We start from the raw sequence: 72,089 nt of genomic DNA, 5'->3' as shown, positions 1-72,089 counted from the left end.
AGAATTAAGAGTTTTCTCTTGATGCTCTGTGCAGCTCTTCAGCTAATTTAAAAAATTACATGGAGTCCTGTGGACTATTTCAGGAGAGCACGGTGCTAAATATTCTCCATGCCATTTCAGAGTGCATCCTCAAGCAAAAATCAAATCTTTAAGTTTATCGTTTAGACATTGAGGGAAATATGAGAGAGTTCTTATCCATACCTGAGGCATAACTAACTGGGTATACTGCCGATAGTCCCACCAAAAGAACAAAGAAATACTAACTACCTTTACCTACTGGGATTGAAAGAAGATGGCAAATGAATCTGCCATTGTGAAGTTTTTGTTTAGCAGATAGAAACTCCCTGGAATCTAGGGAGCAGGGGGTCTACTGATTGCCCTCAGGGCTTGTAGAGATAAGTAGCCTTTTCCATTAAGCTCCTTAACTGGCCATGTGGGAGTATTGCAGGGACTGGTACCTGGCACAGTGTGTCCCCACTCTAGTGGAGATTCAAAGGTATTCCTCCTGAGCTTGCTTTATGTGCCAGGGAACACTGCAGTATAATTCAGGCAGAGGTTTATATAGAATAATTTGAATTTTTATAAAGTCAACTCCATATATTCTGCTCAGGTTAATTGAATCTTTGGCACAAAGAGTAGAGTGTAACTCATCTACTATTTGGTTTGCAGAGGCTAGTAGGTGCACAAAGTTGCACACCTCCATTTTTTGTATCACACATGGAGAACTAACTGATCACTTACATGTTCTACATAAATAAATAATGATTTCTGAAAAGTGGATCTCTAGCATGTTCAAGTTAGGTCAAGGGGAGAATTGTGGATTGGTGCTATTGCCATCTTTTTGGATCCACTGTATGCAGTTGTAAGATGACTAGGTAGAATTTAAGTAAGCTCTATGCAAATTAAGTTACTGCAGAAGTCATTCTAGTTGTCATATATTTGCATATTGTGGGGTCAGCAAATTATAGCCCTTGAGCTAATCCAGCCTGCTACCTGTTTTCATACAGCCTACAGGCCAAGAATGATTTTTGTATTTTTAAATGGTTGGAAAAAATCAAAAGGAGAATAATATTTTATGACATGAAAATTCTATGACATTCAAATTTCAGTGTCCATAAAGTTTTACTGAAATACAGCTATGCTAATTTGTTTACATATTATCTATGGCTGCTTTCACACTATGACCACAGAGTTGAATAGTTGTAATAGAGATTATATGCACCATAAAGCCTGAAATATTTACTCTCTGGCTCTTTAGAGAAAAGTTTGCTAAACCCTGTATTAAAGTGACCCAGGATGCTAATTTTTATATGTGATACTTTTTTCTTAGTTTGACATAACTGATATTTGGGATATAATCTGTATATTAGACAAAGAATAATATGTATATTGCAATAGAAATGGAGACTCCAAGGTGTAGATTTTCCAGCAATTAGACGCATTGAATACGGCATGTTATTTGGGATCAGGTTAGTGTCTGCCACCATCCAACTGTGTCTCTGTGCAAATACATTAATGATTTTACACTGCAGCAATTAATAAGTAAATGTTGGCTTGAACCTAATGAGCAGTTCTTAAAGAATTATATTCAGCCAAATTAGGAAAAAAGTATAGATTATTATTTTAAAATACATTTTTGTTTGATTTGGCATAACCTTCCTTTTTTATCTGAGAATCTGTTATTCCTAACTGTGGAAATGAATATACTTTTTCTTTTTACAAAGATACCATAGTCGTAGGAGGTTTTTTTTTTTTTAATTTTTAATTTTCCAAAAGGCAAATTAAAACCACGGCAACCCAATTACATACGTATACACACACATACACAGAAGTATATGCATATGTAAATAAATATACATACAATACATGTATATATACATTTGTATTTAGGTGTCAAATGTTTTTATATTTATTTATCTATTTTTAAATGTTTAGGTGTCAAATAATTTTAAATTCTCTAAACCATTTGGCTCGATGAGTTTACTGCCACCTCCGTTCTGAAATACTTCTATACTTTATACATATGAGTCTTTAAGTAAGGATTATAGTATATATAATTTTTGAGAAAATATTCTAATCCTGATAGAATATTAAGTAACATTTAAGTGACTTGTGCCATACTGGCTATTTATTGCTATGATGATTACTTAAATGGCATGTCTTTTAAGATACTGAGTTATGTCCTATGAGTAGAATCATTTCTCCTATTTTTTTCCTAAGAAAAAAATTCTACCAAGATTTTAGAATTCATTGTGATTCATAGTTTCTGTGTCTATGGAAATATTTTGAGCACGCTCTCTTCTCTAACACAAACACCTCATGAATTGATCTGCCATATTATGTGTCAGAGCAAATGGCCCGCTGCTCTCAGAAAACAGGGCAATTCCCATTACAGCCTCTACTCTAAACTTTTTTGTCTTCATGGGCAATTTAAAGAATGTGACTTAGGAATTACATCTATTCTTTTCTGACAGTATAAACCCAATTACTTAAATATCTAACTTGTATCTATTGATCTCTATTGAAATCCCTTTGTCCTCAAAAACCTTTGAGGAATTCTCTAAAACTGTACAGGTGTTTGTTCTGAAAGTAAAAAAATGGAAACCCTGGGGAGCTCCTGTGTACAAGTGTAGTTCTGACACAGTCCATCCATTTGCACCTATAAAATCCCATAAATTGGTTTATTTCATGTTCACGATTTTATGTCTTTTACAAGCCTTTTAGTGAAGTTGTTTTTATTTCTGGTGTTGACTGATATATAAAATGATGTATAAAATGAATTATGGACATCACAAAGAAAATTCATATCAGAATCAAGATTTATATATACTTATGGTATTGATATATATAGTGGAACTGCCTGAGATGATATTGATAGAGACAGTTGCCAAATATTTTTATCAAAGCACAATTAAGGATCTTCAAAGAATAATGAATAACGGGCAAAGTACTAAGACAATGAAGAGAAGGAAATGCTTCTTATTTTTTAAAATATATGAGTAAATGAAATTTTATAAACCTCTAGACTTCGTAGCTTCAAATTGATGTAAGACAAATCTTAAATTATTGAAAGACAGTTTATTAAATTACTTAGGAAAAGAAGAGCTGATTTCCAAGTAGTAACATTATTTCAGTAGTTTAAGTTCCTATGAGACAATATTTTTTCTCTCTTTTGATGAGGTCACTGGCTTAGTAAAGCATGGCTGGAGGAAACTTGATTACAGGTGATTCACATGGAGCAGACTTCAAATTGTGGGTTAATCAGTATGATTCACTGGTGTGATATGGCTGTCAACAAAAATTTAATGTTATTGTAAGTTCATTACGAGAAATAAACTGTCTGGAACAAGTGCAATAATACTCTGCTCTATTCAGAACTGGCAAAGTCACAAGGGGTGTTGTATTCTCTTCTGACTTCCATGTGTTGCAAGTAAAATTAAGGGAACAGATGTGTTATTAGCTGAGTGACCAAAGGGGTGAGAGGAATTGAAATTATATCAAACAAAGGGGACAAGGGGTTTTGTAGCTTTCAAGAATGCCCAATATATCTGTTTGGATCAGGGATGATTGCACTTGGGATTTAGTTTTCACTACACAGAATTAAGTTTATTTTTGCTATCTGCTTAATTTTTTGGATTTTTTTTTTTTCTGTAGACATAGGAGTTTCCCTACAGTTGTTTGAATGCCTGATCTTTCCCTGTGTATTTTAAATGCATTTTAGATTTTAAATTTCTGTATGTGGAGACACTTCCAACTAGATCATAGCCTATTTCATTCAGTTATTTGTCCACTTCTAAAACATTTTACTAAACTATTTTATTTAATGTGGCCTGATAGTATTTATTGATCTGAAAGGTTGTGCTCATCCTCAGTAATCTTGTTTAAAAAACAATTTTGACTATTAACATCGGTCACCATCATCAATTTCCTACACTTCCCCAGAAATTAAAGAAGTAGACAGTTCTGGTATAAAGTGTGGTTAATTGAAGCACAGGCTTGATGGCATTTAATTCTGTTAATTTTACTTTGTGATCTTTGGCTATTCCCTAACCTACCTGAAACTTTTAAAAATGTGAAGAATCATAATAATACCTATTCCATACAGTTACCTGGAGAATTTTAGGATATGCTATATGTAAGGCAGTTTGTGTAGTGCATTACACCAGGAATATACTAAACAGATTATTACTATATTATTTTTCCTGATAAATATTAGAAATAAGCCTTAGAATTTTGGAGTTTTGAAAGTAGTCGTATTAGTTTTCTAGGCTTGCCATAACAAAAGACCATAGACTGGGTGGCTTAACTGACAGAAATTTATTTTCTCACAGTCCTGGAAGCCGGAGGTCCAAGATAAACAGTGTCGTCAGGGTTGGTTTCTTCTGAGGCCTTTTTACTTGGCTTACAGATGGCCACATTCTCCCTGTGTCTTCATATGGTCTTCTCGCTCTATGTGTCTGTGTCCTCATTTCCTCAGGAAACCGGTCATATTGGATTAGAGCCAGCCCCTATGACCTCATGTTACCTTAATTACCTCTTTAAGGACCGTACCTCCAAGTGAAGTCACATTCTGAGGTATGGTCAGGGGGAGGTTAGAACGTCACCATAAATTTTGGAGGGAAACAGTTGAGCTGCTAAGAGTAATTGTGTCAAATTCACTTTAGAAAACTCTGCAGTAGTGAATTTTCCCATCAGGAAATATGTACTATCATGTTGATTGCCACAGCATCCTACACATGGAAGGGACCTAAATATCCATGAGTGCTCAGGTGGACAAAGAAAATCTGGTATATGCTTACAATGGAAAAGCTTAAGCTAAGATTTCAAGAAATGAATAAAACCCTGTCACAGGAAGTGGCTGCTATAAGACTTCAGGTCAAAACAGAAACAGATGGTTTTGAGACTCCATGAAGGTCTAGTAAGTCCTTGACTGGTCCTTCAAAGACAGCTTAAACTTAGAGCTGTGAAGGCAGAGAGTGGTGGCCTGGGGAATGACATCACCTATTTTCTTGCTTAACTGAAATGGGAGAGTGACAGATTTATAATTCCCACAAGAAGGAAGTCAGAAGCAATGGTCTAAAGACTTGACTGGGAAGACACTTTTGACAACAGAGATCAGTGTCCTTAAATTTTTAATGAAGTAAATATTTTTCTACTTTTTACCCTCAGGAGGTTTTGAAAACTCTTTTATAGATAATCTTCCCAAGATTATTTAAGTGTCGATACATCATAAATGATACAGAAGTGCTTTCAATTCTGGAGTCAGGGAATCATGTATAGTTTATTTTGTTTTGTTTTTGGAGCTGTAATCCTTTTTATTTTCTTATTTTATTTCCTATTTATTTTATTTTATTGATGTTATTTTAAAATCAAGCATAAAACAAACATCAGTTGTTAAACACTAACATGTTCAAAGTACATCATTTGTGCAAGAGAAGGACTAAAAACAAAAATGTGTTTCCAGAGATCCGAACAAAGTGTCAGGGCCTCGCCTCGCACAGCCTTCCGATGGTGCCACTTCATAATTGCTGGCTCTAAACAAGGTTGCAGAATTCTTTGCCAGGTATTTTAGGAAATCATGAAGATAATTCAGTAATAACACGAGGTTCTTCTCACCCAGAGCTGTGTAGGCCAATATCGCTCTAGTTCGTAAAAATAATCTCAGTAGATGTGGTGCCCAATACACCTGGTCATGGGTGCATCCAGATGGTTTGCGAGAGTCTCCGTGTCCCGGGGTCTCTCAAATTTGTAGAGTAGCTGAGTGCCCAAAAGTACTTTGAAGTATTCCTTTATCCCTGCCACAGCCTCATTAACTGCATACTCCTTATTATCTGTGTTTTCCTGAGATTTCTTGTATTGTACGTAGAATGGAGTCCACGTTTTTCTTGGCAGGAAGATAAAAGACCTGTTGCTGCCTGGTATTTAAGTCCTAATCTTCAACAAACCACGGTTTTAGTTCTTTAAGAATCTTTACTTTAATTCTGTTCATGAATAACTTCCTCAGTGTCAACAGTAGGATCCACTGGGGCCCTTTACTTGTGAGGAGGCGGAGCTGTCTCCCTGGTCTGCCACCATCTGCATTTCCAGGTATTTTCTGTTTGTTCTTTTTGGCTTTCAGTTCAACATTTTTCTATTGGCAGAACAGACATCATCTTTTCTGGGGCAGCCCCCCTCATCTTCCTCTCTGCATATTGCTCCTGACTGGCTATCTGAAGTTCACACTGTTTCTGCAGATTGGTATCCACATATTTGAGTATTCTGCTTTCTAGAACCCGTTCAATCCCAATTTTTATTCCAACCACTGTAATGTAAAAAGTATTTCACTTGTTTGTCCTTTATGGCAACCTTTACATAAATGTTGTATAGTTTATTTTGTAAACTGTTTTGCTTGTAACTCTATCATCTGTATTCTTTGTCAGCCACAGTTCTTACTACATTTCCCTTATACCATATGCGTCAGTCTTACAGAAATGCACTAAAAGTCTGAATGGACTCTGCTTTCTCCCAGTTATTTCCATATGCATGTGCTCTTCACTGTAGGAATGCCCTTTACCCATGCACTGGCTGGCTAATTTCTCATCCTGCAAGATTTGGTTCAGTCACAGCATTCACAAGGGTGCTTCCCCTGATCGTGCACTAACCAGAGTTTGGTTCTTTCCCTATGCAACCATTTCCCATGTTTCCTGCTTTCATAGTGCTTATCCATAATGCTTACCCAATGCTCTAAAATTCTGGTTTATTTGTCTATTATTATAATAGACTATGAACTGTTTCAGAATAAGAACCATGGTTTCTAAATGTTTCCATCTTTTGCAATAATGTAACACCTGGAAGATTATAGCTAATTAATGAAAGCTTGTTAAAAGAATAAAAGAATGAGTAAACATAACATGAACATAACATACACTAATACCCAACTACATACATCAAGAGGAAACTGTCCAAAGCCAAGTTCAGAGGGGTATGATCCTAAAACTGCATCGCCTTACTACCCTTCCTTTACTGTCAATGTCATTGGAAATAAATCTGATTCTCAGTGTTGAGTATGAAATGATAAATGATAAAGCAAATCTCTGAGCTCTTGCAGTCAGAGGAGATGCTCAATGATACCGTACATGAAGGAAAAACCATTTCTATTTCGCCATAGCAAAGGAAACCATTTTCAGCTCAAACATCATCAACAAGAAAGTTAGTTTCATCCAAAGGAACAAATTATAGTAACACTTTCACAACAAAAGCAGATGGCCGACTGCAAAACACAGAGGCTGACCACAGAAGTGGGAGTCAGAGAACAAAGAGTACTTCAATTGGAAAGAAACAAGACAGAAAGCTACAGGGCACCCTAGAGGCCAAACACGTGACACTTATTAACACATGAACTAATGGGTGGCCTTTAAAAAAAAAAAACACATTTAAAGGACGAAGGCCGATTACTTCAAGTGAACTTGAAAAGTATAATAAAAATTTCAGAATTATCTTCATTGAAATTGAGCCAGCGATGGAAATTATTAGGCATACCCAAAAGAGAAAGAGATATGGCCAGCAATTCAGTCACTATAAACCAATGTCCCAGCAGGTGGGGCTGTTTTGTGGAGTAGTGAAAAGAATTCTAAAATTCATCTTCAAGGGAAAGTATGAGAATAATCAGAGAATTTTTGCAAAAAAAAAATAAGATAAACTGCAAAAGTGAAACAATGCATCGTATATTTTAAAATGATAATATTGGGGTGCCTGGGTGGCTCAGTTGGTTAAGCGACTGCCTTCGGCTCAGGTCATGATCCTAGAGTCCCGGGATCAAGTCCCACATCAGGCTCCCTGCTCAGCGGGGAGTCTGCTTCTCCCTCTGACCCTCCCCCCTCTCGTGCTCTCTCTCTCTCTCTCTCTCATTGTCTCTCTCAAATAAATAAAATCTTTAAAAAAAAATAAAAAAAATAAAATGATAATACTGATACACAAAGATTGATGGGAATAGAATAAGATCAATATTTATATGTTAATATATTAAAGGAGTGGAATCTTAAGTCAGTAATTACTAATCAAGTGATGGCAGAGTAAAGGCATTCAATTCTGTTCTATTCCCTGAAACTCACTGAAATCAGGGCAACAATAACACCAACAAAAAAAGAGCATTTCAAATTCAGTAAGAATTTTAGCTATGAAGTAATTGCAACCTCAGATCACTAGTTAAGGCTTCTCAAAGTATTATTATTTTACTAAAATTCTTATCTCATCTTCTTTTTACTTTGGTTTGTGGCATAATAGTTAATACAGTTGATGCTCCAGAGTATCTGTGCTTTCAGCGTCTTTCCCTTGATTTGTCATATCTCTCTGTCTCTCGTTCACTGTCTCTTTCTTTCTTTATCTCTGTCTTTTACACCCACACACACCCACACCACACATACCCATACTTCCACCCCCCCACGCACATTCCCCACCCCCACCCACGTACCCACAGCCACAGAGCCATCCCTTCATTCAGCTAATACTCACTAAGTCATTTACAGGGCAGCACTCCTCTTTAGGAACCATCATGTCTCTTTACAACATCATCTCGGTTCTAAGTATACATTTATACCAGACAGTTGTGTTGTTGTCATTATTGTTCGAGTTGTTGTACGGTTATTCTTTGTTTCATGATCTTGCCTGCTCTCCTGTTTTCTTCAAGTTAAGTTCAGGGAGTCAATTTTTGTTGGGTCCTTTCTGCCTTTAAGATGCTGATTTACCCTTTTGATATTTTCTAGATGAGTAGAAAATAGGCTTATAAGCTGAACTTCTCTGGATTCTTAGTTTTTCAAGGTAATGTGACTAGGAGGAGGGTCTTCTCTACTAGTTATATTAGAGGTAGCATTTGAGCTTTCAGGGTGGTCCCTCTGTTGGCATGGAGGGAGGGGGAGGCGGAGAGGGAGAGGCAGGGGAGGTGGAGTGGGAGAGGCCAGGGAATAAGGGAGCGAGAGATTTATTTTAAGGAATTGGTTTATATGATTTTGGGGAAGTGATAAATCCAGAATTTACAGGTCAAACAGGCTAGAAACTCAGGAAGAGTCGATGCCACTGCTGGAATTTGGAAGCACGGTGGAGACAGAACCCTCTCTTCCTTGGGGTCCTTCAGTCTTTTTCTCTATGGCCTTCAAATGGTTAGATGAGGCCCATGTACATATGGAGGATAATCAGACTACGTGTTAATCTCATGTAAAAAATATCTTCACAGCAGCATCTAGACTGGTATTTGACCAAATGTGTGGGTACCATGGACTAGGACTAGCCAAGTTGACACATAAAATTTACCATCACAGTGATTCATCAGTCCCCATTTCTCTGTCCCTTTTCTTTCCCCAAACAACGAGCAAATAGTGGCGTACAGAAGCACACCCACCCCCAGCCATTATTTATTTGAAAGAATTTGAAATCTTCCTTGTTCAAATTTGTATGCCTTTGCTTTATTTCTAAGAACCTATTAAAATATCTGAAATTCTATTTTTATCATACAATTATTTAATGATTTTGAGGCTTATTCTTTTATTAACTTTTTTAAAATGTATTTGTTTGAGAGAGAGAGAGTGCGAGCATGCCCGCGTGAGCTAGGGGGAGGGGCAGAGAGAGAGGGAAAAGCAGACTTCCCACGGAGCGTGGAGTCCTGTGTAGGGCTCATCTCAGGAGTCTGAGATCATGACCTGAGGGGAAATCAAGAGTTGGACTCGACTGAGCCACCCAGGCACCCCTTGTATTAACTTTTGTATCTACTAATGATAATATTACTTTGTGTGTTTTCTATTTTAATGTGAAATGTGCATTTTTGTGGATATTTATATATGGAAATTACTTGAATTATTTGACCTCTGATGACAATTCCTCCTGAAAAAAATTTCTCTTTGCTTCTACAGGTTTCCACAATCACTATAGATCCATGAGTTAGAATTTTCAAATAAATTAGCATCTTGCAGCTCTTTGGGTTACCGAAGTAATTTCTGTTGGGTGATAAACCTACCTTAGGGCTGGGGCGTGGTTGCAAAAATCTCAGAAAAAAATCAATATTTGTTTTTCCTCTCTGCTCGGAGCCTAAGTATCCGAAAGGATTTCTCACATCAAGGCAATGATACAGTTATTGCTAATTTTCTCTCCAGGGTAATTGCTTCTTTCCCTACTATGTCATGCATGGATGAAAGAAATGTGCTTATTTGTTGATTTTATTTTTTGGTTATTATCAGGGAAGGTGTCAGTGTAGTCAACTGGGTAAATTAAGTATATAAGTTATTTAAGTATGATTTTCAGTTTATCACATTTTTCCTTATTTTTTAAAAATCACTACTCTATTGGAAATGTCTTGTTTCTATTGAAGTATTGTTAAGTTATGAATTCTCGTGTTTTGAATTCATACTGTCAGGGGATTTTTCTATTTGATTAAGTATTTCAAAAAACACATCTTTTGGGTATTTTGAGTACAGTTGACCTTCAAACAATGCAGGGTTTAGGGTTAACCCTAACCCTGCAGAGTTGAAAGTCCACACATAATTTTTGATTTCCCCAAAACTTAACCACTAATAGCATATTGTTGAAGGGAAGCCTTACCAAGAATTTGAAATGAGCTCTTCATAAATAAGCATTGAATGCAATTAAATTAATTTGGGATTGGCACTAAAAAATATTAAAATACATATGTGCCTATTTTATTCTGAGAACTTGATATCTCCTATCAAGTGATTCCAGTATCATGACTCCTTATTGGGATTTCTGGCTCCATGAAGTTGCAGTTTAGGGAATTGTTTGGAAACATAGAAAATTATAGCCTCTAGGCTTGACCCTATTCATAAACCCTCTCCTCTTGGAATCTAGGACACAGAGTTCAAAAGTTGGAAGTCACTTGAAAACAAATCTGTAGTTTTGGGTGGAGCTCACGAATGCACAGATTTCGGATTAATAAATATCTTGACAAGGAAAATTTGAAGTTTTCCTTGATAACATGGATTCCTATTGGGCAGCACAAGTTGCTTCTCAAGGCTTAACCTGAATCCTTCTTGCTAAAATGCTAGCTCACTTCCTCAGTTAACAGAAAAGGCCACTGCTCATTGTTCCACAGGCCATATTTCCTCTCCTTAAAGATTAGGTGTCCATTCAACCTTCTTTCTTTCGAGCTATAATGAACCTCGTTTTTCTCTCTTTCTCTCCTGGAGACAGTTCCCTGACTTTTCATCACTCGGTTTGTTCCTCTGTGGCCTCTTGCTCAGACCCCTGTATTCCTCTGCTTGTCAGGGTGTCTGAGTATCCGGAAGCTACCCACGGTTGCCCTATCCTTTTTATCCTGACGTGGCACCCATAGCGATCAACTCTGCAAGAATCTGTATTCTCCTGCAGGTTTCTACAAGGAAGCAAAAGGCCTTTTTCCTCTGACAAGTGAACACTATAGATTTTATACATTTTATCAAATTCACAACATGTCTGCAGAAGGTCCCTTGATAAACAGTGTGTCACCTCAGCTGGGAACCTCACGCTAGGGGAAACACAGTGGCCTCCAGTGACAGTTCTTTTCTGCTTCCTAAAACTGTCGACCTTCTCTAAATATTTCATTTCTTTTTAGGAAAAATGCAGGGATGTTGTTAAACGTAACTCACTTCTTTTAAAAGTTTAGACTCTCTGGCTTGTCAGCAGAACACAGCTCCAGTGGGCCCTGCATACGAAATCACTAGCAGGATAATCCTACAGGATGACGACTTCTATGGGTCAATGACAAAGCACTGCAATAATAGTTTGCTACAGAGGTATATTTTACCATCCAATGACCTAACAAATTCTAACCCACCAAGCTTAAAACAAGATGAAATAAAACATAAAATGTTCTTGTTCTGCAGAACTGGGCATGTCAATTTCTTGTGGCTTTTTTGGAAAAGTACTACATTTCAGATGGCTCTTCTCAGGGAGTTAGGTAAAGATAATTCATAAGAAAATATTCATTAATAGCTGTGTGTTATTAAAAAGCTGTCCAAGTTCTTTTTTTCCCGTCATGGTCTGAGAAGATTTTATTTAAAGCCTTAAGCACGATAAATTAATGTTCTGTTCATCCCTTCTGCTGTCTTCACTTGTTTATTAATTAGCATAATCTTCTAACATTTAGCAAGATAAAGCCTGCTGAACACTGGGGAGATACACTTAGAAAAGAAATACAAAAGCTGGTGAGAATCCTACCTCATAGCCAGGCTCCTCTCTTTATTAATTTTAATCAAAGGAGGTTTGACCGTAAACACATCATCACTTTATATTTGCATGTAATGCTTCCTCATTAGCAACAAGAGAGAGACTGAGGATATGGGTGATAAATATGCATGGCCTAAATTTATTGTGGTATCTTCCAGTAAAAGAGAAAGTGGGAACTTTGAAGATGTTTCAGGACAAAATGTAATTCGTGGGTCACCATGGCCAGGGGATAGCAGACACAGCACAGGCTCTCCATCTTCTCAGAGTTCCTGCTAAACCTGCCTATTCTGTTCACAAACATGTCAGCCATCATGATACGTCAGTCACTAGACGTAAAAGTGACACACTCTGCCATCTGGAAGCATTGTGTGGTAAGGGCATACAGACATTAGTTAAATAAACATGCAAAAATATTTAACTAAACCTATGAGAATTATTTAAAATGATAAAAGCAAGAGCAATACCAAATTTAATCTGGGAAGGTTTTCCTGAGATAACGCTTACTTTGAAAGTCTAACAAGGTGAAAACTAGAGAGAATATTTTTGGTTTTGTTTGTTAGTTTGTCTTTTGGTTGAATATTTGATGATTATATGAAAAACAGTTATTTTCAAATAGTGTTCTGTATTAAAAAAGAAACTGAGTTTTTAAATCTTCTTCCATAGAAAACACTTACTATGGAAGATAACTTTTAAGGGCAATCATTTCTACAAATTGCATCGAGTTTATTAGTAACTTCAAAGTAATGTTTCAATGATACGGGTTTATAGATTTCAAAACTCTTCCCTTGACAATATAAAGATTTCCAATAAGAATGTACGTACAGGGGCTCCCTGGTGGCTCAGTCGGTTGAACGTCTGACTCTTGATTTCGGCTCAGCTCATGATCTCAGGGTCCTGGGATTGAGCGCTCAGTGGGGAGTCTGCTTGAGATTCTCTCTCTCTCTTTCCCTCTGCCCCTCCCCCCCACTCACACACTCTCTCTCTAAAATAAATAAATAAATAAATCTTTAAAAAAGAAGCGTGTAAGTACAGACACGCAAAAACATACAACACTCCCTTGTCAATGGGAAAATTTCTCTTTAAATGTACATATTGAGCAAAAACACAGAATGATCAAAACCTCAATGAGATACCACCTCACACCAGTCAGAATGGCTAAAATTAACAAGTCAGGAAATGACAGATGTTGGCGGGGATGCGGAGAAAGGGGAACCCTCCTACACTGTTGGTGGGAATGCAAGCTGGTGCAGCTACTCTGGAAAACAGTATGGAGGTTCCTCAAAAAGTTGAAAATAGAGCTACCATATGATCCAGCAATTGCACTCCTGGGTATTTACCCCAAAGATACAAAAGTAGGGACCCGAAAGGGTACGTGCACCCCGATGTTTATAGCAGCAATGTCCACAATAGCCAAACTGTGGAAAGAGCCAAGATGTCCATCAACAGATGAATGGATAAAGAAGATGTGGTATATATATACAATGGAATATTATGCAGCCATCAAAAGGAATGAGATCTTGCCATTTGCAACGACGTGGATGGAACTGGAGGGTATTATGCTGAGCGAAATAAGTCAAACAGAGAAAGACATGTATCATATGACCTCACTGATATGAGGAATTCTTAATCTCAGGAAACAAACTGAGGGTTGCTGGAGTGGGGGGTGGGGTGGGAGGGATGGGGTGACTGGGTGATGGACACTGGGGAGGGTATGTGTTCTGGTAAGCGCTGTGAATTGTGCAAGACTGTTGAATCTCAGATCTGTACCTCTGAAACAAATAATGCAATATATGTTAAGAAAGAAAAAAAAAAGAAGAAGAAGAATGTAGCAGGAGGGGAAGAATGAAGGGGGGGAAATCGGAGGGGGAGAAGAACCATGAGAGACGATGGACTCTGAAAAACAAACTGAGGGTTCTAGAGGGGAGGGGGGTGGGAGGATGGGTTAGCCTGGTGATGGGTATTGAGGAGGGCACGTTCTGCATGGAGCACTGGGTGTTATGCACAAACAATGAATCATGGAACACTATATCTAAAACTAATGATGTAATGTATGGGGATTAACATAACAATAAAAAAAAATTAAAAAATAAAAAACACAGAATGAGGCCCAAATGATAATATAGAGTCATGGGTACTTAATCTGAAATAGATTTAGATGCAAAAACATAACTGTTATTCCAATCTGTACTCAAATGACCCAATGCTGTTTTCTTAATGAGAGATATTAAGTATAATGCTCCTAGACAACAAAATATGTAACATTAATTCTTAATCTGTATTATATTATAGGTTCAAATGCCTTTTCAATTCTTTAGGAAAAGACAAAACTTATTCTCAACAGATTTAATAAATCTCAGATAGTACGCTAAGCCTACTTTTGTTACTTTTGAAAATAGCAGGCCAGTTGGGTTTCCGGGGGTCCCTCTGCTGCGCCCGCACCTCCCTCACCTTCTCAACCCTCTTAATTTGTTCCATTTCTCATTTTCATCACTACTTATTTTCCCTTCTTCCTTCTTTTTCAATTTTGTTCATATTATATGTCTTTCTCCTTATTAGAAGTGATGTGATTTATCTCCTAAAGATAAATTTCTGAAGGAATTGAAACTAACAAACACAATAATTCCTTAGTGCTAAAGAAATCTATTTCTATTGTTTTATGTTTTCAAATGCATTTTTGATATGTTATAGAATTTCCATTCATTTTTCTTTCCTACTTTATTTTGGCCATCAAATGTATTACTATATTTCAGAATTCTAAAGCCCATTTTTTTTCCTATTAAAGCACTAGTTCCAGACATATATTTAATGAAATACAGAGTTATAAATCCTTGTAAAATCTTGGATTATAGGCCTGCTCAATTCTTTAAAAATTCAAACGCCTAATAAATTTTGAAAGTGAACATAGATATAAAAAGAAAGGTTTGCTAATACATCTCAAGGAGTAGTAATTATTCAACAACAGATAACTTTCAACTGCTTTGGAGGTTCAAATGTTGGTTGATACTTTGGCATTAACCCAAAGTAAAAGAGGAATTTCTGGTTCAACAAAATAATATATTCATTGAAATGGATTATTAAATTGAATAAATATGTAAGAGTGACTAATGTTTCAAATGGGAGTTAGGAGAACTTATCTAGAAATCAATCACCTTCTCTAAAATAATTACCTTTTCTAAAACAATGTAAATTTTTGGAATATACTTTATTGGGTTTGGAGCATCAGAGTCAGTATACGGAATGAAGGAAGGGTATAGAGTAGTGGAGTTGAATGGAGGATCAAGTCAGCAGGGACAGGTGAGATCAGAGAGATCGATTTAAATAAAGATAAGTTGGGTAGAAAATACATTTAGAGTCACATTCTTCCGGGGTGGGGTAGGACAGCTGCATCCAGGAGCTTGATGCTCCTTGTTCGGCTGGGTCCTCTCCATTGACGGTTGTTAACTTACCCTACCTTCCTCTCCTTCTCTGAGGAGCTGAGCAGAATTTGTTCACATTCTTATTATCAGGATCAAAGATCGATTCTGGGTGATGAGGATATGCTGACAGCCTGCTGACAGCCCACCCACGGTTCCTGTACCAGAGCACTACTGATGCTGAGAACCCAATAATTCTTTGTTGCAGGAGGCTGTCCTTTGTACTGTGGAATGTACGGCAGATCCCTGGCCTGTACCTCCAGATGCCAATTCCATCCACTGCCCCCAGTCACTGTATTAAAAACTGTCTCCAGACTGCTTAGTTGTGAACCACCCAATCAGCGTGTGATCACTGGGCTAGAGCAGCCCCAAAGATGTCAGTGAGTGGATCGTGCAGTGCTTTATCCCATGTTCCTGGAGGAGAATATGCTGAACTTTAGAAGTGGCACTTTCAAATGAGAGACCCTCAAATTTAACCTTCAAGGCAAATCTGCTTTTCAATCCATACCTCCTATCTGTCTCTAATACGATATGTTTAATAATTTGAGCACTCTATTTTACTTATTTGGTTCTATATTCATGGGCTGACCATCAGCATTCTGAATTTAAGGAATACCCCTTTGCGCTTCTCTGTTTTTCCATCACCTCCCAAATTCCTGGCCAGTAGAAGGCCCTTCATTACCATTTGCTGAAATGTTTTTCAGACTGAAGTACTAAATCACAAAACAACTCCACTCATTTATGAAATCGATTAGCAATGGCATAGGTGTTCTCCTAGAAAGGATAGGCTATTCCATCAATTCTATCGTAGGTGAAAGTCTGTCCCTCAAAGAATACTGTAAGAGAATGTTCCCCAGACAAACTCATCATGTGTAAATGTACTGTTTCTCTGCCTTTTCCTGTACTTATAGTCAGTGACATACAACTTAGAGCAAATTTTATCTTGTCCTCTTACCTCACAGATTCCCAGTAGTAGAGTTTATTTCTTTTTTTTTTTTTTAAGATTTTTTATTTATTTATTTGAGAGAGAGAGAATGAGAGAGAGCAAGCACATGAGAGGGGGGAGGGTCAGAGGGAGAAGCAGACTCCCTGCCGAGCAGGGAGCCCGATGCGGGACTCGATCCAGGGACTCCAGGATCATGACCTGAGCCGAAGGCAGTCGCTTAACCAACTGAGCCACCCAGGCGCCCGAGTAGTAGAGTTTATTTCTATAACTTAGTGATTGGACCACAATGGAGTCATCACCGAATGTTTCCCTCTGTGCCTGGTGCAATGTTAGCTACATAACAAATGCTCAGCAAAACCTTGATTTGATTGAAAAATCAAATTTCATTTGACCTGAAATCATACTTTGTATAATTTCCATTATTCATGTTTTTAAAGCTGTGTTTACGGCCCAGAATAGGGTCTCTCTCGAATGTCCATGTGAGCTTGAAATGGATGTGTGTTCTGCTGTTGTTCGATGGTGTATTCCACAAATGTCAGTTCAATGAAGTTGATTGATAGTGCTAGTCAATTCAGCTATGTCTTTACTGATTTTCTGCCTGCTGGATTACTAACAGAGGGTTGTTGAAGTCTCTGACAATAATAGGGGAGTTATCTATTTATCTTTGATGTTCTCTTAGTTTTTGCCTGATATATGTTGACCTTCTGGTTGTTATCTACATCCATGTATAAGAATGTTGTATTTTCTTTGAGAATTGACATCTTTATCATTCTGTAATGCCCCTCTTTATCCCTGACCATTATAATTTTTTTTGAAAAATGCTTTGTGTGAAGATAATATAGTTACTCCAGCTTTCTTTTGTTAAGTGTTAGCATGGTATATCTTTATTTATTCTTTACTCTTTTTTTTTTTGAAGGTCTAGTGAAAACACATTTAGAATGTCAACCAGAGGGATTTTTATTTTAATGAAAAATAATAATAAGCCCTCTGCAAGGAGAGCGAATTTGACAAAGTTATTTAAACATATATGTGGGCTTTAATGTTTCAAAAGAGGTTTTAGAAAAATGGGGGGGGGCACCTGGGTGACTCAGCCAGTTTAGTGGCTGACTCTTGATTCTGGTTCAGGTCATGGTCTCAGGGTCCTGGGATCAAGCCCCGCATCGGGCTCCACCCTTAGCAGGGAGTCTGCTTGAGATTCCCTCTCCCTTTGCCTCTCCCCCCACTCACGCCCTGTCTCTCTCTCCCTCTTTCTCTCTAAAATAAATAAATAAATCTTTTTAAAAAATGGGATTTAAGCTAATTTGTGAGTTTGGGCCTGGGTCTCAGGATCGCTAGCAGATAGTCTTAGAAAGCAAGACTCCTTTGCCACGTAAGAGTTTGGAACAGATTCTATGGTGTTTGAGTTGGAAGGGGACTTAGAGATGATGTGATTTTTTTTTCCCAGAGATATTTATTTTATTGACGTATAATTAACATTCAGTGTTATATTAGTTTCAGTTATATGACATGTTGATTCAACAATTCCATACTTTACTCAGTGCTCAGCACAGTAAGTATAGTCACCATACAACATTATAATAATATTATTGACCATATTCCCTATGCTGTGCTTTTCATCTTTGTGACTTACTTATTTTAGAACTGGAAATTTGTTCCTCTTAATGCCTTCTATCTATTTCACCTATACCCCCACCCACCTCCCCGCTGGCAACCACCAGTTTGTTCTCTGTATTTAAGAGTCTGTTTTTCTTGGTTTTTTTTGGGGGGGGGTGGGGGGGGGTTGGTTCTTTACTTTTAACCTAAATGTGTCTTTATATGTAAGGTGGGCTTTGTTTAGACAACATATAGTTTATTCTTGATTTTTCATACTTTCTGACAATCTCCTTTTTATTTGGGGTATTCAGGACATTCACACTTAAAATGATTCTTGCTATAGTTGGATTGGTATTAAGTTACTAATTTTGGTTAGTATTTAATATTTATTGATTTTTTTCTTTTTTTTTTTTAGTTTCTTCCCCCCACTTTATTTTTTGCCTTTTCTGGTTTTAGTTAAGCATTTTATATAATTTGATTTTATCTCCTGTATTAGAATATTCATTGTATTAAAAAATAGTGCTTGCCCTAGAATTTGTAATATACATTGTTATCTTATGTAAGTTTACTTGCAAATACTACACCATTTCATATGTAGTGTAGGGAATTAAAACTATTTCCAATTTCTACCTACAACCCCTTGTGATATTGCTCTCATTAATTTCATTTATCTGAATGCTATAAATGCCTAATATATTTTTAATGTAACCACTTAAAATAATTAATTTTTTTTTAAAAAATTAAGGATTTAATGTTTCATTTATTTATTCTTAGATACTCTTCTGTTCTTTATGTAGATCTAAATGTATGACCTGTATATTTTTTTCATCTGTCTGAAAAACTTTCAGCATTTCCAGCAGGTTATATTTAGTGGCAGTGAGTTACCACAGTTTTTGATAATTGAGAAAATACTTACTTTTCCTAGATTTTTTTTTTTCTTTCAACATTTTAAGTATTTACCTACACTTCCTTATTGCTTGCATGGTTTTTAGGAACTTTTCTGTAATTTCTTCTTGTTCCCCTATCGCCAACCCTAATCCCCTGGGTTTCAAGACTTTCCCTTTGGTATTTTGCAATTTGAATATAGTATGCTCAGGATTATAAGTTTATTTGTTTTGGTAATCATTCTGTCTGATGTTTCCTGGACATCCTAGAACTGTGGCTTATTGTATATCATCCATTTTGGGAAATTCACCTGTTATTTCCTGAAATATTTCTTCTGCTTAATTCTCTTTTATTCCTTCTGACATTCCAATTATACCTATGTTGCGTCTATGGAAGTTGCCCCACAGTTCTTAGATGTTATTTTTTGTCTTGTTTGTTTAGCTTATCTCTTTTCATTTTATTTTGTGACGTTTACATTGCTTCATTATCAAGCCCATGGATTCTTTTTTTAGCTATGTTGTATGAGCCCCTCAAAGGCATTACTCATTTCTGTTGCAATGTTTTTGATTTCTCGCATTTCCTTTTGACTCTTGTAGAACTTCCATCTTTCTGCTGATATTGCCCATTGATTCTTGCATGCTGTCTGCTCTTTTGATTAGAACCCTTAATGTATTAATCATAGTTATTTTAAATTCCCTCTCAGATAATTCCTACACACCAGAGTCCAATTCTGATTATTGCCTTTTCTTTTCATAATCCATATCCTTTCGACTTTTGACATGACTTCTAATTCCCCCTTTTACCACTGAAAATCAGATATTTTATACTAAGTGATAACTGAATTAAGTAGGACTTCAGTGTGGGGATTTATGTTAATTTGGCTATGAATTAGACTCTCTTTAATGTTTGTTACACCTATAGGTTGTCATAGCTAGTGGTTGTTGTAGCCAGAGGCTTTAAATCCCTCTCTGATCTGTTTTTATCTCCTCTCTTGATTTCGGGCTTCCCTAAGTACTCCTCCTTGGAAAGAATCAGTATCTTGCACATCCTTCAGATGCAATCCACTGTTATATTGGGTCCCTGTTGGTGTGTTGGTAAGGAGTGAGGAATTGAGGTGTTTTATAATCATTTGATTAAATCTTAGTGTTTTAGTGGGGCTGTATTTCAGGGCTGTGATCTTCACAGTGTTTCTCCAATGGTATTGTTTTTTTCCTCCCTGTATCTCTAGTCCCTCCTCCCACCCGTGTTGTTTCCACCTGGGATGAGACAGTAATACCAGAGCAGTCTGGAGTGAGAGAAAAATCTCTTCCCCGAAACTGGGATAAGAAGGCTCTGGGGAAGCCTGTTCTCCTGGAGAGAAGGCATTTGTTAGGGAGAAGGCTGCTGGTGTATTTCACAATAATTATGCTGTCTCTCCTCCTGCCAGACCCACAGGTAAATCTTCCTCAAATCTTCACAGTGAGAATCTGGTGGCTTTCCTGGCAGTATAACCTTCAAAAGTCTGAGGACCTAAGGCTGCTGTTCCCAGGAATTTCTTCCTTTTTTTTTTTTTTTTTTAAGATTTTATTTATTTGAGAGGGGGAGAGAGAGAGAGAGGTAGAGAACTCGACAGAGAGAGCATGAGTGGGGGGCAGAGGGAGCAGGAGAAGCAGGGAGAGGAAGCAGACTCCCTGCTGAACAGGGAGCCTGACGCTGGGATCATGATCTGAGCCTAAGGCTGACACTTGACCCACTAAGCCACCTAGGCATTCCGGGAATTTCTTACTTTTAAGGTAGTCCACAACCTCCACTAATTCATCAAAATTAGCATTTAAGTGTTTCTACCAGACTCTTGATTGAGTGGATTCTTTAAGTATGCAGAGCTAGGCTGTGACTTTTGGGATATGCTTGTCTCTCCAGATTTTGGTTGTGATTTAATCTGTTTCCTCAGTTTAATGACTTCGAAAAGGTGTGGATTTTCTGTTTGTCTAGCTTTTTCTTGTTGTGGGTATGGGAATGCTGACTTCCAAACTCTTTACACTTCAGGGCTGAAACTGGAAGTTAGGGGCAATTTTGAAAGCCAATTTTCTAAGTTTCCTTCTTAAAAAAAATTATTTGAGAGAGAGAGAGAGCACTTAAAAAGAAGATTTATTTGAGAGAGAGAGCACAGGTGCACACATGAGCAAGTGCATGAGCAGGGGAGGGGCAGAGGCAGATAAATCTCAAGAAGACTCCCTGCTGAGTTTGAAGTCTGACTTGGGGCTCTGTGTGGTGCTCCACTCATGACCCATGAGATCATGACCAGAGCCAAAACCAAGAATCACATGCTTAATTGACTGAGCCATCCAGGCACCCATTTCCTTCTTAATTCCTTTCCTATAGTAAAGGGAAAAAAAATAATTGTTTTACTTACTTCTGTCATATTTCAAGAAATAATACAAAAGCATGTCATAAAAGCAATGAAAAATTTACATCTGTCTGGAATTAAACATAAATCATTGCTACCTGCACTATAGCTTTTACACATATTATTTGAAGAACAGGTTACTCTTCTCCTCACTCAGAATGTGGTAAGTACAATGTCTTGTTTTTGTTGATTTGGTGTTGAATAGTACTTTTTTGTTTGTTTGTTTCAACTTTAATAAGAATATATATGTGTGTGTCTTCACTAGTGAGCCCTTTGGAAGCAAATATATTATTTCTTTCAATTTTTGATCTGTGTGTCCACAGTGAGTTGGACACCTAATAGGGATTACCAAAATATGTAGAATAAATGAATAATGATTTAGCTTAAAGGACTAAAGATTTAGTTCTTTTCAGTATCCATGTATACAAGGTCAATCTTGTGAAAATGTGCATGAGTGTATTATAACCCCATCTAAACTGATTTACCTATTCACACATAAATACTCTCTTCTGGCTTTTTTTTTTTTTCTTAAGATTTATTTGACAGAGAGAGAGAAAGTGAGAGAGGGAACACAAGCAGGGGGAGTGGGAGAGGGAGAAGCAGGCTTCTCTCGGAGCAGGGAGCCCAAAGTGGGGCTCGATCCCAGGACTCCAAGATCATGACCTGAGCCAAAAGCAAAAGCTTAAGGACTGAGCCACCCAGCCGCCCCATTTTGTTTGTTTGTTTTGTTTTGTTTTGGGGTCATTTTCTTACCTTTATATCCTAGTTAACTGTATCTAATTTAGATTCTAATTCTTATGTTCTAATAAGTGAGTAAGATATCCTATCTGGATATAGTCCTTTAATTTGTCTCAGTTATAGAATGTCTTTGGAACTAACTTCTATGCCCAGCCCTTAAGAAAATATTTCTTAAATGTGCCTATTTGCAGACAGGCTACTCACCTCTGCCTGAAAAGGCATGTTCTTCTTCTGTCAAGTTCCAACACCTCCATGGTACATTTGAAAAAGGAAAAAAGAAAATAAACTCATTAAAAAGTATTTGTGAGAGTGGTAGTAAAATTTCAGAAATCTGAAAGCCTGAAGAGAGTAGATAGACCAGGTATCTGCCTATGCAGTGTGGAGACTGTTGTCTCATAGAGTTTATATATTTGTCTATGACCATTCAAACATGTTTTGGAGAAAAGCTTATAAACATAATTGTCAATATTAGCCAAAAGAATGATTGCATAGTAGAGAGTACCCATGAGACAGATATTCACATTTCCAAACTTTGTAATACCAAGAAATATTCAGGATTAATTCACATTATATGTAATTTAAGTCTTAGTTTGAAATAATTACTTTTTAATATGCATAATTGATCTTTGTATATGGACAGGGTGTAAGTTACTATTTAAAAATAGTCATAAATATCTCCCGATGATGTTCCTATGCATTTGAGCTTAGTTTGTAATGTGCAGAAATCATGAGCTACTGCTTTAAGGGTACAGTTTCCTTTATTCATGTAAAATGGAATGAAAAAAAATTAGCAAGAACCAGAAATCTTTCTTGTTCTTAATGAATAATAATCACAAATTAAAATCACCACGGTAGAGTGCCATGAACAGCAATGAACAATAAAATTATTTTTTCCACTTTCATTGTTTTGTGCAGCAGGCTTCAGTATATTTGTATATATTTGAATAAACAAATAGTCATACAATTTTAAAAGTATAAAATGTAAAAGTCATGAATATTTCCAGAAGTAAAGTGAGACATTTATCTCTAACATATGCATTCCAATTTCATTTTAATTAGCTTAAAAGGTTGCAATTAAGACCATTCATCTTATTAATTCTGTAAAGAAATAAAGTGCTTCTTTTTGATATCTCTCGTAAGGAAGATTTGGAAATGTCAGAGACTGAGTTATAGGAAAAAGAACATTTCATGGCCTAGTAATTCAGACAATGCATGCCAAGCAATAAGAAGGAGAGAAAGATAATTGAACTAGGTAGGACAGAAGAAAGATTGTGGGATAAACATTATGTATGGAGGCATGCTCCCCAGGTAATGAGGTGATAGATCTAATCTTTTGTAAAATGTAATATACAAACAGCCCTGTTTTCTAGAAACAGACAATACATGCAGCTATAAAAGAACAAGTAATCAAGCATTTATTATTCTCTAGCTCAAACAATAAGCAGAAAATTATAATAGTGAAAGAAACTCTCTTAGATTGAGGAAATTGCTCAGTATAAGCTTTCTCTAACTCTAAGCCCGCTCTCAATTACATGCACTGATGGAAGAGGAGGCATGATGCAGGCTATTTGAAATGACATCCATAAAAAAATTACATATGATTTAGCAATGGACAAGGCGTATTCTGATGTGAGCCCCATAAACAATGAAGAGCCAACGTTTGCTGACAGTTTTGTTGTGGGGACCCACAAGTTGGGTGCACTGTGCAGTGATAGTGAAAAATCTTCTCTTAAGAGGTGTACTGTCTTGGTAACGGATTTGGGATTAGCTAGGCAAGAAACTCTTTTTGTACCTTCAATCATTAGTGTTCTAATCAGTGAAGTTGTCTCAGTATTCACAATATCTACCTTACATGGTCATCATCAGGATTCAGTAAAATAGGGTATATGAAAACATTTGGGACCTGTTTAAATTATTTTATTAACATTATCCCATGAGGGCAGAGAATTTGTCTTTTTTAACATTCTCTTTTCTGTATGTGGCCCAGTAATTGGCAGACAGTAAGCACTACATCAGTATCTCTTAAACAAATAAATAAATGAATGAATGAATTCTCATTAGTATTGTTATAAACTATAGAATAAAAACATTTCTTATAACTCCTCGAATAAGGGATATTTTTTGCTGTGGTAAAAGTAGAGGTAATAATTTTTGAGGAACCATGTAGAAGTATAATTGGCAAAATCTAAAGTAAACCCTTCAGAGAATTGCCAGTATTCCACTTGGCTTGAGCAGCAATGTCTTAACATTAAGTAATGAATAATGTAGGGGTGCCTGGGTGGCTCCGTCATTAGGCGTCTGCCTTCGGCTCAGGTCATGATCCCAGGGTTCTGGGATCAAGCCCCAAATTGGGCTCCCTGCTCCACGGGAAGCCTGCTTCTCCCTCTCCTACTTGCCCTGCTTGTGTTCCCTCTTTGCCTATGTCTCTCTGTCAAATAAAATCTTAAAAAAAAAAAAAGAGAAAAGAGAAAAAAAGTAATGAATAATGTACTGAAAATATTTCTGTATCAGTGGATCATTTTTAGAAGCCCCTATTTGGTGGGACCTAATACTCTTTGAATATTTAATATTTGTATCAAATCATATTTTTCATTTAGAACTCAAAATCTGGTTGTACGTATAGTATTATTATCTCAAAGAAACAGTAAAGAAACTAAGACCATAAAAATTTGAAAACTTGTCCAAATATAGAGCTAATTAGGAGTCCAGCTGAGATTTATATTCTGTTATATATGACTCCATGTCTTGCCTTTTTCCTTAATAACACATAACCTTTACATAATGTGAATATGCGATTTTTGGTTAGCCAAAGAACAAAATATAAAACTATAATATTTGTATATTATATAAGCTTCTCAACTGGACATTCAACCTTGTTAGGTAGAATTCCTTAGGATATCCTTTTTCCTATTCATCCTTTATAAATCCCAGGAGATTCCACCTTTCTATGGATATCCTTCCTTTGTGAGGTAGAATTATGGGTGAGAATAAGAAATGGGAACTGGTAAAAAAACAACAACAACAAAGCAAACAACAAACAAAAACCCAACAACAAACAACATTCAACTTTGGTAGTCTGTGATGCTTGGAGTTTTTATTTTTATTGGGAACTAGTCAATATTCAAAATATATTTATAAATTGACTTTAAAGCAATTAGAAAGGAAAGGGGAATTCTTAGACTTTATAAGTCATAGCTAGTCCCTGGGACTGTGAAATGTAAACGAGTAGAGCCCATGCCTTGTTCATATTCCCTCCCTCCTGCCCCGATCATATCGAAGTCCCTTATATGAATATTTGTTCAATACATTTTTTGTTAAATAATTAAATGAGAGAATGTGGAATATAAGGTTTCAGTGACAAAACAAAGGCCAGATACAGAATAAAATCCCCTTCTCACCAACTTTATGCAATTTAATATATTGTGGAGTTTTTCTATAAGCATATAATGTAAGTCAAATGGAAGATACAAATTGATATAAAATAGAATAAAAAGCCTTACATTATCAGTATAGTATGTGATCCAAACTGCATTTGTAGATATATTTGCATTTCAACCTCATTTTTTTGGCTTCATTTTGGAAATAAATTGAACTGGACCAATAATCATTAAAGCTGAGGCCTTACCCCAACAGACACATGAGAAAGTGCTCAACATCGCTCAGCATCAGGGAAATCCAAATCAAAACCTCAATGAGACACCACCTCACACCAGTCAGAATGGCTAAAATTAACAAGTCAGGAAACGACAGATGTTGGCGGGGATGCGGAGAAAGGGGAACTCTCCTACACTGTTGGTGGGAATGCAAGCTGGTGCAGCCACTCTGGAGAACAGTATGGAGGTTCCTCAAAAAGTTGAAAATAGAGCTACCATACGATCCAGCAATTGCACTACTGGGTATTTACCCCAAAGATACAAATGTAGGGATCCAAAGGGGTACGTGCACCCCGATGTTTATAGCAGCAATGTCCACAATAGCCAAACTGTGGAAAGAGCCAGGATGTCCATCAACAGATGAATGATAAAGAAGGTGTGGTATATATATATACAATGGAATATTATGCAGCCATCAAAAGGAATGAGATCTTGCCATTTGCAACGACGTGGGTGGAACTGGAGGGTGTTATGCTGAGCGAAATAAGTCAAACAGAGAAAGACATGTATCATATGACCTCACTGATATGAGGAATTCTTAATCTCAGGAAACAAACTGAGGGTTGCTGGAGTGGGAGCTGGGGTGGGAGGGATGGGGTGGCTGGGTGATAGACACTGGGGAGGGTATGTGCTATGGTGAGTGCTGTGAATTGTGCAAGGACTGTTGAATCACAGATCTGTACCTCGGAAACAAATAATGCAATATATGTTAAGGAAAAAAAAAAGAAGGAGATAGCAGGAGGGGAAGAATGAAGGGGGGGACATCGGAGGGGGAGACGAATCATGAGAGATGATGGACTCTGAAAAACAAACTGAGGGTTCTAGAGGGGAGGGGGGTGGGAGGATGGGTTAGCCTGGTGATGGGTATTAAGGAGGGCACGTTCTGCATGGAGCACTGGGTGTTATGCACAAACAATGAATCATGGAACACTACGTCAAAAACTAATGATGTAATGTATGGTGATTAACATAACAATAAAAAAAAAGCTGAGGCCTTATCTTAATGAATAAAGAAGACTCTGTGTAAGGACCATAACTGAATTAATGGGGAAACAGTGTGGCGGTAAGTATCCTGTGGAGGAAAGGAAACTAAATGACTGGGTAAGAGCCTTCTAGAAGAACCAAAACGATTCAGTAGAAAGCAAATGATGACAGTGATGCAAATGACAACCATAGATGAAGAGAGGATGGTATCACACAGAGAAGGAAGCTACAACTTCTGTTTCCTTTCAATGTTTTCTAAAGTGGATTTGTTGAATTTCCTGATAGCCAAGGAGCAAAGCCCAGGATGCCATACTGGGAATGCGGTGTGTGTGGGGGGGCAGTGAGGATGGAAGGAGGGGATAGGAGGTGCTATGATGAAAGCCTGGTACACCTATCTAGTCATCAGATTCCTGTGCTTTCACAGGCTGGAGCTGTAACCTGAGCCCTACATCACTGGACATTCTCTAAGATCTAAATGCTTTATACACGCGATCACATTAAAACTCGTAAGAACATTCTTGTTATATACAAACCCCCCAGAAAACTGTAGTAAGAAAGCATACATTACTTTTCCTAGGTTTCAGAGCCTGCACTAGATAGAGATCCTATATTTAATCATTATGTGATCCTGACTCTCATCTACTGAGATACTGTGTTAGATAAGCCCTCTCCTGTTAGTTACTTTTTGATTCTAATTGTTGCATTCAAATTGTGCAATGAAAGGTATAGACACAGAGACCACTTTACATTTCAGATATCCCCTGGAGCGCCGTGCAGTAATTGGGCATGGCACTCAAAGGAGGCAATATTTTCAAATGATGACCACCTGAAAGATTGATTGAGTCAACCCAGGTGTTGCATATGCATTAGAAAAACAAATACTCATGTTAACCCACTAGGAAAGTTATATATAATCTTCAAGTGCTTATGGGCCAGGAACAGTGCAAAATACTTTACATAAATTATTTCATTTAGTCATGGCAACACGCAAAATCATCTTTACCCCTGTTAAGATTGTATTTTCATAATTACCAGAGATATTTTCTTACCTTTAAGTGTTTCTTTAAGTACTAGAAGTTCAAAGAAAATCATGATTACACTAGTGTTCTGGGCAAAATGAATGTGGATTATTACCTTTTTCTGGATAATGCTCCCAAACTGTTTTGTATCACTGCTGAACTGTCAACAGATAATTCCTCCTTTCTGTGCAGGAGGCCAGACTGATATGGACAGAGTGCAGAGTAATGAGATTAACCTTCCAGAGTCACTTGTCAGCTCCCTAATTCTTTAAACCTCTTCAGAAACCAGACGCAATTTTGTGGTATCAATAAAGAAATAAATCATGGTTGAAGATTATTTTCTTGTGTATCTGTTAAAAAGTGGAACAAAGAGCTACTTACCATTGCTTATCTCAAGTAATAATAATTAAGAAGCATTCATTTATCAAAAAGCTAACCTGTGACCTAGAAATTCCATTTAAAGTTTGATCTTACTTTCCTTAAAATCATCTGCATAATAATTAGATGGAATATTTTTTTTACAGATGTACACAGTGATCCTCTAGGTTTTTTAGAGACTCATTATCATGTGGTTTTCCAAAAGCATTCATGGTTTTTGCCATTCCCCTGTACTTAGTGGGATTTGTGGACTTTGAATGGTCACAATTACCAGATGTAGTTCCTGAGGCCCAGATAGTAAGCATGGGGATCCAGAAAAATGCTGTTGCAAGAATTACAAATGAAGTCTACCTCTTTCCAAAAACTGTAAAGTTCATAAGTGAATGTGCAATGGTGGAATGGTTTTGCTATTTTCATTTGGTACCAAAAATTGTATGGTCACATATATCATATTTCAGAACAAGTGGCAAGACATATCAATCCAATAACTAGACCAACAAGATAAGATGTTTTAGCCAATGCTGTTATTCTGTGGGGATAGGGAGTGGAAGCTAATTAAAAATTTTTGGGATAGCTGAACTAGTGTTCTAGAGAACTAAGTATTCTCTAAACTTTCTCACATGAATTTTGAGGACAGAGAGTCAGAAATTGGTCATCCAGCCATTGCCAGTATTGAGTTAGGGAACAAGACAGTGATCAAGAATATGTCGTCAGATGGGTCAGTTATACGTCAGTTTAAAAAATGGATAGGTTATGACTTGTTAAAGAAGAGAGGGGAGTTTTAAGGGGAAGGAAAGGCATAGAAAAAAAAAAAGAATATGTTGTTAGTATTGGATCTTACGAGGCTGGAACTAGGGCACGTGCTGTGAAGATGCATCCCTGTAAGAACCAAGAAATCAAGTGCGACTAAAATCCTTAAATGTCAAAGCCATGAATAAGGACAGGTTTACCTATCTAAGATGAAAATCAAGTAGAGGTAGAACTGAGAGGATGTGGTTAGCGCAAAGGAGGTATTCTTGGGTGCATACCGAGACCCCCCACCCAGGAAAAATTGCAGTTCTTTGCATACCATTTGGCATGTGATTTCTGACGGGGTTGAACTCACATATCAAATCAGTTGTAGAGCAAACATCCACTGGTTTCAATGGTGTTTAATTATTTAATTCTCAACAATGTATAATAATTAACTTAAAAGAAGATATTATGAATTAAATCATCTATATGTGGTGTTCATAATTTGATCAGTATAAAATACTTCTTCCACATTCGCCCTTAGGTTACTAGAATGTGTGAATCCCAGCTCTTACAACTGTTACAGAGTATTAAATAGCCAGTATATATTGTTCTAGATAACATGAAAACAAATTCACAAATTCTTCCATATGTGTTATTACACAACATCTTAATACATGGTTCATTTTTATAAATAGTAGTGTAAAATATATTCAGAGTGTTTTCGCTTGCTGTTCTCTGAAGATTTCATTGTATGTATCACTGGGCTGAGATGAGAGCAGATACTGATTCACATTCTTATTCTTCTCTCACAAGTTGTGTAAATTTAGGCAGTTTAATTAGATTCTTTGAGCCTGGTTTTCCCATTTAAAATGGAAATGATAATGCTTGCTTTCCAGGGCTAATTTGAGAATGAATGAGAAAATGTATGCACAAGTTATGGTGCAGGGCCTGGCACTTAATAGACGCTTGGTTAATGTTAGTAATTTCTTTCTCCCTTCTTGTTCAAGAGGTTGAACAGATGGGTATATTATAATATATGAATAAAAATACCAATTATTTTCAACATAGCAAAAATTCTTATATACCCTATAATATAGTAAGTAGCATGACATCACGTAAAAATCATAGTTTTTGTAATAATGGCAAAGACTAAAAGCTACACACTGCAAGGGGAGAATTTTAAATGAAATCAGTCATTTGATATAACTACTAAGTCAGTGAATGTAGACACAGTAGAAGGCCCAGCAAAAGGGAGTTCAGTTCTGGCTACGGATCTACAAGAAGAATATTAACAAATCAATTTAAACTTAGAAGATGGCAAGAGATCTTGTATTCTGATTATGAGAATAGTAGAAGTAATTGGGACTGTCTTGAGCCTGTGGTGCACAGAGGAATCTGAGATCTTGCCGTGTTGTATGGGCTATCACGTGGAAGCAGAACAAAGAGGACTTCTTTGCTGCCTAAGGGCTGCATTAGTATGACTCAGAAGAATATAGAATAGAACATTAAAACTAAAGGAAAAATAGCAAAACCAAAACAACAAAAGCAACAAAATGACTGTTCACTGGTGGAATGCCAAGAAAGGCAAGAAACAGCCCACCACTGGTAATATCAGAGCTGAGGAAAAGCAGAGACCATAGGTTAAGGAAATTGACAAGGAAATGCTCAATGTTTAGATTAAATACTCAAGCCCAGGATTTCTCTGATCCTTTTCAACTTCTAAGATCTCACAGTACGAGTGATGGCTGGATTGTCCAAAAGATGAGTGTGGTAAAAATAAAACAGAAGTCTGTCTTTAGAAATAATTATTTTGTTCAGTCAAAAGCCTTGGCTTTTAGGAATTTCTCAGGGAGGAGTTGCTAAAATTAATTTTGAAAGTATTCTCTGATCTGCAATGATTCAAAAAACTGAAGGAAATTCAGAATACTTTCTGAGAAAGCAGTGACTTCATCAGTTACCTTTATATCCAGAGAGTGAGTGTCAGTGGCACCAAAAGATCATAGAAAAAAATTACTATATCAACTGTTTGGATACTTTTAACACTTCCACATCACCTTCCTCCCTCCCACCCCTCCCTGAACACACACACACAAACACACATGAAAGCTAAATGTAGAAGAGACTGGAGATGAAAGTAAGAGAAAGACTTTGGTAGGGCAAAGAAATTAGGATTCTTCATCTATCTACATTTACATCTGTTTCCATCTCTTTTTTTTTCAGTAATTCTTCATTTTTAATTCCAGCTTACAGACACTGAAATTCACTCTTTTTGTTGCACAGATCTGTTTCCTTATAATGCCTAGTTTAGGGATTAGAGTAATGGTGACCTAAAAAATGAGTAGTTGTAAATTGTTCCCTCCTTTTATTTTCTGGCTTAGTTTAGTACAATTGTTATAATTTCTCCCTTATGTTTTTAAAATAAATTACCAATGAAGTTCTCTAGGTATGAGTCTATTTTGGTAGAGGTATTTAAAAATTCAAGTTATTACTAAGTCTATTAAGATAATCCACTTTGTTTTCAGTAAACTTCAATAGTTTGAGTCCAGAAATTGCCCGTTTTGGCCAAGCGCGGGTCTGTGGAGGGAAGTGACTGGCTGTTCCATTGTCGGCTTCTCTCTGCAGGAACCATATATTGAAGACAATGTCTGGAAGCTTCTACTTTGTAATTGTGGGCCACCATGATAATCCAGTTTTTGAAATGGAAGTTTTGCCAGCTGGAAAAGCAGAATCCAAAGATGATCATCGTCATATGAACCAGTTCATAAGTCATGCTGCTCTCGACCTCGTAGATGAGAATATGTGGCTGTCCAACAATATGTACTTGAAAACTCTGGACAAGTTCAATGAGTGGTTTGTTTCGGCGTTTGTTACTGCAGGTCATATGAGATTTATTATGCTTCATGACATAAGGCAAGAAGATGGAATAAAGAACTTCTTTACTGATGTCTATGATTTATACATAAAGTTTGCAATGAACCCATTTTATGAACTCCATTCTCCTATTCGATCAAGCACATTTGACAGAAAAGTTCAGTTTCTTGGGAAGAAACACCTTTTAAGTTGAATGCAGAAAAATTTGGAAACAAACAATGTTACTACAATGGGGTATTCTCAGGAATGTGTATGTTGTAAGTAACTTGACTAAATAGCCTGGAAAAGTTTTACTTGTAGTCTAAATTTATCTGAACCTGATGAAATTCCTGGTATTATTTCAAAACAAGCTTTTGATTTTACTCATTCAGATAGCTTTATCTTGATGTCACAATTCAGAACCAAACGTCATGGTCAAGATTTTGGGAGACAGATTGAAAACTGGAAGTTTCTGCAGTAGGGAATGAAGTTGATAGCATGTACATGGGCTTCTATACATCTGTAGGTGTTGTTATAAAACCGTACGGGCAGTATCCATAGCACTCCCCAAGAGGCCGAAGCAAACAGCTTTTGCAGTGCCAAATGCCACAGGCCTGCCTCTGTCAAAGTGATTCCGCTATAAATCCGGAATCCTGGATCCATGTTTATAAAATGGGAGGCTGGGACCAAAGTGACATGTTATGTTCTTATATTGCCTTTCCCTCCAGCAGTAAACTGAAGTAAGTGAACCTGTTGATAGTTATACTACTACTAAGAAGTTGTAATTCTGGAATTGTAAACAAAGAAAAGTTTATATTACATTAACATTTGCATTCTTAGCTTTTTTGGGTTGTACACCAAGAGGGTGGGGAGTGGTCTGTAACAAGTGGGATCTTACTGTAAACTAGTAAATGTCCATTTAAAAACAAGTACTATAACCAGATATTTTCTGTGCTAATTGTGAGCACTTAATTTTGTTCCATCCTGAATAACTTGAGCAAGTAATTCTGTTTGGTCTCATACCCTTGTGTGAAGTTGCTACCATAATTTTTTACCCCATCTGTTTATTTGATTTCTTAAATAAAGAGATTTGTCCCAAAAAAAAGAAATTGCCCATTTTTCCTGTATTATGAAATATATTGGCATAAAGTTGTAATAACACTCCTTTCTTAGTCTCATTAATGTCTGTATAGACTCTATAGTAGCGTTACCACTTTCGTTCCTGATACTGGGGGTTTGTGTGTTCTCTCTTGTTCAACTTGATCAGCCTGGCTAGAGATTCATCCAGTTTTATTGACCTATTATTCAATGAACTTCTTTTGGTTACACTGATATTTGAATCTTGTCTGTTTTTTTTAATTGATGTCTGCTCTTATCTTTACTTCCTTCTGTTTGCTTTAGATTTAATTTGTTCCTTTTTTTTTTTTGCTAATCTTTTTTTTTTTTTTTAATATTGGAAATATTAAGTACTGGTTTGAGACCTTTCTTGTTTCTTAACATAGACTTTAATTTTATAAAATTCCCACCAAAAACTGCTTTGGTTGCATCCCATAAGGTTTGTTATGTTGTGTTTTTCTTTTTACTAAATTCAAAATAGATGTCTATTTCCCTGGCAATTTCTTCCTTGATTTATGGATTACTTAGAAATAGATTGCTTAGGGTGCCTGGGTAGCTCAGTCGTTAAGCCTTTGGCTCAGGTCATGATCACGGGGTCCTGGGATCGAGCCCTGCGTTGGGCTCCCTGCTCAGCGGGGAGTCTGCTTCTCCCTCTCCCACTCCCTCTGCTTGTGTTCCCTGTCTTGCTGTGTCTCTGTCAAATAAATAAATAAAATCTTTAAAAAATAGAAATAGATTGCTTAGTTTCCAAAATCTGAGAGAATTTCTAGAGCTCTCTCTGTTAATTGGTTCTAATTTAATTCCATTTTGGTTAGAGAATATACTTTGAATGAATTCAATTGTTTTAAATTTGTTGACTTTTTATTGTTTTAATCAACCAAAATATAAGTGAATATTCCATGTGCACATGAAAAGAAGGTATTTTGCTCTTTTTGTGGTACAGTGTACTATAAATGTCAATTAGGTAACATTGAATATTAGTATTTTAAATTACTAATTCCCTATATATTCTTTTTTTTTTTTTTTTTTTTTTAAAGATTTTATTTATTTATTTGACAGAGAGAGACACAGCGAGAGAGGGAACACAAGCAGGGGGAATGGGAGAAGGAGAAGCAGGCTTCCCGCGGAGCAGAGAGCCCGATGTGGGGCTCGATCCCAGGACGCCGGGATCATGACCTGAGCCGAAGGCAGACGCTCAACGACTGAGCCACCCAGGCGCCCCTCCCTATATATTCTTACTGATGAAACTGTCTACTTGTTTTGTCAAATACTAAGAGTGATGAAATTTCCAAAAGGAAATGATTTTTTTCTATTACTCCTTTAAGTTCTGTCTTTTATTGATTCATGAATTTTAAAGTTCTTTTGTTGATATATACACATTTCATATTGTGTGAATTAGGCTGTTAATATTTCTTTTTGTACAATATGTTTGTTTTTCAATCTACCATTGCTATCTGACTTCTGTTGTCTCATCACTTACTTTTTTTTTAACGACTGAGCCACTCAGGCACCCCTCATCACTTATTTTTTATCTTAACTTTCTGCCTTTTTAAAATTAATTGTTATTTGATATGCATTAATTTATCTCTGCTTATTGCATATTCAAAAACATTTTCACATGTTTATTTTAAAATATTGATTTTAAATTACCATTGTGAACCATCAAATGATATCATGCCACTTCCTGTAGAATGTAAGCATCTTATAATATACTCAATATATTTCATTCCCTCCATCTTACCCTTTATACTATCCTTTTTATTCAACTTAATTGAGCATATGTTGTAAAACATACAATTCATACAGTTACCTTCTTTGGTTTAGACAGTCCATTATTCTTTAAAGTAATTAAAAACAAGGAGAATATGTCTTATATGAGCCTGCATTTTGACCATATATTTCTCTTTTTTCTTTATATAGACCCAGATTTACAGCTGATATCATTTCCTTCTGCCTGAACAAATTCCTTTAACATTTGTTATAATTAGGTCTACTAGCAGTGACTCATCTCAGTTTCTGTTACTCTGAAGAAATTTTTATTTCACCTTCATTTTTGAAGGATATTTTCACTGTATATAGAATTCTGTAATGGAAGATTATTTTTTTCCTTTCTTTCAATTTTTAAAGATGTCATACTGTATGTCTTATCTTTGCTCCTCTGTGTGTATATATATACATTTTTTTTCTTCAGATTGCCATTAAAATTTTTTCTTAATGTTTGCTTTTGTGCATTTTGACTGTGATATGCATAGCTTTTTAAAATTATTGGGGTGCCTGGATGGCTTAGTCAGTTAAGCATCTGTCTTCAGCTTGGGTCATGATCCCAGGGTCCTGGGATTGAGCCCTGTGGCATCCTGCTCTCTGGTCAGCGGGGAGCCTGCTTCTCCTTCTCACTGTGCCTACTTGTGCTCTCTGTCAAATAAATAAAATATTTAAAAAAAATAAAATTATTATTAATAATGTTTGTTTCTTTGAGCTTCTTAAATCTGTGTTTGGTTGTTTCTTTCCTCCTTGTATTCTTTTTGAAAATTCTCGCCTGTTGTATTTGGAAATATTTCTCTGACTTGCCTCTTTTCCTTTATGGGTCTCCAATTATGTAATGAGGTCCAGATGTTTGATATTGACCTATACCTCTTGGATTCTTTGTTCTGATTTTATTTCTCTTTGCTTCATTTTAGATAATTTCTATTGAACCCTTTTCAAGGTATTTTATTTTTTTATTCTATTTTGCTGATAAACCCACTGAAGGAATATTTTATCTATGATATTTTTATTCCTAGCAGTTTCAAATGACTTTTTAAAATCATTTTTCCTGTGTCCGCTGAGATTCTCCATTCTGTATTCAATTTATGCATGTTAATTATCATTTACACTGTATATTAATGCCCTAGGAATTCTGTAACAAATCACCACAAACTGGGTGGTTTAAAACAACAGAAATATATTCTGTCACAATTCTGGAGACTGAAAGTTTGAGATCAAGGTTACAGAAAGGCCATGCTTCCTCAGGAGTCTCTAGAAAAAATCCTTTCTTTTAGCTTCTATCATTTGTTGGCAATTCTTGGTGTTTCTTGTTTTGTAGATGTATCACTCTAATCTCTGCCTCTGCTTTCATATGGCATTGTCCTGTGTGTGTGTGTGTCTGTGTCTTCTCTTAAACGTTTAAGAATACCTGCCATATTGAATTTAGAGCCCACCCTAATCCATTATGACTTCACTTTAACTTAAATAATAACAGTGTTAAAACCTTACTTCTGAACAAGGACACATTTACAGGTACCTGGGCTCAGGACTTCGATATATCATTTAGAGGACACAATTCAACCTACAGGATACTATAAACTTAGTAGTGATCATAGATGTTTTTTTTTTAAGATTTTATTTATTTATTTGACAGAGAGAGACACAGCGAGAGGGAACACAAGCAGGGCGAGTGGGAGAGGGAGAAGCAGGCTTCCCGTGGAGCAGGGAGCTCGATGCAGGGCTCAATCCCAGGACCCTGGGACCATGACCTGACCTGAAGGCAGACGCTTAACAACTGAGCCACCCAGGCGCCCGATCATAGATATTTTAAAGTCCCTGTAGAATAGTTCCATCATGTGGTCATCTCTGAGATCTTTTTTTATATATCTTATTTTTAATTGAGTACAAAATGTTGTATATAAATGAAAAGTAGGTACCAAGAAATTTATAACAGGAAGTAGGCAGACGTTTTCTTCCATCAAGTCATTAGTGTGTAAGGTTGGGTCAGTCTAGTCACTTGGTTGAACTGGATTTGGGCTTTGTTGTTACTATTGTCATTCTTATTTTCCCACACACTTTACATTCCTCTAGTAAGACTTCTGTTGCTTATTATTCAGTGTTAAGCTTGTGGTACAGGCAGGAAAGTTTTCTTAATCCTCTGGTCCAACTTCTACTTTTGGTAAGACTCATGCTGCTCCTGGGTTCAAGATTCAGCCCTTTAAGCATTCTTCCACTCCCTTCCACATTATAGCCAGTACTTCCTTGCTTTTGTTGTGGATCCTGGGCATGCAAAAATTCCTTGCCTTTCCCCTCATGGCAGGTGGCTTTGGCTTCTCTCTTCTTCCAAAATACATCATTATCATCATCAACAAGAAGAAAATTCTTGAGTCTTCACTTGGCTTCCTGGGGGAAGAGAGAGTTTTCTAAAGGTAGAGCGTTCTGCTTTTACTTCTCCAACAGTGCCTTGAGTACCAGAGACTTTGATGACCTTTCTGTAGTGGCTTAAAGCTTTTTTTAGTTAATATTTACTAATATTAATGATTGAGAGCAGGGTTCTAGGAAGTATTTGCCCCTATGGAGCATCAGCAGCTGATCTTCTCGGAACCCTGAGGACTGCGCCATTGAGGAAGGCTCCTCAGGCCATTCCCTCTTGCCTCTCCTCTTTTTGTGTATACTCAGGAGAGACACATGGAAAAGAGCTTTTGAGTAATTGTGAACATTCCCACGTCTAGATCTATTTTAAATTGATACGCCAGCACACATTTGGCCTTTAAAAGTTTGTTAAAATTGTAGCTGATTTATTCTTTCCCACTTCTGCAGAGACTGCTTCTTCCTCCCATGCTTGTCAAAGGTGAAACAGTTCATGTATCTCTGCTCTCCTTGGAGGCACTTGTTACTCCTTGGAATTCAGTTCCCTTTGCTGCCTTGTGACCTTAGCTCTTTGATGGAATCAAGAAAAATTATGATTTGCAGATTAGGTGGTTTTTCTCATCCTTAGGATGGATGGTAGCAACATTCTCTTGAATCTTTCTACACCTTGATCATATGCAGAACTCAGTTACTTCTAGGCCTTAGGCCTTTGTTGCAATTCAAGGCAAACTAAGGATCTCATATCAAAGGATCTAAGGACTCATTCACTTTGATTTTTTATTTTGCTTGTCTGTTTCTCCCTACTAGAATAAAAATGGCTTGAAGGCCAGAGTTTGTGCCAGCTTTATTTATTGCTGTTATACTTAGAACACTGAGAAAGGAGTCTGCCACAAAGTTGCCTCTCAGTAAATGTTATTGGATGAATGGCTATTTAATAACATAGTTTAATGAGGCATTAAATATGTTTTCATATTTTGTTCTCAAACAACACTTAATATAGATAATATCCTCATATTTAGAAGAGGAAAGTAATTTTCAAAAGATATTTCATAAATTGACCTGCATAACATAGTTTTACTTGGCAGGGAGAGATAGAAAGTACTGTCCTGGAAAGAACAAGAATATTTGTGTTGGGCATAACTGTTTTTGAATGCTGACTTCTCTTCTGTCGTTGATGGTTTATTCTCTTAGTCACAGTGAGGCCAATACTTCCCCATTTAAAATGTTATGTTAAAGAACTAATGGAATCATTACTTACAACATTGGACACAAAATAAGCCCTTAATAGCCATTCTTATGACTCCTATTTCTTCTAACATTAGTATTACTTCTGTATTACCTTCTTGTCATATGGATCTTGAGTCTCGTTTCTCTGATGCTAATTCTTGAGCAGTTCCCTTTGCTGCCTTGTGACCTTAGCTCTTTGATGGAGTCAAGAAAAAATCAGGATTTGTAGATTAGTGGTTTTTCTCATCCTTAGGATAGTAGCGACATTCTGTTGAATCTTTCTACACCTTGATCACATGCAGAACTCAGTTAATTCTAGGCCTTACCAGGGAATATTTGAAACATGGAGTTTTTTAGGTGAAGAAGAATCTATGGGATGAGAGGTATGGTAGGGTGTGCAGAGCCAGAAATTGGACAGCCTGTAATATACTTAGAATGGCTGTTTTCTGTTCTCTGGCACAGGAGGCAGAGCTAATTCTTCCTGGTGCCAAATTGAACTAGTAGATATGAGTAACTTGTATAAAACAAAACAAGCAACAATAGATAGGTTTACAGATTTAAACCCTTAGCTAATTTTTTAAAAGATTTTATTTATTTATTTATTTATGTGACAGCACAGGAGAGCACAGGCGGGGGGCGGGGGGGGGCAGGGGCAGAGGGAGAAGGAGAAGCAGGCTCCCCACTGAGCAGGGGACCTGATGCGTGTCTGGATCCCAGGACTGGGATCATGACCTGAGCCAAAGGCAGTTGCTTAAGTGACTGAGCCACCCAGGAGCCCCACCCTTAGCTAATTTTGAGGAAAAGACACATTTTCTAAAAAGAACCTTTAGTCCATAAAGCATAAATAGCATTGAAGATAGTATCAGAATAATACTGATAAGTCAACAAATGTAATCTCAGGAAGGGCTTTCTAGGCTCTCCTGTTTTGCATTCTGTTGTCAAGGTCATAGGAATATGGGGAGGATTAAAAGAGAATAATAGACTTAAACTTATAATAAGATAATAAACTTATCTCTCCCAGCAGAATGGAGTGCTATTAAGCATGGAGTCATAAAGACTCCATTAAGATTCAAATGTCTTATTGTTTTATGTTGTGTGAGACTTGGAGCTTTGTAGGTCTAGGGAGTGACAAGGCAGACGGGAGAGTTGACAGAACAAAAAGAAACATCAAAGTTGTAATATAAATTGAGTTACTAATGCAATAATGATCACATTGAATAAGAAAGGAAATCCAACTTTCTGTATATCTGTGTAAGTTTTCTGGGTTGCTCCGGTCTGTGGCCCAACATGCATAATTTTTTTTTTTTTTCCATTTTGAAAGAGTGATAGATTTTTCTGTGCCATTTAAAAAAAGTACAAATTGGGGCGCCTGGGTGGCTCAGTCGTTAAGCGTCTGCCTTCGGCTCAGGTCATGATCTCAGGGTCCTGGGATCGAGCCTCACATCGGGCTCCCTGCTCGGCTGGAAGCCTGCTTCTCCCTCTCCCACTCCCCCTGCTTGTGTTCCCTCTCTCGCTGTGTCTCTCTCTGTCAAGGAAATAAATAAAATCTTAAAAAAAAAAAAAAAATAAAATAAAATAAAAAAAATAAAAAAAGTACAAATTATTTCCCTCTGAGTTCAAATTTCATGGTGATAAGAAGTTTTGAAAATATCTCAGTGGTGGCAAAATACATTTTTCTTATTTGCAGTAGAATCCTGTAGGGATTACTTTGTGTCTTTATGGAAAATAGCCTGAGGCATTATATGCTAACATATTGGTTAACATCTATTTTTGAGAGTCCATTTGCCAAGGAAGTTCAGGCTGAAAACTAATGTTTTCTTTTTCTTTTTTGGTATCTGTTTAGAAATAAGTGGAACTGTTTTGAGGGCTGGAAGGACATCGTAGCTGAAAGTAATCTTGGATATTATCAAGGAAAACTTATTTTATACTTGAGGAATCTAAGACCTAAATTGAGAAACAGCATAACCAATGCTTCATAATTATGTTCAATGGATACATTTTATCATTAGTGTCCTGAATGCCAATTCAGTGTGCTCTAAACTGTAGCTTATTATATGTAGTGAATCTTGCATGAATTATTGGTCGTATAGAAAAATAAATACTTTATTTCACTGGGTAGTTTAAAATCTAAATAACTTTTTCATGTTTTAAGATAACTTAATGACTTATTTGTCATTTAGCTAATGTAAATGTTTGATTTTTAAAAATATCACTGACAACTTCTGTAATTACACAAATTCTACAAAATAATGAGAAATATATATAGAATAATTTGCATAAAATGCACAAATTAGAAAATAAACACTGTCTAAATGTCACTACTCAGAAGAAAGCAAAAATTCACCTTCCGTAAAAATAACGTTGACATTCAGTACAACTCAGAATTTAATAACACATGAACCCTTACCTCAAGGAACTTGCTATCTAGTAGTGAGACAGACACTAAGAAAATGGTTACAATGTTGTACTATAATTAGATAATAACAATCAAATAATTGGTTTAGGGGTTAAATAGTACAAAGAAATTGTGCAATTAGAGATTTTTTATTAACAGGCTGTACATCTAATAATATGATTATTAATAAAGGAAGCCTACTCTCAGTTTAGACACTAATCAGAAAATGACTTCTGGGTCCAAGAGAATGAATATGAGCTTTTTTATTGAAGAGATAACATTGATGCAAAAAATTTAAAGAACCCTCAAAACTAAGGAGTACAAAACAAGCAACCCTCCACCACCAAAAAAAGAAAAGTGCAAAAGACTTAAACAGACATTTTACAAAATAAAACATATGACAAATTACCGCATGAAAAGGTACTCAATGTCATTAGTCATTTGAGAAATGCAGAATAAAACCTTAGTGGAATACTATTACACACCTCTTAGCATTGCTAAAATAAAATAATCCTTACAAAACCATGTGTGGGTGTGGTTTAGGAGCTACTAAAACTCTCATGCATCACTGGCGGCAATGCAAAATTACACAGCCACTCTGGAAATCTTCTATTATGTTAATTATATTATGTTCATAATCACCCCAAATTAGGGGCAAACGAAATGTACTTCAGTGGGTGAATGGATAAACAATCTGTGGTACATCCATAAAATGAACTGCTACTATCGGGGCAACAGAAAGGAATTTGCCCTTGATAGGTACTCTACAGCAGGAAGGAATCTCAAAGGCTGAGTGAAAGACCCAGCCACAAATGATTCCTTACTGTACAATAACATTCACATGATGTTCTGGAATAAGCAAAACTGTAAGGACGGAGTCCAAATCAGTGGTATTAACGTGCTAGAGATGAGAATAGGTTGACTCTAAAAGGCAGCACAAGGGAACATTTTCTGGTGATGGAGATGGTCTGCATCCCAATTTTGATGGTGGTTACAAAATTCTGTTTGTTAAACTCATAGAACTGTACACCAAAAAGTCTATTTTACTGTATGTAAATTTAGTAAAAAGTGACTATATTGCTATCATAATACACAACTAATTCAATGACTGTGTCTAAAACGTGATCACTATAAATGCTGAAGAGGATGTAGAGAAGTGGAACTCCCATAGTTTCTGATAGAAATATAAAGTGATTCGCTTTGGAAAGTAGCTTTATATCTATTAAAGCTAAACATAAGCCAACCACGTTACCCAACATTCCTACTCCTAGATATTATACCCAAGAGAAATGAGTATGTATGTCAACCAAAAGGCATATGCAAGAAGTTCATGGTAGCTTTACTCATAAGAGGCAACCCCCCCCAAAAAAGAAACAGCTTAAGTAAACAGCAAATAAAGAATGTCTAAAAGAATATATTTACATAATGGAGCACTACACAAAAATAAGAATAAACTATAGATAACACACAATATTGCTGAACTTCACAGACATTATATTGAATGGAAAAATACAAACACAAAAGAGAACATTCATATAATTAACTATGTATCTCAAGGACAGGCAAAATGGAAATGAAAGCAGAAGTTACCTCGAATGTATTGAGTGGGCTGGGACGTGAGGGGTCATCCTGCAGGGCGGGGAATGGAAATATGCTGCATCTCAGTCTGAGCAGTGGTTACATAAACACATACCATAGAACATTTCTTGAGTTTTATGTGTAAGATTTGTGGACTTCCCTCAATGTTGCACTTCAATTTAAAAAAAAAATTTTTTTTTTTTTTAAAGTAAGGAAACAGGAAAAGAAAATAAGGAAAGGAAAGGAAGAAAAAAAAGAAAAACCTTTCAGTCATTTCTTCCTACAGAATTCTCCTTAGGTCACTTCCAATCTAAATGCTGATCCCAGAATGGATAAAATTAATAAGCTTCCTTCTTTGAAAATGTTTTTATACTGGCTTATCTGAGTATATTATTTATTCTACACAGATACTTAATTATCCCACAATCTCAGTTATTAGTCATTTGTTAATAAATTCATATTAATATATAAATCAGTATGACAATTAAGTGATTTAATATGGAACCTCTTCTTCCTGAGCAATTAGAATCCTGTACACAGTCCATCAGCTCCGTCTTTTAGTTCTAGCATCTGAAGAGTAATTCAGTGGTTGCTGGTATAACTTTATTGCACAACTCATGGGGACATGTTTATGTCATGGTCTACATCATTTCATTCATACATAAAATAATAGTTCTGGCTATCTGGTAAGGAAAATATAACGATTTTGAGACTGTTTTGCCTAAGTTCTGGCAAAGCCTATGATTATTAATATTCTACCACCAAAAACTCCTTCTAGGATCTCTACTGCATTGTTGAGGAAAAGCCAGGAATAATATAGTCTATCCCTTTTGGTCCCTGTTGTGAGGGAAAAATAAAATGTGATATTTGAAACATAGAAGCTGAGGTCACTCACTATTGTGTTGAGCAACTTAGGGGCAGTTACCTACTCAGAGGGTTCATGCAGGATGCTGAGCAGCTTCTGGAGGAATCCTTGAGATCCACCATTCTGGTGCTGAAGAGAGCTTAGGTGTTGGCCCCTATGACTTTGCTTCCCTAGACTTTTAAATGGTTGTGTAAATCTTGAATTCTATTGCAACCATTCATTCCTTGAATACATAGAATACCTTCTGTTTTTCTGACAAAATCATATTGAAACATTTTTCCACAGTTGACACTAACTTTCCAGTTTTTGGTTGTTTCTGCACAAATAAATTTAGCATTTCTTTCCCATAGAGTCACAATGTCATGTTTCTTTCTGGGAAATCAAATTATTTGGCATGTGTTTAGCATGGCATCTCCTTGGTAATGGACATGTCATAGACCAAGTTATAAGATATCACAGATAATTTATGAGTCTGGAAAAAAAATTATTGGTTTCCAACTTTAGGCACTGTGGTAGTGAAAATTAAACAAGCACTTTTAATTTTAAAGTGCTGTTATGGGACGTTGGAGTAGAAGACCTCACCTAGGGTAAGAGAAGGCTCGTTAGAGGAAAGGACATTTAAACTGACAAATGGAATTGATATATTAATTTAGCCAAGTTAGAAATTGGAATATGCCAGGGGTCCTGTGACAGACAAAGATATCTCTTCTTTTTCCAAATAGTACCTGTAGATTCATTTAGGAAAGCCCTCCCAGATATGGGAAACTTTCTGTTGTAGCCTACAAACCTGTATGTATTTAAAATAATGCTTTCATAAGGAAGAGACATATTTAAGACTGGAACCAATATTAGATATATTTGCCTAATGACCCTATTGCATTGGTTATAGATTTATTAGATATGCTCTGTGACAGGTGGTCTACATTAGGGCCTTTCAATAGGAAAAATTTCAAAATATATTTTGGAAGGTGATTGTAACTTAGTTATTATTAACCACTGTTGGTTGAGGACCATCTCCTTGCCTGGTGCCACGTTTGCCATTCTATATTTGTAGTTTTATCTTCATTGCAATCCTTTTTTTTTTTTTTTTAAGATTTTATTTATTTATCTGAGACAGAAAGAGTGAGCAAGAGACAGCATGAATGGGATGGAGCAGCAGAGGGAGAGGGAGAAGCAGGCTGCCCGCTGAGCAGGGAGCCCAATGTGGGACTCGATCCCAGGACCCTGGGATCATGACCTGAGCCAAAGGCAGACACTCAACCAAGTGAGCCACCCAGGCGCCTCTCTTCATTGCAGTCCTATAAGCATCTATTTTACTGAGAAATCGAAAACTAAAGTAAAACTATACAACTTGCTAGTTGGCATATGTGTAGTAATTAGCAGACGGTGGGGCGGTGGGGGATGGTGGGAATGAGCATAGTTCTGACTCCAAGGTCTGGACTATTTTCCCCACTTTACAAAGGCCCTAAGACTCGACTAAATGTTTCTGGATTGCTGGTAACTGGTGTGAAGCACTGTATTTTTCTTCTGAATTCCTGTGGGTTAGACTCCACTTATGATTTCTATAGGAAGTCTCATTTGCTGAGACTCTATCATGTACTAGGCCTTGTGTTAGCTGTTTTATAAACACTGTATCATTTTATTCTCAAGCCCTCTGAGTAAACATGCTACCCTTTACTGTAAGAAAGGATTCCAAACTCAGGGAATAAAAGCCCACAGAGTTCATAAGAATGGGAGTTCAGTTTTGAACTCTGGCTGATTAGACTCAGACTAAACCCCTTCGCTTTTCAACTGTCCCAAAGGCGTGATCTCTAACAGAAAAACCTAAGAGAGTTTCAGTATATTCCATTAACCTAAGTATATTCAGTTAATATATATTCAAGTAGGAGTAAATTTCTCAGTGACAGAAAATTTAATTCAATGTGGTAAAGAAACTGGTAATTCATTCTGACAAGCTGCTGAAATATTACATCAGATTGGGCTTTGAGATTTAAATTAACATACACTGAAAATTAAATGTAGGTGATAGCTGAGCTAGGAAACTATATAAACAAACCCAAGTTTGGAGGATGGATACCAGGTGCACACATGACACTTACCAGCTGAAACCTTTTCTTTCTTTTTTTTTTTTTTTTAAGATTTATTTATTTTTAAAGAGAGAGAGAGAGGGCGCCCACACAAGGAGGGGAGGGGGAGAGGGAGAGGGAGAGAGAGAGAATCTACAGCAGATTCTGCGGGCTCCATCTCACAACCCCAAGATCATGATCTGAATCAAAACCTAGAGTCGGATGCCTAAGTGACTGCCCCACCAGCTGAAACCTTTACAACCAAGCTACTGCAGTGTATGAAGGCACACTATGAGGCTTTGTGTGACAACAGAATTTTGGAGAAAGTTTATCCTGGTGTCTGGCCCTGAAGAGGAGGAGAGGCTATTGTTGAGAGACAAAAAGACTCTTTGTTTTCTAGACAATAAAGAACGTTATAAAAGAAAAGACATCCGTTGGGCGTAGACATTTTTCTAGCTGAAAGGCACCTGAAGAATCATTAAGATAAACCATCTTACTTTTAAAATGTGCAAATGGATATCATGAGAAGATGAATAACATTCCGAAGACCACAGAGCATATTAGGTATAATAACTCAGGTCTCTTCCCTGCCCAGCGATTTCCTGCAGACCACACGTTAGTAGAGTTCGGGTTGAATCCAGGAGATACAACTGCTAAGAAACTGTTATTAATATCTTCTACACGTGGGACGGCGACTACACAATGAGAAGTACATTTTTAGCTCAGACCACAAAAGAAGTGACTCTTCTCACCAGGTAATATTTAAAATTCTGTTCTTATTTCCACAGCCTGAGCAATGTACTGATTCTGACAGAGACAAATGCAGCCCGAAAACAGAGAACGCGGGTGTCATGAAAAACCCCCTAGTTTAGAGAGGAAGAGATTGATATAAAAATGGAGTCCCACTCTCTTATTCCACAGATCAATTAATGAAAAAGAATCCACACTTTCAGAAGATATTGTGGAGAATTAAAATATATTGTGGGAATCAATTAAGAGCTTTTGGTGTTTCCATTGTAGTTGGAGTAGCTGAACAATACCAAAATATACTAAATAAGAGCACTCAAGCAAAAAGTCACATCCTCACCCAGATGCTGGAGACTGAACACAGGACAGGAGAAAATTTCTGGGATTTGGAAGGAAAATGAACAAAATCCGTTTAGAAAAAAGTATTTCTTGCACAAAGGTAGTGGCACATTTATTATTGAGTTAGAAAGGAGAGTGATATCAAATTCACTTGCCTTAACTTAGGGTCACCAGAGACAACCTGAATAAAGAACTTGGCTGCAGGTAGTTGTTTGGTGAGGTGATCCCAAGAATAACAGATTGCAGTGAGTGAAGACAGGAAAGGAGGAAAAACCAGTAAAAGGTATATCACAAATATTTAATCTGTAGGCACCACGAGACCTCTGACAATCATAGGGACACTTTCCAGAATTATCCACCTAAAAGGCTGTAGCCTTTACCAACTGGCCGCAGTACCCATGATTACAGGCTACCCCAGAACGGTAACGCTTAGCATTTCCAGATGGCAGATGCCACTGGACAAGACCCTGGAGAAGAATGCAGGCAGCTGACCTGAGGGAATTTGAGGTGAGTCCTTGGCGGGAGGGCTGAATCTGAGCTCTTGAGAGCCGCTCCCTGCAGCCCCGGCTGCATCCGAGGGTTTGTGCCATGGATACCAGTGCTGTCTGTTACAGAGCTGCTTTTCCTGTGTAATTTTTTGTAGGCAAATTTCACTTCAGGCACTGGGCTCTTTTATACCTATAGTTAATGAAGTCAAAGTATCCATCCTGGCTGTAGATACATTACTGGACGAGGCAGCCCCCATTTGTCTTTTGCAGTAAGGTCTAATGGCCAGAGATGCCAATGGCAGAAAAGGAGCCTCCCCTGACATCTACTCCCTTCTCGGTCAGTTTTTTCAGTGCTGGTGGGTTACGTACGTGGTGTGCTTCACATTGTATTTCTGCTGCACCATTCCGACTACCTGTTCTCTGTGCTGAGAGGGATGACTTATTCATGAGTCATACAATGCTCATCTAATTTTTCATTTAAATCACAATACAATCAAAAACAATTTCAGTGATCATTTGGTTTTAAAAATAAAAAAAAATATTCTAGCACATTATTAATGAGGATTCAGATAATGACATCAAAAGGAAAGAAGGGAAGTTGACGGCAAAGAAATAATGAGTTAGTTTTTAATTATGCTGCTTGTTTAATAGACAGCAGGAAATTCAGTATGCAAGAGTAAAAATATTTCAGAAGCTAGAGATCTAGATTTGGGAATTGTTGGTGTTAGATGAAAAAAAGAGGAACTCTCTGATGGAAAGGGGAAAAATAAAAACAGAAGCCATCTGTGGATAGAGAGATGGAATTCTTCCATGAGAGTACATAAGGAAGAAAGAAACAGGAAACTGCATCAATAACTAGAGGATCTGAATTTATGACTTAGGAAGCAGAGAAAAGAAAGCTTTGATTACAATATTGAATGCTATTGTAAATTTGAAATCAAGGAGTCATAGAGGACTCCACACTTAGTGATTCCCCCCCTCTTCTTTTTCCTTGAAGAGTATTTCCAGTGAACTGATCTCATGAGTTTACTTACTAGAGCAGAGCTGGAAATAGGGTACAGTCTGAGGATATATATATATATATTTTTTTTTTTTTTAAAGATTTATTTACTTGAGAGAAAGTGAATGGGGGTGGGGCAGAGGGAGAGGGAGAGAGAGGATCTCAGGAGACTCCTTGCTGAGTGTGGAACCTGATGTGGGGCTCAGCCTCATGACACTGAGATCATGACCTGAGCCGAAATCAGGAGTCAGACACTTAACTGACTGAACCACCCAGGTGCCCCAATCTGAGGATATTTTGAAAAGTCTGAAATTGAAACCCATAATTTTGAGAGGCTCTTGTATTATCATGTGTTAATATTTAATTTAGTGTAGTTTTCATTTTCATTAGATACTAGGTGCTCCCTCTATGCATCCCACACACTAGGTACTTTCACATATTAAAAAATATATATATATATGGTTTTGGTTATTGTTTGCAAGAAGTTAAGTCAACTGTGACTATACATAGGAAAGGGTCCTCACCATGAGAAATCATACATGGATCAGGAAATCATCATCTTTAAAGATTAGAGAGAATAAATATACAGTTTAGACATTACATTCCTGGTCTGATCAGTCAAAAAGAATATATTGATATTCATAGTTGCCCTCTTTTAAAATTAAAATTAATGAATGATTCCCAGTGAAGTATCATGAAGATATGATTTGAGAAACACATCCAAAGATCTTATGAAAAACATGGAGGAAATAATATGTAGTTTCCATAATTTTCTAAGTGAAAAGGTATGTTATAAATTATCCATTCATATTGTGATTTGTAACCATTTACCCTAGATGAGTTTGGCAACTTCCTTCCTCTCAACCTCAATCCAAATACTTTTGAAAGCAGACCATTTGTAAAGACATGGTCTGAGGAAAGTTATATTAAGACACCATGCCTTGCTATTTTTTAAATAAAAAATAGCCTTCCATTATTTCACAATAAAGGTAATGAATAAAATAACTATAAGAGAAAGACAATTTCTAGTAAGACTATAGTTATTGGTAATATAAGAACTTCTAATTGTTGGCAATCCAAATGATTCATAATTCACTATCTTATAAACATATTTTGCTGGATTAGACATGAAATAAATGATTCAGTTTCTGCTTTGCTGAGCTGTTTCTGTTTTCTTCATCTTTGTGGATTTCTTTTTTTTTTTTTTTTTAACACCTTTTTCCTGAATCATTTCATTCCATCTTCAGAATTGGCCAGTACCATCTCTGCTGTGAAGGCTTTTTGTTCCTCCCCAAGTGGCATTGATCCCTCATGCATTTGGCTCTCTGCATGTTATAAATCTTGTATAGTATGTATATCAGCCAATGTCTAGTCTGGAAACCATGTGATATGCTACCTTTTTCAAATGGGGAATTTAATACCTGGAAATAGCTATAATGTACAGAAGGAGTAGAAGGGCAAGAAAAGACCTAAGTTCCAACTGGAGGCTGACTCGGATTTACTATTAACCAACTGAATGAGGGAAGCCAGCAAAGAGTATCATGAACCAAGAAAGCATTATTTCAGAAAAGATTTCCCAAAGAAATTACACCAAATTAAAGCAAAAATACCAAATGACTTCACTTTTCAAAGTGAAAGTTGCACTCCAGAGCAGTAGGCATACGGTGAACTTGAATCTACCCCCTTTGATCATTCCATCCTGGAAGTATTAAAGTATTTAGACAGTGTATCTAAAATAATTAAGAGAGAACAGAGAGCCATGAGCTATTAAGGAAATTATTCTAAAGCACACAGGCCTTGAAATTAGACATCATGGTTGGATTGCTTCGTTCTTCCAACTCAAAGAAGGGAATACAGTTCTGTCTCACAGAACTGCAGTTATAATTGGAGAAGGTGAGAGTTACAAAGGGATTTTGTGCCCAGTCTCTGAGACCTATTGTTATTGTTAGTATTTTCTTTTAAAGATTTATTTATTTATTTTAGGGAGAGGGAGAGAGAGAGGGAATCTCAAGCAGACTCCACACACAGTATGGAGCTCGACACGGGGCTCAATCTCACGACCCTGAGATCATAACCTGAGCCAAAACCAAGAGGCGGACAACACCCAGGCACCCCTTATTATTACTGTTTTTTATTAAAACTGTCTGTCTCCCTTTAATTGTATCTGAATAAATTCACATTTAGGATGATTCATTTGGCTTTCTGGAGATGTTGATTCTGAAAAACTATACCCACATATATAACTCTATTGGCACACAGATTCTATTTTGGTTTCTTCTTATTTACATCGCCTGCTAACTATAACCAAGACTCTCAACAGTTCTGGGTGCATGAAAAAGCCCTGTCTGATGACTGAACCCGGGGCCTGGTGAGTTCACAAAATGAACACACGCTGTTGGTCCTAATCGGGACAAATCTGCCCACTTCTTTTCCAGGGGGGGTCCTCATCACCACTTCATTCCAACATGCCACACTGTTTTCTTTTTTATATTCACATTTCACCAGGATCCAAGATTTCTTTGACGTGATTGTGACACTCTTTGTTCCCAGAGCCTACTCATATGGTGATTAATATTGGCTTGGAGTGGAGGAAATAGAGCCAGAAATTTTTATTACAAAGAATAAGTAGATTTTTTAATAGTATAAGAAAATGTATTTCCATAAGGTATTATGTATCATGCAATTCATTTAAAGTAAATACAATATTTCAAAACATCCTGCGTTAAATAATCCTGCACAGATTACATTTACCTAAGAAAAACATTTCTGGATATAAAAAAGTGCTTTTCATTTAAGAACTTACTACAAACAAAATTTTCAAAACCATGAAGGAAACTCTTAAGTAAATCACTTAATGGCGTATGATACCGTAATTTTATTTATGTAACATCACAGACAGAGTTTTTGCTGAAAACAAAATGACGAAAAAAATGGAAATTAAACCACAAATTTAAGAAATGGGTGTTCTTAAATTTCTGGTTAACTGAAATTCAACTTTATTAGGACTAGGGGTCTTTGAGAATCAATTTTTTACTTGTAGAAGTAAAAACTTCCCCTAAAACCTGTAGTATACTTTTTTATTTCACCAAAAATATTTTTTCTTTGATAATTTAGAATCTTACTAATACATCTGTCATGTTTATGAATGACATCTGATTAACTTCTTAAATTTAACTACCAATTTAGCCCTTCAAAAATTGCTGACATTGCAGTTTCTTATAACATTTTTTCCCCCAATGACCTTAGGTGTTACAATAAGGAACACAGTGAAAACCACTTATATAAAAATTAGTCTTTTTTTTTTAAGATTTTATTTATTTACATGAGAGAGAGAGAGAGAAAGCAGGAGTGAGGGGGGAGGGGGCAGAGGGAGAGGGACAAGCAGACTCCCCACTGAGCAGGGATCCTGACATGGGGCTCCATCCCAGGACCCTGGGATCATGACTTGAGCTGAAGGCAGACATTTAACCAACTGAGCCACCCAGGCGCCCCTAGTCTTAAAGACTTTATTCATGAATTACTTCAAGAAGTATAGCTTACTGTATTCCAGTTATGTCTAGATAGAGCAAGACAGATTCCTCCCCTGTCTTCAGAGAGCTCACATTCTAGAAAATAAGTCAAGTACAGTTTTTGAGTCACCAAGAGCCTTCATTTCATTTTCCAAGGTTCGTATAAATAATTTCATCCATGAGGGTAAGGAAAGCCCTTTCTTATGCAGGACAGACTTTGGAATTCATAAGCAGAATTTTAAACACTTGACAGGATTTCATGTTGTCAGGCCTGTATTCTGATTTAATTCCCTTTTTCCATCTCTGTGACAATGCCAAATGGTTTTCTGGGGGTTTTTGATTTTTTGTTTTCTCCTCAGTTCTTGCAATATGGCTTCTGTAGTTTCATGATCCAGTTGGCTTTGTTCTGTGACACTTTGCTGAAGCTTTCTATTTTCCTTCATTATCCTCTGTGGCTTCCTCCTTACCAGAAGGTTGGCCATTGGGAACTCTCCATCTTCCTTTTCCTGGCTTCTTCATCATCTTGGATTAATCTCAACACTTTTTAAAATGTTGGGTTTTCAATAAAGAAAATGAATGTCCTTTACATTAACTTGAGGTTTGTTGTGAAATGAAGATATTTTTCTTTTGCAACAATACTCCCTTATAGATGCCATTTGTAACTCCTCCAGAAGATAATGGCTTCTGTTTTAAAGGATGCAATAAAATATATTGATAAAGAAATGCGCACTTCAGCAAAGGATGCTTCTAACATACTGTCAGTTCTCACCACTATTGGATTTTGCAAGATCATAATTTAAACTATTTGGCATGAGATGTCAATGTATACACTTAACCAATCAAGATAAAAAATTTTAGGGGCACCTGGGTGGCTCAGTCGTTAAGCGCCTGCCTTCAGCTCAGGTCATGATCCTAGGGTCCTGGGATCGAGCCCCGCATCGGGCTCCCTGCTCCACGGGAAGCCTGCTTCTCCCTCTCCCACCCACCCTGCCTGTGTTCCCTCTCTCGCTGTCTCTCTCTCTGTCAAATAAATAAATAAAATCTTTAAAAAAAAAAAAAAAAAAAAAAAAAAAAAAAAAAAAAAAAAAAAGATAAAAAATTTTAGCTACTCGCACATTGATAAGAAATTAAAATGTATATGAGTACATGGAATTTAAAACTTTTAGGAAAAAAACCCTACATGATAAAAAGTTAAGATATTTAAGTATTCATTGGCATATCTATTACCTTCAGTATAAGCTATATATAATTATGAATTCAACTATTTACGTGTCTTGCAAATCAGATGTTATCAAACTGCTGTCCACGAGCCACATTTTTAACTCAAAGACAAGTAGTTAAGATTCAGTAATTTTTTTTAATAGACTTTATTTTTAGAACAGTTTTAGATTTGGATAGAGTTGTATTTTAAAGTTCTGTGCCTTTTGCCAAATGCAAAATATGACATATTCACCATTACAGTATCATACAGAATAGTTTATGTCCCTAAAATTCCCCTGTCCTTCACCTATTCATCCCTGTACCCTCACTCACTGATCCCTGGTAACCATTGATCTTTTTATTTTCCCTGCAGTTTTGTATTTCAAAGAACATCATATGTTGGAATCATATAGAATGTAACTATTTTGAATTGGATTCTTTCACTTAGCAATGTGCATCTCTAAGGTTCCTCCATGTCCTTTATAGAGTGATAGCTCAGTTCTTTTTAGTGCTGAGTAATATTCCATTGCAAGGATGTACCACAGTCCGTTTATCCAAGAACCTACAGAATGATGTTTTGGTTTCTTCCACATTTTGGCAAATATGAATAAACCTGCTACAAGCATTCACGTGCATGTTTTTTGTGGGTATAAATTTTCAACTCATTTGAGTAGTGGCTAGGAGGTCTATTAGTGGTAAGACTGTGTTTAACTTTGTAAGAAACCACCAAATTGTCTTCCAAAGTGGCTGTACCATTCTGCATTCCCATCATCAATGGATGAGAGTTCATGTTGCTCTGCATCCTTGCTGGAATTTGGTGTTGTCAGTGTTTTGGTTTTGTAACCATTCGAACAGGGTGTGGGTAGTGTTATCTCATTTTAAAATTTTTCTCTAGGGGCGCCTGGGAGGTTCAGTTGGCTAAGCAGCTGCCTTTGGCTCAGATCGTGATCCTGGGGTCCTGGGATCGAGCCCCACGTCAGGCTCCCTACTCGGCGGGGAGCCTGCTTCTCCCTCTCCCTCTGCCTGCTTGTGTGCTCTCTCTATCTCTCTGTCAAATAAATAAAATCTTGGGGCACCTGGGTGGCTCAGTCATTAAGCATCTGCCTTCGGCTCAGGTCGTGATCCCAGGGTTCTGGGATCGAGCCCCGCATCATGCTCCCTGCTCTGCAGGAAGCCTGCTTCTCCCTCTCCCACTCCTCCTGCTTGTGTTCCCTCTCTCGCTGTCTCTCTCTCTGTCAAATAAATAAATAAATAAATAAAATCTTAAAAAAATAAAAAAAATAAATAAAATCTTTAAAAAAAATTTCTCTAATGACCTATGATGTTGAACATTTTATCACATGCTTATTTGCCATCTTATATCTTCTGTGGTAAAATGTTTGTTCAGATCTTTTGCCAGTTTTTAAATTGGGGTGCTTGACTTCATGTTACTGAGTTGTATATTTCAATATTTTCAATATAAGCCCTTTATCAGATAGGTGTTTCACAAAGCTTTTCTTGTAGTCTGTGGATTGTCATTTCAACCTCTTAACAGTGTTTCACAGAGGAGTGTCTTTTTTAGATTTATTTATTTATTTTAGCGGGGTTGGGGGCAGGGGCAGAGGGAGAAAGAATCTCAAGCAGGCTCCCTGCTGAGTGCAGAGCTGAGCAGGGAGCCTGACATGGGGCTCGATCCCAGAACCCTGAGATCATGACCTGAGCTGAGATGAAGAGTCAGCCACTTAACCGACTGAGCCACCCAGGAGCCCCCACAGGAGTGGTTTCTAATTTTAATGAAGTCTCACCAGTTTTTTTCTTTCATGGATCTTGCTTTTGCTATTGCATCTAATAACTCATTGCCAAACTCAGAGTCACCTAGATTTTCTCCTGTCCTACAAATTTTATGGTTTTGTGTTTTCCATTTGGATATATAATCCGTTTTGAGTTAATTTTTGTGAAAGATGTAAGGTCAGTGTCTAGATTCTTTTTCTTTTTTTCTTTTTTTTTTTGCATGTGGACATCCAGTTGTCCCAGCATCATCTGTTGAAAAGCCATGTCTTTACTCCTTTGTCAAAGATCAGTTGAGTGTCATTCTGTGGGTCTGTTTGTCGACTCTGTTCTATGCCCCCAATCTGTCTGTTCTTTCACCAATATTGCACTGGCTTTATTATTGTGGCTTTATGCTAAGACTTGAAGTTGGGGAGCATCAGTCCTCCGACTTTGTTCTTCTCCATGATTTTGTCGGCTGTTTGGGTCTTTTGCCTTTTCCTATAAATATGAGAATTAGTTCGTCAATACCCACAAAGTAACTTGCTGGAATTTAGATGCAGTAAATTATTATTCCCCAATTACCTTCAGAATAAATTGTCAGATAAACCTTTTCCCCCAGGGAGCTAACTACCTGCTCATTGTGAGCTAACAGTGGAAGAGTGAGCATCTTTTGTGTTGGTGGAAGTTTCACCGCGTAGCATTCTGTCTTTACACATTCTTCACGTGAATTATAAGAAGGGGTGGAAGAATCGTCTTTCACTATTTCATTGAATGTTGGCATTTTTGTTGTATTTTATATAGCCTGACTTGCATGTTACAAAACATTTAAAAAACAATAGGGATTTTGAAGGTAATTGCAAATTCCAAATAACAGATATTAACCACTTCCAACACTATTTCTAGGAATAACTCACAGTCTGAACCATATTTATAAAACAAAACAAAACATGTTTCTGGTGATCTGTGCAGGATTCATTCATCATTAGGAATCATTGCCTTGTCGCTGCAGAAACTTTAAATTCTGCAGCGGCCAACTCAGTCTGCTGTGAAAGCCGTGCTTTCAGGAAAAGTGAGTACATTGTGCAGTAGCCGAGGTCCATCATCAGCATGATCTAAAAGGAAATATGTAATGTGGCAGGTCCAGCCTGGACAGAGACCCTGGGGCAACTCTGCAGAGTGTCTGTATTTCCTCTGTCGTGTCAGGAATTGCCCCTCACCATTCAGGAGTGTCTAGACTCTTATTTATTTATTTTAATATTTATTTGTCAGAGAGAGAGACAGAGCACAAGCAGGGGGAGCGGCAGGCAGAGGGAGAAGCAGACTCTCTGCTGAGCAAGGAGCCCGATGCAGGACTCCATCCCAGGACCCTGGGATCATGACCTGAGCCAAAGGCAGACGCTTAACGACTGAGCCACCCAGGCGTCCCAGGATCTAGACTTAAATATAATTCTTATTTTTCCCATCTGGAAATGAGTATGATAATACTGTATGCCAGAGAGACCTTGCCACCCAAAAAAGCTCAGTCTTACAGCAAGTTATAAGGATACATTTCACTCTAAGAAGGCAACAGGGTATAGAGAAAAAAAAAAGTGGGAGGCGTTAGTTCTCCATACTTCCAACGATTTTGCCTATACTGCTTGAATTTGGCAAACCTCAGTGTCCTCTGTAAAATGAAGCTATTGACAGTTGTTGTGTAGGATGTTAGAGATGATTAACTTCAACCATGTATAAGATCACCTGGTATATATTAAGTAGTCAGTATACTCTTCTTGCATTTAAAGTATATATGAGGTATTTAATAGTTCTTCCGTTTGCATCTGATTTTATAAATGAGAACACTATAACCTCATCCACCAGACAAATCCTTGAAGAAGGTTCATCTCCCTTTACCAGTGCAATCTTTACTGTACAAATGGGACTCTGTTTCCTAAATCCTTGTTTTCAACAAGATGCTTTTTCATTTTCTGCCAGTGCCATAGGGTATTCCCATAAAAATTAAAGTGAGAACTTATTCACAACCATACTGAAAAGAGCCCTGTAGGAGTTAAAGGCTGGATATCATATGAATATCTGGTGTGCACAATTAGAGGAAGTCTGAGCTATGTAAGAAATGTTGTGTGTTTAATGGACAGTTATGACTGAATGCTGTAGGTCAAGAAGTAAAAGCAACTTATAAATTTATTATTAGTTTACAGAATGCTGTTTATGAAAAACAGAAAAAGCAAGAATGTAGGCTGGGACACTTTCCACTTTCCTACTAAGTACAATATTCATACATTACATGAATGGAATTGTAAAATATGTGACCTTTTTAATATTGGATTTGTTTTTATTCAGCATACTTTTCTTTTGATCCATTTAAGTCAGCAGGTATCACACTAGTTTCTTAGTTTTTGTTTTCTTTTTAAAAATTTTTTTAAAGATTTTATTTATTTATTTGAGAGAGAGAGAGAGCAGGAGCGCAGGGGAGGGTCAGAGGGAGAAGCAGGCTTCCCGCTGAGCAGGGAGCCCGATGCGGGGCTCGATCCCAGGACCCCGGGATCATGACCCGAGCCCCGAGCTGAAGGCAGACGCTTAACGGACTGAGCCACCCAGGTGCCCTTTAATTTTTGTTTTCTTACTGTATAGTATTTCATGGTATGAATCTACTGAAGTTTTTTATGGGAAATTTTTTTTCCCAGATTTTGCATAGTACAGATAAAGCTTCCATGAACACTCTTGTATTGAATTATATGAGGACATAAGTATTTATTTTCTCTGGGGAAATGTCCAGGGTGTGATTGCTGCATCATATGATACGCGTATATTTACATTAAAAAACACACATACACACAAAGCTATTTTTAGCATGATTGTACTATTTTACATTGCCATCAGCAATGTATGTGTGTAATACAGTTTCTCCACATTTTTGCCAACATTTGGGTATTATCAGTGTTTTTGTTTGTTTTTATGTTTTTAGCAATTCTAACAGATAGTGATATCTTATCATGGTCTTACTCTCCATTACCATAATGAGTAGTGAATGCTAAATATGTTCTCATGCTCTTATTTGCCATCTGAATATCCCCTTCATTGAAATATATATTCGTGTCTTTTACCCATTTTTCTTTCTCTTTTTTTTTTCTTTCTTTCTTTCTTTTTTCTTTCTTTCCTTCTTCCTTCCTTCCTTCTTTCCTTCCTTCCTTCCTTCCTTCCTCCCTCCCTCCCTCCCTCCCTCCCTTCCTTTCTTTCTCTTTCTTTCTTTCTTTTGTTTTTTTTGTTGTTGTTGTTAAAGGCGAAAGATTTATTCACTCTGAAGAGAAACCGGAGTATTTTTACCCATTTTCTAATTGGATAGATTTGGCTCTTATTTTATATATTTGTTTCTTTATTCTTTACTACTGAGTTTTGAGAGATCATCATGTATTCCTGATATGAGTCCTTTTCCAGATATGTGGTTTTCAAATACCTTCTCACAGTCCATGGCTTATCTTTTCATTCTCTTAGCATGGTTTTCACAAAACAAATGTTTTTAATTTTCACAAAGTATAATTTAAAATGTTTTTTATAAATTTTATTTTATGGATCATGATTTTGATGTGAGGCTGAAAGCTGTTTTATCACACCCAAGGTTTGCAAGATTTTATCCTGTTTTTTTCCCAAATACTCTATAGTTTCATTTTACACTTAAACCTAAGATCAGTTTTTCAAAAAATATTCATTTATTTATTTGAAAGAGAGAGCGTGAGCTGGGGGAGGAGCAGAGGGAGAATCTCAAGCAGACTCTATGCTGAATGCGGGACCCACATGGGGCTCAATCTCATGACCAAGAGATCATGACCTGAGCTGAAACCAAGAGCCGGATGCTTAACCTACTGAGCCACCAAGGCGCCCCATCAATTTTGAATTAATTTTTGTATGACATGAAAGATTAGATCAATGTTTCTTTGTTTTGCCTACCGATATCTAATTGCTGTGGAACATGCCAGGAGAAGTCATCAAGAAACTGTGACTGTCAGTTGACCTTTGAACTGGATCCAGGCAATTGGAGGCTCCTCACCCCATCTTAAGGGGGTGCTCTGGGATATACATTCTGCCCACCATTCCCACTGGAAGCCATTTTCAAGGATGCAGCCTTGAGAGAGAAAGGTGTTGTTGAGACCATCTGGATGGTGTATTGTGACTGCACTCAGCGCCACTGTATAAACTATTTTAAGATTCCAGCAGGCAGGTGTGGAGATCTACTCATCTTGCAGCCATGCAAGACAAGCCTCGTGTGTAAGTTCCCTTGCTTATTAAAACTACCACCTACCAATCTGGCATGGCCTGCCTCTTTATTCAGTCTCTCCTTGCCCTCCCTTATGGGGGCCAGTTTCAGATTTGACTCAGGAAAATTCCTAAGGATGCAAACCAACAGGACTGTTTGTCGAAAAAAACTGTTCCTCTTCTATTGAATTGCTTTTATGACTTTGTCCAAAAATAGTGGGCCCAACTTGTACAGGGCTATTTTGTGGTACTCTTCTGTTCAATTGATCTATGTGTCTTTTCCCCACTAATAGCACACAGTCCTGATTACTGTAGGTAAATAGTGAGTCCTGAAATCAGGAAGTATGAGTCCTTCCACTATATTCTTTGTAATGTTTGTTTTTGATACTCTGGTATGTTTTTTTTTTTCCATAAACATTTTAGAAAAGGCTTGTCTTGTCTCTAAAAAAAAAAACAAGACTTGCTGAGATTTGTCTAAGAATTATATTAAATCTGTATATCAAGTTGGGAATGTTTTTAATTTTCAGTTTATTTTCTCTCTTTTGTTCAGTTTGGATAATTTCTATTTTATCATCTTCAATTTTAGTGATTATTTTCCTGCCCCCTCATTCTTGTGTTGAAAGTTTTATTTTACATATTGCATTTCCAAGTTCTACAATTTCCATTTGGTGTTTCTTTACATCTTTCACTTTTTTTCTGAGACTTTCTATTTCTTTGTGAAGACTTTTTTTTTTTTTTTCATTTTTTTTCAAGTATGTTCATAAAGCTCATTGAGACATTTGTATGATGGCTGCCTTAAAATCCTCACAGGTAATATATTAGCTCTATTATCTTGGTATGAGCACCTATTGATTATTTTCCTCCTTCAAGTTGAGAGTCTCCAGATTTTTTTATGACAGGTGATTTTTGATAGAAGCCATGATGTTTTACATATCATGCTATGACTCTCTCAATCTTATTTAAGTCTTCTGTTTTAGCTTGCCTTCTATGACACTTCCCCATTAGGGGAAAGTAGGGCACTGATTACTTACTGACATAGAGGGTAGAAGATCATGTTTCCATTAAGCATCTATTGAAACCTGGGGGAAGAGTTCTTTGTTACTGCTTGGTTGAGGAAGAGGGTATAGCTGTTTACTAGATTTCTACTATACTATCCTATCTGGAAGGACAGGAATGCCTTATTACTATTTCCCATATGGTTTCCATTGACATGGAAGGGGGTCTGGCCCTGTTATAGCTGGGTGCTGTTGAAAGTCCTGACTCTCCACTCGCCACGAAGCCGCTGCTCACACCACTCCAACTAGAAGATGGATGGATATCTCTCTATCACCAGGTGGAGGCAGAAGTTGAGGATCTCGTGTGTTCTCCACTGATTCATTGAGGATGTGGGCCACTCATTACTGTGCAGCAGGAATGAAAATCTTCACTTCCTTTTTAGCTCTGGGTTTTGCTAACATAAGTTTTAATAAATTTCAAAATGCTGAAATCTTAAACTTCATAGATTAAATTTCATATTTGAATTAATCTATTAAAATCTGCTCCTCAATATTGGGGTTTATTTGTACATTTCAAGCTAGAGCAACTATTCCTGTTGTTCTGAATTCAGTTATGAAGTTCTGGCTTTGACCTTTAACAAGCTTCTAGAGATGTATAAAAACATGAAAACATTAATAAGTTATTAGCCTTGCCTGCATCCGCCAGTGAGAAATGTCATTTTGTTTCAACATGCTATCCTGTTATCATGCCTTGAATAGTTACAAAGACGATTTTATATTCCCTTGTGCTTCTGAGTTTTTTATCTCACATCTGCTGCCTTAGATTAGCCACCCATCAGCTTTAATTTCACCTTCTGGTCTCTAGGTTTCTCACAACAGCCGAAAGGACCCAAAGGTTAATTACTACTGGACTGCTTTGAATGGCACATGTATCCTCTGTTGTCATCTCTGTTCCTGTTGTCCTTTTTTTCACAAGCTCCCCAGCCTCAAATACTTCCTTCCTTCTGGTGTATCTATTCTATTATTAAATAGACATTTTCGGGTATTTTTGGAATCTCAGGCAGTGTGTTTATACAATATACTGTCCTCTTGCTTGGGATCCACGACCATCCTAAGTTAAACTTCTTGCAGCCCTTGATAAATCATAGGAGCTCTACCTTCTGAGAAATTTTCCATGACACCGTCCCACATACTTCCTAAATTAAGTCCACTATTAACTGTTAACACATAAATCTTGAACTCTTTGCTATTTTTCTTTTTTAAAATAAACTATAATTAGGACAGTTTTTGATACATAAAAAAATATGAAGATACTACAGAGTTTCCATATACTCACACCCAGTTTCCTGAATGATGAACATTTTAAACTAGAATAGTTGAATAGTTATCGTTCCTGGTACATTATTATTAACTGAAGTCCATATTTTATTCAAATATCCTGATTTTTTTACCTACTATTTCTGTTCCAGGATTATATCCAGGATAGTACATTACATTTCATTGTCGTGTCTTCTTAGGCATCTCTTGGCTGTGACAGTTTCTTAGACATTTCTTGTTTTCAGTGATCTTGAGAATTTTGAGGAATACTGGATATTTTGTAGAATGTCCCTTAGTTTAGATTTATCTGATTTTTCTCTCATGATTGGAATGGGATATGATGTTTTAGAGGAGAATATTACAGAGGTAAAAGGCCGTTCTCATCACCTCATGTGAAGGGTGCATGCTCTCAGTATGACTTAATACTCTTGATTTGACCTGTAGCACTTGACAAGGGTTTGTCAGGTTTCTTCACTAAAACTTACTGTTTTTTCCCCATTTCCATACTGTACACTTTGGAAGGGAGTCACTGTCCGCAGCTCACACTTAAGGAATGAGGAGTCAGACATCATTTCCCTGAAAGTGACATATCTACACCAATCATTTGGAATCCTGCATGGGAGGTCTGTCTCTTCTCCATGCATTTCTTTAGTCATTAATTAACTTGTATTATTGTGAACTCATGAATATTTTGTATATATAATTCTCCTTTATTTCATTGCTCAAATTGTTCCAGCTTTGGCCATTGGGAGCTCTTTGAGTTGGCTCCTTTTGCATGAGTTGTGTCTTTGGCATGAGAACAAGAAATAATTTATTTCCCCAAATTCCTAGGACAATACTGTTCTACATGTGATGCATTTCTGACACTAATATCTGCTGTGTGTTTGTGTGTGTGGTTGTGTGGGTGGTATAGTTTATATATAAGGAGAGACAAAATGGTGTGCAAGGGAAAAAAAATGATTCAGGACTCAGTTTCCAAGATGTCCATGATTGAACTTGCGATCTTTAAGAAAACTTCACTTAATCTCATGTTCCAGATCTCAGGAAGTGGCACCATCTTTGTTCACGTTAAAAACTTGGAACATTTTTCTGCCACATCCTATCAATCACCTTGTGCAACAGTCTTGCCACTTAATTACCATTCAATAATTGTAGTTTTCCCTTTTTTTGCTGCCACCATCCTCTTCCCATCTGTTTTTACCTCTGACAACTCCAACTGCCTCCAAAGGCAAATTAAATTTGAATATATACAGATTAATGTCATAATAAAGTTTTTAAGAGCAAAACATTTCCATTCAGGGTTATATACATATATAATAAAGTTACATAAAGACATGCAATAATCCCCTGCATGATAAATAAGCTCTGGAATGCTCTTTATTTTCTCCTTGTACTTGCTTCTGGCTCTTTCTTGTCTTTTATTTACATATCACATCCTCAGAGTCGCCATCTTTGATCCAAAATTTAGGTTAGAATTTTCAGTTATAGACCCCTGAATTTTGAGGATCCTAGAACACAAAACCAGCTTATATCTGTATAGAGATTATTATAACCATAATTTTTCATAATACTGAGGGTCTTTTTCCCCCATCTACATTGTAAGTTAGCCCTAAAATGCATGTAAGAATATATTAACTGCTGAGTAATCATTTTAATTTTTAAGTTTCTCATACGTTAATAGAGAAACTATTATTACAAGATTTTTTGTGGGTATCAAATTAAGTATTTTTAAATCTGTGACGCATGCTACAACATGAAGGATGATAATACCTACTAGAGCATAATGCTGCCCATAATTGTGTTCATAATGCTTTTCTCATCAAACCTCAATAAATACACGTATCTGCATGTTACTGAAAAGGTCTGACTTTATTGACCCACAAAAGGGTTTGAATTGAGATTCTGCTGCTTATTAACTTCATGAACTGGGGGAAGCTCCAACTGTAAGCCTGGGTTTTCCTGAAGTAGGGATAATGATGCCTAACTTATAGTGCAAAGATAAAGGATGGTGTAGACTTCATTTAATTAGATGGGGTATCCCTACAACGTTGTCTATATCTAGATAATGAGTTTTTAAATTTGCTATTTGATATTACATTATCAAAACAATTTTATATTTAATGTCATTCTGTTTAATTTCATGTTAATGAATCATCTTATATATATAAAAGAAGAGAGCAAAATATGAGATTTCATATACCCATCACTGATAAATCAGATTTATCTGATTTTTCTCTCATGATTAGAATGGGATATGATGTTTTAGAGGAGAATATTACAGAGGTAAAAGGCCGTTCTCATCACCTCATGTCAGGGGTGCATGCTGTCAGTATGACTTAGTACTCTTGATTTGACCTGTAGCACTTGACAAAATATAAATATAAAATAAAAAAATTTTTTTTTAAAGATTTTATTTATTTATTTGACAGAGAGAGAGAGACAGTGAGAGAGGGAACACAAGTAGGGGGAGTGGGAGAGGGAGAAGCAGGCCTCCCGCAGAGCAGGGAGCCCGATGCGGGGCTCGATCCCAGGATCCTGGGATCATGACCTGAGCCGAAGGCAGACGCCCAACGACTGAGCCACCCAGTACATTTTACAAATGTACTAGAAATATAAAATATAAAATATAAAATTTTTATATAAAATATAAAATAAAGGATAAAATATAAAATTTTTACAAATGTACTAGAAATGCCTTGAATTCTATCTTCTATTACCTTCCCTCTTCGTTAGAGGATGGCCAATATTCTCAAATTTGAATATTCCATTTGATATATCTTTTTGCTTACCTATTATTTTATATATTTCAACTCAGTGATACATACCAATTTAATTTAAAAGAAACCTTATATAAATGCTATTAAAAATGCATATATGTATACATATTTACATATGTATCTGCACAAATCTAAACTAAACTTACTTTTCATTCAACATTATATTTCTAAGATTTGTACTTATTGGCACATGTGTCTCTGATATTTTTCAATTTCACCATATAAATATATCAGAGTTGAGAACTGATTTATCTATTTAATTACCCATAGTAATTTAGATCAGCGATGTCCAATAGCATTTTCTGCAATGATGTAAATGCACATATGATTATTGAGCGCTTTAAATGTAGTTGGTGCAACACAGTAACTGATCTTATTCTATTTTAATTTAGTGAATTAAAATTTAAAACAATTTAAAGATTTTATTTATTTATTTGAGAGAGAGCGGCGGGGAGGAGCAGAGGGAGAGGGACAGGCAGGTTGCACTGAGCACAGAGCCTGGCATGGGGCTTGATCTCACAACCCCGAAATCAAGCCTGATGCTTAACCGACTGAAGCACCCAGGGGCCCCTAAAATTTAAATTTGAATAGCCACATGTGATCAGTAACTACTGTACTGGGCAGCACAGATTCAGATCTTTTTCAGTTTTTGTTACATCTGCTAATGCTTGTACATGATTCCTATGGAAATATGAGAGTTTCTCTCAGATGCATATCAAATACTAGCATTGATGGGCCACAGGTCAGGCCTATCCCAAAACTGTAATAGAATTGCCATGTTGTTCTCTAAGATTATTGTAACAGTTTATACTCCTACTGTCAGTGTATGGGAGTTCCTGTGTTATTATTTACTAGGTAACTCTTGACATTGTCAAGCTATAAAAATATCAATATTATGAGTCTTGTGCTTTTAATTTTTATTTACTTAATTACAAGAGTGGTTGAGTACCTTTCATGTTAGTTATTGGCCATTTGCAGTTCTATTTCTCTTAAACAGCTGGTCATAAAATGTATCCGTTTATTTTATTGGCAAAAAATTTAAATGTAGAGCAACCTTCAGTTATGTATTAAGCTCTCATTGTATTCAAGAAGAATCTGATACAAAGAGAAACAGAAAATTGTGTAATGTCACAGTCATGTCAGTGATTAGGGTTCCCCCCCCCATAATTGTCTCTTTCCTATGGACTTGAGGATTTTGATGATTTTCTTATTCAGAGAAACTAGGAAAGGATCAAACATCATGGTCCTGGTCGCCTTATCTGTGATTTAACTGGGTTTTAAAAACAGTGGATGTAGCTTGACTCTGGTGAGTGTTCTGTGGTCCACAGGAGCAGAGTATTGATGAGTATTATTAAGACGACCCAGCCTGGGGAAGTTCTCTGTGGGAATGCATCAACCCTTCCTTTTTCTGGACCTGCCCAGCATGGTGCTTTTCTATTGCCTGAGGTTCCTTTAGATTTGAAATCACTTTTGGGTTTCCTAACTTTAACACTGGCCCCTGTAATTCTCAACTCCTCTGATCCCTCCCTGGTGTACAGCACACATGCAACCTGTGTTTGGTATTATCAGCAATGGATTTAGAAGGTACACAATTTGATGTATATTTCTCCCTCCCTCCATAATGGGCTCTGTCCTTCCATCAGGATATGGATATGTATATACACATATCTATAAATATTCCTGTGTGTGCTATCTATATCTGTATTTAGTTCAGCAAGAGTTCATATTCATGTGCACCTCTAATCCATTACCATAGAGATCATTCTGTCCTCTTCTATTTGGTTTCCTGTTTCTACTTGTTTATTCTACTCCAACAGTGAGAAACTCTGTCCCTCAATTCACTATCCAATTACAGTTATAACCACTGTTGTTCAAGTACTCATGTAGATGTTTCCAAAATTGATAACCCATATCTCTGTGAGATACAATTTTGTCAAAGTATAATGTTTTGTACGGTACTTTTTGCTTTTAGTCTTAGAGATTCCACTCATTTCCAAAGTTACTTAAGTCAGCATCTTCCCCTCCCCCCACTTCCGTCAGTAAAACTGTTTCATACATGGGTAAAACAGATTGTTTTGTCACACTCTGCATTCCATCCTGGGACCCTCTGATCTCCGAAATGACTCTTGTCTGCATTGTATACATCAAAGTCCAATATTGAACTATAGAGTTTTGACAAATGCATAGTGTCATGTATCCACTATTCCAGTATCATACATAAGAGTTCACTACCCTAAAAATTTCCAGTGCCCTATGTATTCAGTCCTCCCACTAAAAACCTCCCACCTCATCCCCTGACAACCACTAAACTATTATCTTATGAGTTTGCTTTTCCTTAACGGCATGTAGTTGGATGTAATCTTTTCAACTTGGCTTCTTTCACTTGGCAATATGCAGTTAAGATTTATTCACGTCTTCTCATGTTTCCTTTTCTTGCCAATTCCTTGTTATTCGGAATAACATTCGATTGTATGGATATAACACAGTTCATCTGTTTACCTATTGAAGGATATCTTAGTTGATTCCACTTTTGGACCATTATAAATAAATCTGCTATAAACTTTCAGGTGCAGTGTTTTTGTGTTTTCTTGTGTGTGACTATAATTTTCAAATTAATTGTTTAAATATTTAGGAAAGTGACTTCTAGGTGATATGGTAAGATGATGTTTAGCTCTTTAAGAAACTACCAAACTGTATTCTGAAGGGGCTATACCATTTTGCAATCCCACCAGCAGTGAGGAGAGTTACTGTTGTTTTACATCCTGGTCAGCTGTTAGTAGTGTGATTTTTTTTTTTTTTTTTTTTTTGAATTTGCCATTTCTGTGTGTGTGTTGTATTGTGGTACCACATTGTTGTTTTAATTTCAGTTCCCTTAGGATAAAGGATTTTGAGCATCTTTGCATATGCTTCTTTGTTACTTGTATGTCTTTGATGAGGTGTCTGTCAGGTTTTTCACCCATTTTTCAGGTAGGTTTTTTTTTTTTTAAGATTTTATTTATTTATTTGACAGAGAGAGAGAAGGAGAGAGCAAGCACAAGCAGAGGGAGCAGCAGGCAGAGGGAGAAGCAGGCTTCCCGCTGAGCAAGGAGTCTGATGTGGGGCTCAGTCCCAGGACCCCGGGATCATGACCTGAGCCAAAGGCAGCCGCGTAACCGACTGAGCCACCCAGGTGCCCCTCAGGTAGGTTATTTGTTTACTCATTGTTGAATTTTAGGTGTTTTTCGTATATTTTGGATACAAGTCCTGGATAAGATATGTGTTTAGCAAATATTTTCTCCCAGTTTGCGGTTTGTCTTTACATCCCCACCCCCTCCCCAGATCCACAATGGAAACTTCAGGAGGGCATGTGATGTGATGAGCACTGGGTGTTATACGCAACTGATAAAATTATTGAACACTGCATCTGAAACTAGTGATGTACTATATGTTGACTAATTCAATTTAAATTAAAAAAGAAAAGAAAAGAAAAGAAACTTCAGGATCTTCACTGTGAGAACGTGGTAAGGTTCCTGGAAGTAAAGCCCATGAAAGTGTGGGCACCTCCAAGACTGAGATCCCAGGGGTTTTTCATTGTCGCAACAACTGATCGAGAGTTCCATGAGATTGTTCCTACCAGTTTATGGTTTCCCAGCTGTGACTCTCTGGATGCACCTGTCTGTCCAGGTTTCCAGGAAGCAGTTTGTTCTGTAGCTCCTATTCTCTTATTTGTTCTAGAAAAGCCACTGACTTTCAGTTTGTCTAGGCTTCCTTATTATAAGAATGAATGAGAGTGATAACTTCCAGGATTTGTACATGTTGGAATTGAAATCAGAAGTCTAATGTATTTTTTATAAATAGAATATGGCGTTTATTGTTGTTGTTTTACTTTATATTTGAATTTATGTTAGTTATATCCTTTTTTGCATTTTGATTCTTTTTTTTCCTGGTTTGGTCAAATTACTATTGATTCTATATTTCCTATTGCCAACTTGGAAAATTTAGTGTGCTTCTCCATTCCATTAATTTTTGACTTTCTTAACCTGGAACTCATACATTTATTCAGTGAATATTTATTGATTACCTACTGCATATCTTTTCTTCCTGGCATGGGAATAAAACATTACAAAATAGATAAGACCCTGCCATAGTAGAGTCTATATTCTAGTTATTTTAGTAAAGAAAAGAGCAAATAAATATACAATAAAATGTCAAGTAATAAGTGCTGTGAAGACAAATATAAATCAGGTAATGGATTGAATATTGGTAAGACTGTTTCATTAGTCATGATACTTGGGAAAATTCTGAGAAGGGTCTATATTTCTGACAATAAAACACATGTTTTTCTTGTTTAATTAAAAATCAAAACTCTCATTTTCCCCCACAAGTATGTTCTTTTTTTTAAAATTTTTTTATTGTTATGTTAATCCCCATACATTACATCATTAGTTTTAGATGTAGTGTTCCATGATTCATTGTTTGTGCATAACACCCAGTGCTCCATGCAGAACGTGCCCTCCTCAATACGCATCACCAGGCTAACCCATTCTCCCACCCCCCTCCCCTCTAGAACCCTCAGTTTGTTTTTCAGAGTCCATCGTCTCTCATGGTTCGTCTACCCCTCCCCCACAAGTATGTTCTACTATCACTTCCCATTATTCCCAGAATGAGATCTTCAGAATGCTTCTATTTTCTTTTTCTTCCTTTTTTCCCCTTCATTATCAATATCTATATTTACTTATATAGATCATATTTTATCTATTATATAGATGAAATAAAAAAATTAAAAATAAATTAAAAATTAAAAATATAAAATTAAACAAAAATTTAAAAATTAAATATAAAAATAAAAAATTCCCTTATAATGCTTAATCTGTATTTTATTAAATTATATTGCCAATATTATTTTATATTTGCTTATATGTATATTCATGGATATTTATGTAAATTAAGTATTGCTAAATATTTCACATCTTTCATTACTCATCACTTTCTTCTTTTCAAAATTTTTCCTCATTGTAGAGATTTAAAGACAAATGTTGGTTAGAGTCCTCACTCAAATATCTCCTTTAAATGAGATTCATGAGTGATCAACTCTTCAATATCTACAAATATCCTTCTTTTGCCCTAGTAACATATTGGCAGCTCTGTTGGGTGTAACATCTTTGTATCACATTATTTTCTTTTGGTAGTTTTTCTACCACCTTTTAGCTTCTGGAGTTTCACATGAAAAATCTAATACTGCCCTGATCTTTTCCTTTTTAAGAAAATGTTTCCCCATCGTGGGTTTATAAGATTTTTCCCTTCATTTTTTTTTTTTTTAAATGTGTGACTTTGAAACTCCTGTTTGTGGTATTATTTTTCTTCCTCAGCTCACTGGAGCCCAAGTCTTGTTGGAATGCCTTGAATAATGGTGGTTCTATAAATGGTGCAGGTAAAGATGGTTGGTGGCCTGTCATCAAGTTAGGGCACATTCTCATCCAGGTGTTAATGCTCTTGTTTTTCCCAGACTTACGAGTGGAAGGACACAAACACTTTTGGTACTTGGAGATCAGGCAGATCAGGCAAATTCACACAGGATCAATGTGGTTCTTACGCTTCTGTTGGCCAGGCTCTTTGTAGGAGATAAAGATACAGATAGAGATACAGATATATAGACATTATGTGTTTTTCTTTATAGTTCTCTTAAAGTGGCCTCTAGTCCCTGCACTGGCCACAAGAGCCTTGCACTACTTTTGTTCTGTTGGCTTCCCCTTAGAGCCCAAATCCTCCTTCCTACTCAGTTATTCACAGGGCCCAGAAACTGGCTGAGTTATAGCTGGGAGTGGAAGGGAAGAAAAATGCTTGTGAGTCACCATTTCCTGGAGTCTATTCCAGAAATTGCCTCTATAGTTATATATTGATATTGGGGTGTTATAAGGTACTACCTGGACCCTTAGAAAAATGCTTAGGCTATTGGATGAAAGCAACCTTAGAAAATATAGTCAGAATGATTCATTCTGTATGTTTTTGAAAAATACCTAAGGGTTCCATAATAAGCTTTTTTTTTTTTTTTTTTTTTTAACAGAGCAAACAAATTTTCATTTTGTTCATATTTTATCAAGATTTGATGATATTTCTTATTTGGTAGAATAAGTTTAGTAATATCAAAAGAAGGATTTTAGCTACAGTCTTATATTCTAATGAGAGTTTTACCTTTGTGTGTGTGAGAATATTTCAGTTTTAATTAAAGAAATTCTATTTAAAGAAATTCTATTTATCATTGAAGTAATTGTCGAGCCTCAACAAAATAATTTACAGCTTCTCCTAAATTACTTGTTTTGTTAGTATTTGCTTAATATTATAATGTTACTAGTTGTTTGACTATCAGTCTAAATATTTTTCTCCATGAACACTTGGGCTGTGTATAATGTATTTCTAAATATAGTCTTTAGCACATATGGGTGTTTAATGCTCACTCGATTGTAATAGTCAATCAGATGAAGATATTCAGTTATATATTAGAGAGAACTCAACGATCAGTTTTGTTAAGAGTTTTTAACAGAGACTACTTGTCAAAACGGTTATTGCTTAATAAGGATATTAAATTTGATTTTTGCTCATTATTGAAACAAAGTCTAGTTATGTGTAACAAAATTCCAGAATAAATGAAATATGCTAAAATGTAGACTTTTTTCTTTAATTTTTATTTTTGAGGGAGACAGTGCACACAAGCGGTGGGGGGAGGGGGAGAAAGAGAGGGAGAGAGAGAGAGAATCTCATGTAGGCTTCACACCCAGCATGCCGCCCAACACAGGGTTTGATCTCAAGACCCTAAGATCATAACCTGAGCCGAAATCAAGAGTCAGAGGCTTAACCGACTGAGACACCCAGGTGCCCTAGACTTTTTCTAATAACTGGAACCCTATTCTCAGTTGTAATTAGCCTAGAAAACTGTTCTCAGATTTCTTTTGTTACATAAAAGATCACATGGTTATCACAAATCCACTCAATAGTAATTTAAAATGAATTTTCAAATGAATTTTCGATGCCAAAATGAATTACATGTTAATTTGCCTCAGAATTTACTGTAGGGGTGCCTGGGTGGCTCAGATGGTTGGGCGTCTGCCTTCGGCTCAGGTCATTGAGCCCCATGTCGGGCTCCCTGCTCGGTGGGAAGCCTGCTTCTCCCTCTCCCTCTGCCTGCTGCTTTCCCTGCTTGTACATGCTCTCTCTCTGTCAAAAATAAATAAATAAATATTTAAAAAAAAAAGAATTTACTGTAAAGTGGAGTTCCCACTATTATAAATCACTGGAGCATTTTCTGAGATAGGTAAACTTTTAATAAGGAAATGACTTTTCTTGTGTAAGTCTAGATAGGAAACATTTTAGAAAGATAATGAAAGGTGAACTAAAAATGTCCCAAAGTGGAAGCAGAGCTGGTGTATAGGGTAGAGGACACATTGACACTGGGACAGTTTCAACAGTGGCAGGGTCCCCATCTGTTAGGATCAAAACACAAGTTTTTGCAGCCTTGAGCATGACTTTGGACTAGATAGTTTTGATTTTTTTTTTTTAAAGATTTTATTTATTTATTTGACAGAGAGAGAAACAGTGATAGAGGGAACACAAGCAGGGGGAGTGGGAGAGGGAGAAGCAGGCTTCCCACTGAGCAGGGAGCCCGATGCGGGGCTCGATTCCAGGACCCCGGGATCATGACCTGAGCCGAAGGCAGACACCCAATGACTGAGCCACCCAGGCGCCCCAATGGACCAGATAGTTTTTATTATTCATTCCAATGTTAAGATTTAATGAGTATAGAATTCTAAAAACTACTTGCCTGTATAAAAGTGAGGAAAATAATTTGTTCTAAAGAAGTATGACTATAATTGTTTTTAAATCAAATAGCAGGTGCATAGCACATACAGGTGGCAGTATGATTCAGGCCAGGTATGCTGAGGTTCTGAATGGCTACCGAGTTTACCCCAGCGGACAAAATACCATCTGCTACCTGTTAAGTTAGTTATCTTTATTATTGTTGAACTCATTTGTCTCTTCAAGTGGGTGGATGGATGATGTTAGCCTTCCCTTTTAGAAGTAAAGAACATGATATTTATTAGTGGATATCTCTTGATAGTTAGAACTGTCCTTAAATCATAGTTACTTTAGGCTTCAAATATGCAGGCTCTAAAAGTCATTGCATTTTTTAAAAAAATTCTAAATCAAGAGCAAGATGTTGTACGTGGAGCAAAGATTTCTACTGTACTCCACAAACAGTTAATAATGATTTTATTTCCAATGTTGTCTGCCCAAACTGAGACAGTACCTTACTAATGTCAAGTGGCCCAGTTATAAAGTCTACAGATCCTGGCTTTGGAGTGATTAAACAGCCACCAAAGACCAGAGGTACCATTGCCACATGCTCTTCTAATTATCCCAGGCATCCATAGGGCAGTAGGCATGTGAGCCGGACTGTGCGCAGTCTTGGAGTTTTGTAAGGAAGGAGATGAGGCGCTTGGATGTCCAGCACTCACAGACATGATGCAGTGGCTCAAGAAGCTCCCAGTTACCAGCATCTACTGGGCTAGACCACCTGTGTGGTAGCAGCCCCACATGGTATCCCTACCAGAGCACTTTCA

General features: G+C 36.8%; 1 protein-coding gene and 1 pseudogene across 1 annotated transcript; one reads left to right on the top strand and one right to left on the bottom strand.

Moving 5' to 3' along the window:
- Positions 1 to 5,440: 5,440 nt before the first annotated feature.
- On the bottom strand, positions 5,441 to 8,529 carry LOC118521538 (mortality factor 4-like protein 1 pseudogene; annotated as a pseudogene).
- Positions 8,530 to 31,519: 22,990 nt separating this feature from the next.
- On the top strand, positions 31,520 to 32,112 carry LOC118521539 (trafficking protein particle complex subunit 2-like). Its single transcript, XM_036070134.2, has one exon. The coding sequence runs from the start codon at positions 31,558 to 31,560 to the stop codon at positions 31,978 to 31,980; it is 423 nt and encodes a 140-aa protein (XP_035926027.2). The 5' UTR covers positions 31,520 to 31,557; the 3' UTR covers positions 31,981 to 32,112.
- The last annotated feature ends 39,977 nt before the right edge of the window (positions 32,113 to 72,089 follow it).

This window comes from Halichoerus grypus, chromosome 10, assembly GCF_964656455.1.
Source record: "Halichoerus grypus chromosome 10, mHalGry1.hap1.1, whole genome shotgun sequence".
In the NCBI taxonomy this organism is placed as follows: domain Eukaryota; kingdom Metazoa; phylum Chordata; class Mammalia; order Carnivora; family Phocidae; genus Halichoerus; species Halichoerus grypus.
The sequence above is the reverse complement of the archived record's forward strand: the minus strand, read 5'-3'. Positions and strand labels throughout refer to the sequence as shown.

Coding starts and splice junctions, on each gene's coding strand:
- LOC118521539 (XM_036070134.2), top strand. CDS start 31,558: ATGTCTGGAAGCTTCTACTTTGTAATTGTGGGCCACCATGATAATCCA.